Below are 72,089 nucleotides of genomic sequence, written 5' to 3'. Positions count from 1 at the left end.
TTACATATACAAGGTTCCCATAAAAGTATTCAACCACATAAATGATTACCTACACGAACATTTTGAGCAAAACCTATTCTTTTTTTCCAGTACCCTGTGTAGACATACAGTTTGCAACAGATTTTGGAAACATGTTTTACCTTATCATTCATTACCTTCACTGTGCTACCTTTCCCTAAAATAGAAGTGAAAAACATATTTAAGGAACCCAAGAAAGAAAAATGTTCTAAAGTCATTCATTGTTCTATCGTTAACACATTTGAATCTCCTAGGAAAAGGATTTCTTTCTGATAGTTTTGCAACACATTATTCAATTTCTAGGAAAGATAGTTTTGTTGGTCACAAATTTTGTAAACATAAATTTGAGTCCAGGTTAAGTAGTTATATCTTTTGAAGATTTTATGTCTGATGGGGTCTGCTCAGTGTCACTAGATTTCCACAGCAATATAGCTGTAACATTCCTTCTGTGAGAACTCACATCAGGCACACTCGACCAGATTTATGTCATTGCCTCCCACAAGGTATTAATCATTCTTTGAGATCATTTTCAGCTATCAGAGTCCATTAAAAAAAAAAAAGGCAAAATTGACCTCAAGCCATGGCTCATGGTTAGCTTTCAGGTGGTAGGAAAAAAAAATGTTGAAAATTCACAAAACAAATTTCTTGGCAGAGAGGGTATAAAGATAGAAAATCAGATGGGGGAGTTACTGTTTATAAGCACACTTACAAACTGTCTATGTTATGAAAACCAGGTCATGATACAAAGAAAATAGCAGAGATTTTTCAGCCTAGTTGCAATTTTACAAAGTACAATGTTGAAAAGTTTCCACTGTCTGTGTGAAATCCTGAGAAGATAATCTGTACTTGGCTCAACTGAAATCAGGTCTTACAAAAAGTATTAAGAGCCTGGTACACTTTTCTCATTCAAGACTGTGCCAGTCTATCAGTACCATCATTCCAATGGGATGTGCTCACTTCATGTCTCTGTTTAACATCTTGGTAATTATCACAATAACTGAAGCTTTTTCGTTGTCATTACTATATTTGTTATGGTGATTTGTGAACAGTGATCTTGTTGTTACTACTGTAATTGTTTTGGGGCACCAAGAACCATGCCCATATGAGAAGGTGGACTTCATTGATAGGTGTTGTGTATGTTTTGACTATTACATCAACTGGCTGTTTCTCCATCTCACTCTCCTTGGGCTTCCCTATTCTCTGAGACACAACAATACTGATATTCAGCCAATTAATAATCCTACAATGGTTGCTAAGTGTTCAATAAGATAACTGATGAAGGCAGCTACACTACACTGAAAAACAAGTTTTCAAGGTAGATGAAACAACCTTCTGGTGGAAGAAGATGCCATCTAGGATTTTGATAGCTAGAGAGAAAAAGTCAATGGCTGGCTTCACAGATTCAAAGGATAGGCTGACTCTTCTTAGGGGCTAATGCAGCTGGTGACTTTAAGTTGAAGCCAATGCTCATTTGCTACTCAAAAAATCCTAGGATTCTTAAGAATTATGCTAAATCAACTCTGCCTGCTATATAAATGGAACAACAAAGCCTGGATGATAGCTCATCTGTTTACAGCATGGTTTACTGAATATGTTAAGCCCACAGTTGAACTACTGCTCAGAAAAACAAGATTTCTTTCAAAATATTACTGCCCATTGACAGTGCACCTGGTCACTCACAAGCTCTGATGGAGATATAGAAAGAGATTCGTGTTGTTTTCATGCCTGCTAACATAGCATCCATTCTGCAGCCCATGGACCAAGGATTAATTTTTGCTTTCAAGACTAATCTTAGAAATATATTTTGTAAGGCTGTAGCTATTATTGATAGTGATTCCTCTGATAGGTCTGGCCAAAGTAAATTGAAAACCTTCTAGAAAGAATTCACCATTCTAGATTCTACTATTAATATTTGTGATTCATGGAAGGAAATCAAAATATCAACTAACAATTTACAGGAATTTTGAAGTTGAGTCCAACCCTTATAGTTGACTTTGAAGATTCAAGACTTCAGTAGAGAAAGTTACCACTGGTGGTGGCAGAAATATTAAGAGAACTGGAATTAAAGGTGGAGCCTGAAGATTTGACTATATTGCTGAAATCTCATGATAAAACTTGAATGAATGAGAAATTGGAAATTGCTTCTTAAGGATGAGCAGAGAAAGTGGTTCCTTGAGAAGGAATCTACTCCTGGTGAAGGTGCTGTGAACTTTGTTGAAATGACAGCAAAGGATTTAGAATATTAAATAAACTTATTTGATAAAGCAGTGGCAGGTTTTGAGAGGACTGACTATAATTTTGAAAGAAGTCCTGTGAGTAAAAAGCTATCAAACAGCATTGCATGATACAGAGAAACCATTCATGAAAGGAAGACTCAATGTGGAAAACTTCATTGTTGTCTTATTTTAAGAAATGTCCACAGCCACCACCCTGATCAGTCAGCAGCCATTAACATTGAGGCAAGACTCTCCACCAGCAAAAAGATTATGACTTGCTAAAGGCTCAGATGATATTAATAGCATTTATTTTAGCAATAAAGTATTTTTAAATTGAGGTATGTACATTGGTTTTTTGGACATAATGCTTTTGTATACTTAATAAGACTATAGAATATTATAAACATAACTTTTAAATGGGCTGGAAACCAAAAAACTTATTACTCACTTTATTGCAATATTTGCTTTATTGCAGTGGTCTGGAACACAACCCACAATATCCCTGAGGTAAGCCTCTATTTTCAAGATTTTATTTTGTAGAAGTCAAACCAGCTATCATACATGTTTGGTAACTGGTTATTAACTAACTGAATATCTGTAGTTCAACTTAAGTAAATGAGAGCACTGACATTTCATCAGGAGCATTTCATTGTCAAGTGCCTTAGAACTTGGCTGACAGAGGACTTGTATCTCCATTGAAAAGCTTAGAGACCTGAACCATACCTCATACTGGGCTGACAGTATAGGCAAAGAGTAGATATTATGTCACCAAATATGCCTAAGAATTACAATGGACCTTGAGAATATAGACTCATCAAGTCTCTTATTGGGGGCTTGTATTTATGCGTGTGTGGGTGGGGTATGTGTTATATGTACATAATTTCATTAAAGAAATAGATATAGAACTTAAAACAACAAACTGGAAGCATCTTATCTTACTATATTCTTCAGAATTATTCTCTTCTACCACACTCCCTCCCACCTTCAAATGACATATTTCTGCACAGTTGATTAGAAAGTCCAGATCTAAAAGGAAGAGTATTATCATCTTCAATGAAGTTACTCAGAAGCAATAGTCTTTGGATTTCTACATTCATGAAAGATGTGTGTATGCAATTCATCTATTTTTAATTGATTGTGTTCATGGCATTTCTCCTTTCCCAATAGCATTATCTCAAATATTATATTTTTTTTCTGAAAACGCTAGCCAATGTCTTAAAATCTTCTCCACATACACTTGTATATTAAAGAGAGTTCAGTTATAAGCATAGTATAATAGATATCAAAAAAGGGTTCAGGACATAAAGGAGGCATTTACTGCTTTTATGAAGCACACTTCCTAAATTTAGTGCTTCATTTTAAGGCATTGTTGATTTACAAACAGCTTTAAAAAAGTCTCACTAAAGAAGAACTCATCAATTATAAAAAGTACATCCAAATTTTAGAAATATTAAAATGAAAAATAAGTATGGTTTGTAATGTAAATATAATTTTTCACTTTTTCTTTACTCCAAATTTTTTTACTAGATGTGTCATTAAATTACACTAATTCATAAACACACAAATGCCACCCATTTATGCTATAACAATACTTTATTATTCTGGGTGGTCACTCATATAAAAACTAAGAGAATAGAGTTCAAAGATGGAAAATCAATATGCTCTCCCACTGTCTAAACTTCTTGGAACAAGCCTACCTCAAGCACTGTACTAATGCTAAGGTTCACGAACCTTCCCTCTGTCTCCTCAGGAACTTATCCAGATCAGCATTTCCCCATCTTTCACGAAATAAAAGGTAGGGATGTGGTCAGTTTTTCTGAGACATGTTGCCAAAACATTAAGGTTATATCAATAACAGAGTGAATACAAGAATGAGCCATCCTTCTATTAAACTAAGAGGAAAAAAGGCCCAACTTAATTTAGAGGTTTCTTTGAACTTTTTCCTCTGTGTTCTGTGGTGACCTGGAGTTGCTTCTACCACCACACCCAATCCCGCAAGGGTTTTAATTGACATGCCTGATAATATTGTTTTAAATTTAGTAGGGAAGGCCTCCCACCACTAACTGTTTCTATAGAGCATTATTGAACTCTTGGGGAATTTGTCTTCCAAAGAAAGCATGGAATTCCTCTCTGAAATATTTATTTCTCTAGAACTATAAATGAAAGTGTCTGAAATAAAATAGAGAGTGAGAGCAAGAAAGAGTGAAGAGAAGTGGAGAGAGAAAGAGATGGAGGGGAAGGAAGGCAGGGGTGGAAGGAAGTAGGGGAAAGAGATTCTTGGCAAACAATCAAGTTTTATTATTGTAATTCATTTAATGACTCTGCAATTACCTATCAAAAATAAAGGAAGGCAATTTTGACAGTTTTAAAGTTCACCATTTAAATTTCACAATTGCCATGTCATTCCATTGGTAGTACCCATGGAATCCTTACAAATATATAAAAATCCTTTTACATATTTGCATTCACCTGAGAATATATTTGACTATTGCCCAGTGAGATTGGGAGACACTAACAAATATTCTGTAGTATGAATGAAGTCTACTGAACATTCTCCATAGCTTTGCAAATTACTCAATGATAAAGTAGTCGATGACTGTTAATTTCTTGTTCATTCTCTAATCATCAAACATCATTGAACCTGAAATCAGGTTTTCTTCTTGATTTTAGGTTGTATCTAAACTCCAGGCTGTTTTGGGTCATGCCAACATTTTTTCCTGATAGCAATTTTTCAGTAGACCCTACACTGAATTATAAGATGCCCAGAATATTTGGGCTTCTGCTGTCATTTAGATGGTGACATACTACCTCTAAGTCTACTCTCACTGAAAAAATCCTTTTAATCTTCTTACTTTAACTTTACTGTTGGATACATTTAGAAAATGTATGCTCTTATTTGGTTCCCTTCCTATTATATGTTTCAAATGATCTCAGATGACTCACATTCTTTCTAATATATCCTGCAGAGGCAATCACCAAGGATTGAAAGAAAGACTACTCAAAATGAAGAGCCAGAGTCAAGATACTGACACCTTCCTGCCATCACTCCTAAAGTAGCCCTTTCATGGATCCAGGTAACTCTAGAGCCCTCAATCCAAGATTAAAAACATCTGCTAGAGGAATTGTCAAACAGTCTTGGAACACTTAGTCAAATTCACAGGAATTCCATCTGGGACTGGTGATACTTACTCCTTTCATATCTTTAATTGTTTCTAGCACCTCCATAGATCAAAGTTTTCTCCATGATGCATTCTTTCCATCATGCCATATTTACCCATTTTACACCAAAATATATAACCTTTACCATCTGGTTTCATAAGGGAATATAAATCTTTATCAAACTAGATTAACATTAAGTAACTCTTTTTCTTCTGTGTGTGCCTGCATTCTTTGTAATGTGCAAATTTAAGAAAAATCAACCCCTCTTTTGTGGTATACTTTAAATTTAGAAACAGGTTCCTGGGCTTTGCTAATTGTGGAGTATTTTTATGTGTGTCCTTGTGGCTGACATTTAGAGGTTCAAAGGAAGTCAGTGTGTCTTTCTTTGTTTATCTTTGGTACTAGAAAATATATATTGCTCTTATAATACATATCATACAATCTCAGTTATAACTTTTTACATGTTTGCAAATCCATGTCATGTCACAAAACTGTAAATGTCTAAAAAACATTATTGTGTTTTAAAAATTTTTGGGACTAGGCCCAGTGCCTGAATCACTAGATACTCAATCAATTACATTGATAACACAATAAATCATGTTATTTTATGCTTAATAAGTATTATGTTAAAATGAAAATTATAAATCAGCTAAATATGACAGGAGCTTAAATAATAGAAACCTAAAATTATTATACATATATAGAAATATGTAATAATAAGGTTTGCAAAAATAATGGTAAGCATGAAATGAGGTTTATTGAGGAGAGAAAGATAGGATTTATAGAGCAAGAGAAAGATATAGGTTTATAGAGTAAGAGCAAGACACATTTGCCATGGAACAGCAAACAGGACCCATGTCATACCAAAAAGGCTAATGTATCATTTTAATTGTTATCCATAAGCTTCTATAAAACATTGCTATTTTCAAACGTTTTTTATGACACAGTTCATCTATTCCTACTGTTACATTTCACATGTACCCTGTTCTTTTGCACACAGAGTAATAGCTTATTGCTTCTATCCTTCCCATTTCTTCTATCATGCATACAATTAGGGTCTTTAATATAGACAACACATTATTTCTGAAAGATGTATAATAGGTGTTTAATCTCCATGTGCTACTAATTTCTATAGCCAATTATATATATTTTTTCTATATCCATATATACACACACACATGTATATAGAGAGAAAGAGAGAGAGAAAGAGAGTGTGTCAACCTCAAATTTCTGATGGGCTACAGTGAGTCACTTTTGAAAGCACAGATGAAATTATCATTAATTACTACTGTATTAGTTAGGGTTCTCCAGAGAAATAGAAACAAGATAGATACATATGGCTTTATTAAGAGGGATTGGCTTATGTGATTATGGTGGCTGAGACAATGATCTGCTATCTGCAATTGGAAGCCCAGGAAAGCTAGTGATATGGTTTCAGTCCAAACTCAAAAGCCTGAGATGCAGGGGTGACAATGATGTAAGTCTACGTCCAAGTCCAAAGGAGTGCTGATGTTCAAGGGCAGAAGAACATGGATGAGTCACCCCAGCATAGAGCAAATTTTCACTTCTTCCACCTTTTTGTTCTATTCAGGACCTCAAGGGATTGGGTGATGGCCACCCACATTGGGGGGAGGTAATCTTCTTTACTCTGCTTACTGATTCAAATGCTAATGTCTTACTGAAATATTCTCAGAGACACACCTAAAAATAATATTTTACCAGCTATCTGGGTATCCCTTAGCCTAGTCATGTTGATGCATAAAATTAGTCATCATAGCTGTCAATAACCTAAGTTTGCATTCTCTCTAATCTCCAACAGTGGAAAGTAAGGTTAGACTCAAACACTTTAAATGAGGAGATCCTCCTATAAAAAAGGTTTTGGAATTTGGTAAGTGTAGCCTTTTTCTCTATTTTGGGTATTTACAACTGTGATTTGGATATAGTTTGGCCCTGTTAAGTCTCATGTAGAAATTTGATCCTCCATATTGGAGATGGGGTCTGGTAGGAAGTGTTTGGATCCTGGAGTAGATTCCTTATGAATGGTTTGCTGGCATTCTCACAAGAGTGAGTAAATTCTCACTCTTAGTTCCTGGGAGAATGGATTTTGAAAAGAGCCTAGCACCTCCTTCTCTCTCTTGCTTTCTATCTTGCTATGTAATCCTTACAGTCAGCATCCCTACACCTTTGTCCATGAGTGGAAATAGCCTGAGTCCCTCCCCACAAGCAGAGGTTGGCACCATGCTTCTCATATAGCCTGCAGAATCATGAGCCAGAAAAACCTTCTTCCTTTATAAATTACCCAGCCTCAGGTATTCCCGAGACGGCTACCAATTCTCTAATTTTAGTGTTAAAAGTAGTATCTCAATCATGATCCTTTCATCTAGGACTAAATAAATGTGCCTTTCTAGGGCAAAGACGTCTTCCAAGGAGCACACCATAAAATTTAAATACACCTCATCTTTTCTTCTATGATGACATATGTCACTGGGAACTATGAAGAATGAGCTAATTTTCAGGCATGACTTTGAAAAGATACCATTTTTCATAATGGCATCTTTTCTAATGAACTTCACATAGTGAAGTATTTTAAAAGCAAATCTCAAGACAATTTTGAGGGAATCTGTAGAAAGAAAAGAGAAGGAATATCTCACTATAAGACCATGTGAATACACCAATTTTTGTTGAAATTATTGTAGCTTCTGAGACTTTGGGATTTTGCTGTAACATCATATTTACATTGATAAAAGAAAGGAAACCATTTATGTTTATACCATTAAATTTACAAACATATAGTTGTCTAAAAAAAATCAAAGTTATTTTTAAATATCTTAGATGGTACTCTTTCATCCCTTGAATTAATTGTGGTTAAATGAAGTGCCTAGTAAATGAGAAACAACATTAAAGTTGGAATCCAAATACTTATGTTTTAATCCAATATATAGAAATTATGACTCTAAGCAATGTATTTAATTTTTCTGGGACTCATAGGTAAGACTAAAAGATTGGTCTATATTATTTCTGAAGTTCCATTACATATGAACATTCTGTGATTCAAGACAGAAAACACTTAGACAATAACTACTCCCGCCGAAAACCATTTAAAATGGTGTGGCATCATCCCAACCCCCGCCAGCAAAAGCTGAGTAGGAAGCCTAGAATTCACTTTCCTGCGGTTGCAGTGAGGCACCTCAACTCCTCCACTGTGGTGATATCAGGAAAAGCCAAGGAGAGAGCTGGGACTTTCATTCTTACCAGTCAGTAATGAGCTCTCACCCCAAGCTTGGGTATCAGTGGAGACCAACAGGGAAGCCTGGCCTTCCACACACACCCATCACAGCAGGAGCAGGGCACCTCTTCCCTTTCACATTGGGGTGGAGCCAAAGCAGGCCTAGTAGCGAGTCAGGACTTCCATGATAGCTACCCTCATGTAGCTTAATAAGGAACTCCTTCCCTCTCTGTGTCAATAGAAGATGAGTGGGGAATGCAGACTTCACCGCCAACTAACATTATTGAGGTAGAGGTCCCTTTTCCCCAGCCAGAGCAGCATCAGGGAAAGCTTGCTAAAATGAAAGGTTTAAATAATATCCAGAATCTTAGGACAGAATACAAAAATGCCCGGGTTGCAATAGAAAATCACCTGTCATACCTGGAACCAGGACAATCTCATACCGAATGAAATAAGACAATCAAAGGATACCAACATCAAGATGATATAAGGCCGGGCGCGGTGGCTCACGCCTGTAATCCTAGCTCTCTGGGAGGCCGAGGCGGGCGGATTGCTCGAGGTCAGGAGTTCGAAACCAGCCTGAGCAAGAGTGAGACCCCGTCTCTACTATAAATAGAAAGAAATTAATTGGCCAACTAATATATATAGAAAAAATTAGCCGGGCATGGTGGCACATGCCTGTAATCCCAGCTACTCGGGAGGCTGAGGCAGAAGGATTGTTTGAGCCCAGGAGTTTGAGGTTGCTGTGAGCTAGGCTGATGCCACAGCACTCACTCTAGCCTGGGCAACAAAGCGAGACACTGTCTCAAAAAAAAAAAAAAAAAAAAGATGATATAGATGTTAGAATTATCTGGCAAATATCTTAAAAGAGCTGTCATAAAAATGCTTCATTATGCTATTAAAAACAATTGAAATGAATGAAAAATCAGAAACTCTCAACCAGGAAATAGAATATATAAAGAGGAACTACACGTCAATTTTAGAACTAAAATATATGATAAAAGGCCAGTGGATAGGCTCAAGAGTGGAATAAAAGGAACAGAAAAAAAAAAAAAAACCCAGCTACAAATGAAATTACCCAATATGAGCAACAGAGAGCAAATAGACTAACCATAATCGAGCAGAGCCATAATTGAAGAACCTGGGTGATTATAACAAAAAATAGAATATCCTTCAGAGCCTCGGGAGGAGATAAAGAGGGCAGAGCTGAAAAAATACTCAAAGAAATAATGGCTGAAAACTTCCCAAATTTGGCAAGAGACATAAATCTGCAAATTCCAAATACTGTATGAGCCCCAAATATGATAAATAGAAAGTAATCAATGCTAAGGCACATCAAAATTAAACTACTGAAAATTAAAGACCGATCTTGAAAACAATCAGAGAAATATACCACATCATGTATTGAAGAAAAACAATTAGACTGACAGAAGATTTCTTGTCAGAAACCATGAAGATGAGAAGAAAATGACACATTTTAAGGGCTATATGTAAAGAACTGTCAACTCAGAATTTTTTAATCCATGAATATACTCTTTAGGAATGAAGGAGGAACCAAGAGGAAGGAAAGCTAAGATAATTTGACAGACCTACCCTAAAAAAAATGGCTAATGGAGATTCTCTAAATTAATAAAGGAAGGAACCTTAGAATACCAGGAAGAAAGAAAGAACATAATAAGCATATAACATTCTTGAAATGACAAAATTATAGAAATTGAAAACAGGTTAGTGGTTGCCAGAATTTAAGTAGAGAAAAGCTTATGGCTAGAAAGGGCAACATGAAGGATCCTTGACAATGGAAATGTTCTATATTTTGTTCTATATCTTGTCAATATCCTGGTTGTAATGTCCTACTACAGTTTTCTAGATGTTATTGTTGGGGTAAACTGGGTAAAGAATACATGGAATCCACCTCTATTATTTCTTACAATTGCTTGTGGATATATAATTATCTCAAAATAAAATTTTAATTTGAAAATAAAGTGTTATATTATTGAAAGCTGGTGACATCAGCTTTTCAGTACAAATTAATAGCTGCTGAAAAAAAAATTCTATGAATCTTATGATCTTAGGAGACAGGAGAGAGTTGCTATATAATCGAAAAACAAAATCACCCAATATAGCTATAGAGACTCATGCCCCAAATATTCATTATTGGGAAACATTATTGATATATTTTATTTGCTAAGTATTGAATTCCATATTTACACTTTGTTTCAGTACTGTTGATAAATAAAATGGCTTTTTAAAAAAGTTGAAATGTTACTATGATTTCTTAAAATTCTAATACTACTTAAGGTTCTAAAGTATGTATTATCATTTTAATAAAAGTGTCTTTTTGTAATTAGCAAACTTTCCTTCTGACAATAAGAGCTAAGTATACTAAACAAGAGGAAATGTTCTTGGTTTTATTATTATATATCCCTACTGCTACTGTAATTATATTTTTTTGTCTTTAGTAAGTTCATTAAAACTCACTCTATTTATTTATTTTATGGCCTTTATGTGGAATATAAATAGGCCTGGACTTTTTATGTTATCTTTTCCTTATTCAACAGTCTAGAAAAATTAACTTATTTGGGCTCCGTGTGTGGACAGGACACATTGAACATGAAATGCTTCTGAGAGATGAATACCCATTCTCATAATAAAGTTCATGTATCCCTAATTGTTTGAGGGGTCAAGCAGGTGTAGACAGGTGAACCAAATGAATGTCTGAGAGATATTCGTAAGGAACACGAGGTAAAAAGAAAGTAAGATGACAGATGGCAGGCAGAATTTAGTACTGTTAATTTCGCTGCCAAAATAAATTTCAGTTTTATTGGACTGTTCAGAGTTAAAGTGTCACAGAACAGCATATAAAAGATTTTTGGATTTGGAAAGGCAAATAGTCTGTTAAAGACAAGAATCTTCCTAAAGTTATGTCACGTGGAGTCATATCTTGTTCTTGATCTGCTATGCTCTTTTTGCATTCAAATCTTTACCCCTCTCTACTCACTCTCTAAAATTATCTCTAGAGGTTGTGCAATAAAACAAGGGATGGGTAATGCAAGAGGAAGTGGCTGATAGAAACATAGACCCTATAAATGAAGCTATTCTATAATCAACTGGTCTCATTACTACAAAGGGGCTCCCTTTCCTTTTCCATAGAGCTGGCCAAATGTGACTGTCAAGTTCTTTATTCAAGAAATAATTGACTTTCATTTCAACCTGACTAAATGATAACATAAAGAATGAAGAACACACAATATGGTTTGCTGTGGATTCGAGACTTTGTAAAAAAGAAACCTATCTTTGTAGATCAAAAATTTCGAGGATTACTAATTTCTTTTACCACCCTACCTTCTAGAAGTCCCACACTATACCATCCCTGTCAAATGACAGTAAATCCTGTTTTAAAGCATTACTTATCCCTACAAAGTTACCCCTTCCAATGATAACAACCTGTGGTCACAGAAGTTTTTCTTTCTAGAACTGTTTTCTTCCTATCATATCTGTTATGGCATGCTAGCCATTCACTGCTATCCAATAAATGTCCAATAATTACCAAGAAGTTTATTTGAGAATCTCAGATAGTGATTTGTGTGACTCTTAAAAAGCTGATCCAAACTCAGAGTTTTACTTACCAAGTCTCTTTTTCTGTAACTTAGGAAGGGTTACTGCACTAACTACAACCACTCTGACTTGTTATTTTTGTATCTTGTAATTTGTAACATGATACATTGAGAAGACTTTCTAATTTTAATGTAATTTGGTTCACTATCAATGTTATTTAAATTTTATTTAGTATAAATCAATATCTTATATTGCAGGTAATTTCATTGAAATGTACTAAATAGTAGAAATGACAATTACACTGAGTTTGGCCAATTGAAGAGGCACCAACACAAAATGATATTTATTATAAAGGTTCTCTGTGCCTCATTCATCTTATCTATAAGATGTGGACAAAAAACTTTTTTTGGCCAAAGTTATTATAATGACCAAGTGGGTGGAATTAATAACATCATACAGGCACAATTGAGGATACAGAGTATCTTAATGTCAACTGAAAAAGCAAGTTCTTGTACAATGCTTATGGTATATCTTTTTATATAAAGTTCAAAATAAATAAAACTAATATACTTATGTAGGCATCTATACTGATAAAAATATTAAATAATCTGAATAGTAAACAAAATTTAGGAAAGTATCTCTTAGAATCAGGAGAAGGGAATGAGGACATACCTTTTGGTAGACATTGGCAATTATTTTATCAATGGCTGGTTTATCTTTACTACATGCCTCTTTGAAAAATGATAGACACATAGTAAAGAAATGTGTAAACCTACACATGACCTTTCTTCACCCAAAAGGTAGTGTTCAATAGATGATCTTTGATCCTTGCTTCTGTTCTTCTGATGAATTCACCCTTGAAATGTCTCAATATTATTAGTTCATAGAGATATTGCTCACTCTTTTTAAAGCTTAGTAGTCCTGCATTATATGAAAGTGCTATAGTTTATACAACCAATCTCATATATATAAGTATTTAGGACATTTATAATATTTTGATAGTGCAAATAATATTGCAATGAATAGCCTTGAGCATATGTTTTTTTATTTGGGAGAATGTGTCATCAGGTTAAGTACTAAACATAGACTTGCTGGACAAAAATTATATAAAAACATCTTTTCATATGTTTAAGAGCTATTTGCAGATCACTTCTTGTGAATTGTATAGTCATATACTTTGCCCATTTTTCTAATGGATTTTGGCCTTTTGATCTCTCAATTTTTTGAATTTCTTACCATTGATAGTGGTTTTAAGAGTAAGTTTGCTAGACACTGGTTTATCATAAAGTATGTGCAAGCAACATGACATCGTAAATAAAAAAAATTTGCAAGTGATTATCTTCTTTTAAAAAAAGAGGAGTGAAAGAGGATTCTAGAAAGATGGCAGAGTAGGAACCAGCATGAATCTGCCTCCCCACCTGGACAATAATTGCACTGGTATAGTTTATCTGATATAATTATTTTAGAACTCTGAAGTCTGTTGAAGGCTTGCAACTTCCAGGGGAAGGCTTGGATGGTAAATTACATTTACTTTTCATCTCTCTTTTATCCCCCATTCCTGAAATAACTTGCATACAGCTTGCAGGAGCCAGAGTGAGCAAAAAACAACCTGTCCTTCAAATATCAAGGATCTGTGCTATGATCATTTATTGCTGCTTCTGATCAAGAGTCCCAAACAAAAAGTTGAGCAGCCATTGTTGTGGTATTTTCCTCCATTAGTGCCAGTCCCTCTCCTTTAGCTAAAGTGACTTCTGGGAGATTTAAAGGGCCAGTTACATTTCCCCCCCTTCATTTTTTCCTCTTTTTACCCTTTTGGAAGCCAGACCTTAAAGACTAGGATGCTCAAAAACTACTGCATTTATGGGGGAAATTGGAAAGTGAATGTGCCTACTCAGGGAAGGTGCAAGCTCAGAAAAGAACTGAGAAGGCATTATGGATCTCAGGCTGATCTTTGGCATGGAGACAGCCTATGATAATCATAAAAACACAAGAACAATAACAAAACCTAGCAAACCAGAAGAAGGCAGAGAAATCTGATTTCCAGAGTTACTACATTACTAGATTCACATGTCATTTTTAACAAAAAATCACAATGCATAAAAAGAAACAGGAAAGTCGGATTCATTTACAGGAAAAATATAAATCAGCAGAAATTGTTCCTGAGAAAGACCTGATGGCAGATCTAGACAGATTTTAAAACAACTGCCTTAAAGATGCTCAAAGAACTAAAGGAAGATGTGGAAATATAGCTCTTAACACAATAAACCAATTAGATCTAACAGACATATAAGAACACTCTAACAACTACAGTATACACATTCTTTTCAAGTGCATATGGAATATTTCCCAGGATCAACTACATGTTAGGCCACAAATTAAGCTTCAATCTATTTAAAAAGAGAGAGATCATACAAAGTATCTTCTCTGACCACAATAATTAGAAATTAATAACATTAAAAGTTCACAAAATTGTGGAAATTAAACAATATACTCTTAAACAACCAATGGATCAAAGAAGAAATCACAACAGAAATTAGAAAATTCATAGAGATAAAATGAAAATATAACACACCAACACTTATGCGTATAGCGAAAATAATGCTAAGGGGAAAACACATAGCTTTAAATGCTTACATTAAAAAACACAGATTTCAAATCAATAATTTTACTTTAAACTTTAAGGAAATAGAAAAAGGAGAACAAAGTAAACCTCAAGCTAGCAGAAAAAATAAAGTAAAAATTAGACATAAATGAAATAGAGAATAAAAAAATAGAGAAATGAATAAAACCAAAAGTTCTTTGAAAAGATTAACAAACTCATCTACTTGGACTAAGAAAAAAAAGACTCAAATTACTAAATAAGACATAAAAGTGAGGACATTAGTGATTCTACAGAAATAAAAAGCATTGTGGGAGAGTATCATAAATAATTTTATGCCAACAAATTGAATAATGTAGATGAAAAGAATAAATTCCTAGAAACACAAAACTTATAAGACTAAATCATGAAGAAATAGAAAATCCAAATAGACTTCTGTAACAAGTAAGGAGACTGAATCAGTAATCAGAACTGTTAGAACTGATAAATGAATTCAAAGTAGCAGGATACACAGTTAACACACAAATTCAGTTGCATTTTTCTACACAAACATGAGCAATCTGAAAAATAAATTATGAAAACAATTTAATTTACAATAATATTAAAAATAATCAGTAATTAACTAAAGAAGTGAAAGACTAACTACAAAATATTGCAAAATTACAAAAACATAAATAAATTAAAATATATCCCTTTTTCATCAATTGGAAGGCTAACACGGCAATACTACCCAAAGCAATCTACAGATTCAAAATCCCAATGATATTTTTTGTGGAAATTGAAAAACCCACCTTAAAATTCATATGTAATCTCAAGGAACCCTGAATAGTCAAACAATCTTGAAAAAGAACAAAGCGGGAGGACTCAACACTTCCTGACTTCAAAACTTACAACAAAGTTACAGTAATCAGAACTGTATTACATCTGTTGTAATTGATGTAATACAGTTACTGTCTTTATGCCCACCAATATGGCATAAAGTACTGGCATAAAGACAAAAATATAGAGCACTGGAATAGAATAGAGATCCCAGAAATAAACCCTCTCATACATGGTCAAATGATTTTTGATACATATTTCCAGACCATTCAATAGGGAAAGAATGGTCTTTTCAATAAATGGTGCCGGGAAAACTGGATATACAAATGCAAATGAATAAAGAGAGACCCTTACATAGCACCATGTACAAAAGGTAATTCAGAATGGCTCAAAGACATAAATGTAAGACCTAAAAGAAATTTTAGAAGGAAACACAGGGCAAAAGCTTCACAACATTAGATTTGGCAATGAATTTTTTTTATTATGATTCCAAAGGCACAGGCAACAAAAGATAAAATAGACAGATTGGACTTCATAAAAAGTTTCCTTAGGCCGGGCGCAGTGGCTCACGCCTGTAATCCTAGCTCTCTGGGAGGCCGAGGCGGGCGAATTGCTCGAGGTCAGGAGTTCGAAACCAGCCTGAGCAAGAGCGAGACCCCGTCTCTACTATAAAATAGAAAGAAATTAATTGGCCAACTAATATATATACAAAAGATTAGCCGGGCATGGTGGCGCATGCCTGTAGTCCCAGCTACTTGGGAGGCTGAGACAGGAGAATTGCTTGAGCCCAGAAGTTTGAGGTTGCTGTGAGCTAGGCTGACGCCACTGCACTCACTCTAGCCTGGACAACAAAGCGAGACTCTGTTTAAAAAAAAAAAAAAAAAAAAAAAAAAAAAGTTTCCTTAAATTTTATACATCAAAAGACACTATCAATAGAGTAAAAGACAACCTAGAGAATGGGAGAAAATATTTGCAGCTCATATCTGATAAGAATTAATATCCTAAAGAACTAAAACTCAATAGCAAAAAAACAATTCAAAAGTGGGCAAAGGACTTGAATATACATTCCTCCAAAGATGATTTGCAAATGGTCAATAAGCACTTGAAAAGATGTTCAACATCATTAATCATTAGGGAAATATAAATCAAAACTACATTGGGATACTACACATATATTAGGATGGCTACTGTCAAAAATAGAAAAGAAAAAAACAGAACATAGCAAGTGAGGATGTGGAGAAACTCCTAATTAGCAAGATCATAATATTTTAGGCTCTCTAAATATATATTTATTTATTGTTAATAGTAACATAAAACATTAGTAGCATCAGCCAACTTGGATAATCCTTTTTCCCTTTTTTCTTTTTTTTTTTTTTTTAACATTTATGTAACATGTCTATAATATGCCTTTCTGGCCCTAATACTGAACCATATAAAGCCTTTTTTCATCAAACTTCCTTATTTCAAAACATTTTTGTGTGAATATGCAGAATAAATTTCAAAGTATAGGACTGCAGAATAAACAAAAGTGTCTAGAAGTTGGTAATCAGGAACTACAGATGTCATTTGACTTTTACATATTTGTGTTCTTTCTCAGTACATGTTAGGGGTTCAAGGTTAACAGCCTGAAATTTTATAGGAAGGAGGATCTGTGATTACATCTATTTTTTGTTTTTATTTTGGAATTGGCCAGTAGATGATTTACTGGTGAGAAACTAACTCAAATAAAATAGAAATCAATCTAGCAGGCCATACAACACATGTTTATAAACTGTTATGTGCAGCCCTTAGCAATCTATAACCCCTGCCTAAGTACTAATATATTGCTCTAAGATCTTTTTATCATTAATTCTTCTGTTTTGCCTTTTGCTACTATTCAGGCCCATTCCCATTCTGATTAATAATTAAATAAGTTGCTTCTTGACATACATCATTACTCATGTCTGCAACCTGAGACAGAATTTCTTTCAGGAGGCATCAGATTTATCTCAACTAATGAGTTGTTAAGTTTCATTTCTATTGCCAAGTGCACATTATCCTTTACTTGCTATGATATGCCAGAAGCTTCCCTAAATGCCAAAATATCATTTCCCCTCTCTCTACACTCTTTCTCCAGAGTTTCGTGCATTTCTGTTCACGCACCTCAGGCCTGATCCACATGCCTGCTATTTCCATCTCAGCCATCTCTGTAAGCCACCAATCATGCTATAGTTGGCCGGAAGGCTTGGGGCTTTTGAGTTTGTACAGCCAAATATCCCAAGACTGAGTTCACTCCACCTAACACTTTGGATTTTAATTTCGTCTTTATTTTTCACACGGACTTCCAGAAATGAAAGGTTGCTTTACCAAACTCCCATGCCACCTGGGTTTTTCTGCTTATTTATATTTTGCATTTTCCCACTTACAACATAGCAGCCAACCTCGGAGGAGAGAGCACAGGAGCTTGGAGGTGCATTGAATTTCACAACGAATGCCTGCTGCCTAGCTGCTGGCCAGGTGCCTTATGTACTGAAAGGCTTTCACAATTTTGTGTTTCCTTCAAAGCCACCTTAGCCAGAGTTTTCTTTTGAATTTCAGTGGTGAGAGGTGATAGAATGATGACAGGTTTGCATGATACAGCCTCTACCTGTTGAATAGAAAGAAGCTTAAAGACTTTGGAGAAAATATCATTTATCTTGAGAACTCTGAAGGGTTAAATTAAATGATTATAAACCACTAAAGGTAGTATATTGCCTCTAACAGTGCCATTCTTATTTTCGAAACTTAGAACAAAAAATCCTTGGAATTAGCAGATAATTCTGTTTCATCACCTCATATTTGATGATGCTATCATTAGTATATATAAACATCAGTCAATTTGACGAAAGGGTTAAAAAGTACCATTTTATCAGCCAATGTATTGCTTGTGGTTCATGATTTAAAAAAAAAAAAAAGATTCATTTTGACTCTTGAATCTATCCTCTAAGAACAATTTTAGGATTAATTAAAACTACATTGTCTTGTACTTAGAGAGTAGTTTGTCTGCCATTTTTTAAAAAACTGGTGTTTAAATTTTCACAGATACCAAATGACAATAGCCTCATAACATCCTCTCTATAACAGATATATAGCAAACTAACTTCCAGTAGCATACATTTGGCACGGTTTTCTCATCTGCAGCTTGCCTGAAATACTCTTGTATTTTCTTCTTGTGGATACAAAAAAATAAGGCTGCATGCCATATCATAATGACATCCATGGAGTTTCTGAAAGAGTCATCTTAGTAGCCTACTGTTTGATCCCAAGCTCTCTGTATTCAAGATTTCAACATACCAGTTATACAGTCAAGTTCTGGGAAATTTGTGAGTCTGATTATACATACATCACAAAATCATACACAAAGCATATTTCAGATTATGTGTTTATATTGAAATGTATCTTTCCAGTAATCACAACAAAAATCATTTCTACTCTACAGTATACCTCATTTCCCAAATCAAAATACTTAGAAGTCAAATTAGCAAGCAGAGATTATTTGGGGAGTGAGAAATCACAGAAAAAGACTGCAGAGGGATGGAAGTCTTTTTCATTTAAGCCCTTTGAACTATCTCTTTACAAATTACTTCTTTCTGAGGGACACAGTATGTTACTCAAATCTTCCAAACACAGTCTCTCTCTCTCTCTCTCTCTCTCTCTCTCTCTCTCTCTCTCTCTCTTATTCTATTACTAGTTGTTATGTCACTCATTCTTCTCCCTTTCTCTTTTTTGACCTTCCTTTCTGAAATTGTTCTGATGAGCACTAGCACATTCCTTTTGGCTAGTTCTCTTTGTCTCATATTCCATTATAACTACCTTTCATTTTCATTGCAATAACACTGTTCTTCATTTCAATCTATGTTACAATTCACAAGGGTATAAATTTTCATTAAAATTGCCCAGCGGGGTGACTATTTCCTATTTTCCAAAAGATTAATCCTATGAATAAACCATTTCCAATGCTTTTTTTTTTCAGTTGGAATAATTTTGAAGAAGGAATCCCATCCATCTATGGTGTACATATTCTTAGTTGCTTCTCTCACAATTGCTGTTATTCCCTTTAGAAGTCCATCTATCTTTTAGGACTTTAAGCCTTATATACCCCCTAAACTCCTCAAATGGTCTTGCTAGAAGTACCACCTGCAGTGAAACTACATGGGAAAATAAACTGGCTTTGTCTTCCTTAGCCTCACCCAACAATGGGGGGCAACAACAGAAATCAGGCTGTCTTGTCAGACAGATTTGCATTTGAACCTCAGCTCCACTGTTACTACAGCTGAGAAACCAAGAGCCAATTACCAATTCACTTTAGTTTTCTTAACTGTACATGGTAGCAAACAAAGCTCCCTCCCCTTCCTGCCTTCTGCCCATCCCACACCCACCCACCATTAGGGTTGTTATAGGCTGAGAAAACATGTAACGCTGAGCACAGTGACTGGCAGGAGTGGGTCATTAATAAAATGTTGACCAATATGCTAATATTTGAAACAGGGGAAGTCTGTTAGACTTGATTTTCCCCTGTCAACTCAGCATCATAACCACCCTCTTCTAAGGTCTGGGAAATTGGATTCCCCAGACTCCCCTTCCCTGTTGTGTTCCAAGTAGAATTTCCCATCGAGAGGACTTTGCATGAAATTTGGACAGCAGAAGAGAGGTTAAAGCCTTTATTCTCCGGATGTGGTGGTGGCCACACCATAGTCAGACAAGAGAGACAGCAGCTTCTCAATGAGCATGTGAGAACCACCCCCAACATTGCTGCAGGTGACTGGGGTTTTCACCAGCAATCTTGGCTTTCTGGCTTCAGTATCCCCAATTTTTCCATGTCAACTCTCCAACGTTCTCTCTCCAGGTCCTGCTACCTCTGTGTAAACCCTAATTTCTGAGTGAGACCTCTTATTCTTACAATAGTTAGCATGGCTCTGTTTCCCTTACTGCTCCCAGACTGGTAGAACTGGCTGTGGTCAGGTTTAAGAAGCTAACAGAAAGAGGAATTCACCTGGCATGGAGCAGCTGCTCCTGTCCTCCATGGAAAGGGTTTATTTATAGATTGTTCGATTAACATTTTTCTCCCCTACTAGACTGTATCACCAAGTCTAGTGCTTGGCACACTGTGAGAACTAAAGAAACAGATGTTGAATGCCAGTGTGCATACATGGTTGCTTTTGTTTCCTCCACGACTCATTCCCTGTTTCTGAAATGTGTTTTTCTTCCTCTCCCTCCACTGTATGGTTGAACAAGAGCCAAAATCATCTTTTAGACCTTACTGTTCTGGTCAGGTTTTAATGTCCTCTGTCACTGCTGTCCAATTAAATTTTGTCTATAGATGTTTAAATTGGAAATTAACAGAGGGGCCTCATGCAGTATCATGGAAGCTACCAGTAATTATTATTTCAGTTGTGTGGAAGAAGCGTGTCTGGGAGAATGAAATTGACTTAGAAATAGTACACATGTAAAACGGTGAGAGAATCCACTAGCAGCAGTAGACCCTGATGGATGATGCATTCCCTACCAAAAGAGTTTGTAAAGAACAATACCTTGTGGTTCACGCCTGTAATCCTAGCACTCTGGGAGGCCAAGGGGCAGATAGCTCGAGGTCAGGAGTTCAAAACCAGCCTGAGCAAGAGCGAGGTCCCATCTCTACTATAAATAGAAAGAAATTAATTGGCCAACTAATATATATAGAAAAAATTAGCCGAGCATAGTGGTGCATGCCTGTAGTCCTGGCTACTCAGGAGGCTGAGGCAGGAGGATTGCTTGAGCCCAGGAGTTTGAGGTTGCTGTGAGCTAGGCTGACACCATGGCACTCTCGCTAGCCTGGACAACAAAGCGAGACTGTCGCATAAAAACAAAACAAAACAAAACAAAAAGAACAATACCTCACCTTTATTGTTTAAGCAAGCTTGAGTCACATTTTGACCAAAAGAGTAACGTCTAATATATCCACTTTTACCACAACAATCTTATCAAGCTCAACTCCTACCTTTATCCTTAGCTATGCCTTTACCATCCGATGCTGGGAGGAGAGAGATGATAGAGATAAAAGTCAAGGCACTAAGTTAGACAAGAAAATACAGGCTTCTGTAGAAGGAAGGCAGGAAGAATGTTCCTAGTGGTCTTCAAAGCCTCAGATGTGAGAAAGCATAATGAATTTTATTTTTAAAAGTTTATAAATGATTGTATTTTGCTATGGCAAAAAGAACCAAGAGCTAGTGTTGGGATAACCATTTTGCTTCCTGTTATATTAGTTACTTTATCCTCTGGATCCATCAAAGCAGGTACTTGTATGTTATATCACAGTTTAGCCACTAGTCACTCTACTTCATTAATCCATAATCTTATGGAGGGTAGACATCATATTTGTCTTCATATTCCCAGCATCTGGTATATTGCATGCCTCATGATAGATGGTCAGTACTTTTATGCTGCATGAAATGTATCTACACAAAGGATATGACAAAGCAATATTGCTGTTTTAACATACTTTTTAAAAAGCTCCATTGGGCACATTCATTTAAAGGAATATTGAAAACATAGTTTAATGAAAAAACTTTAGATAGTTTCTTTGCATTTTGATTATATGAGGAAATATGCATATCATGTGTGTATATACATATAATTTCCACACACCATTTGAAAATGTTTTCTAGAATCTAGAATGAAAAAATTTTGAAATGCTGTGATGTAATTCCTTGGTGTCTCTTCTCTATTGCCACCCTGCTTTCTTCTCTCTGAGTGCTAGTTTGTCGTTAGGAGCTGGGGATAGTAAGCTGCACAAGTTCTCAATCCTTCCTTAAGAAAGATGATAAAATCTAGTGGTACAGATTAGAAATAGATACACTGATATTTATCCTTCTGACATGCTTAGAGTTATTAGAGACAAACAAATATTATTTTATCACCAAATGACCAGTAAAGGATCCAGTAGCAATAGTAAGTTTGTAAGAGTCTTAGAGTAAAAGTTGACTAAGTTTTCAGCCCTCAAAGCATTGAGAAATGGTATAAATAATTTAACAGCTTAAACAAAAGTGAAACAAGTATATGGGAAAAAGTATCCATAGTGACTGATTTCAAATAATAATGATACTATCTAATACTTATAGAGTGCTTACTAAGCACCATGAGCTGTGCTATTGTAAATGTATCATATAAATTCATATTAGTCCTACAGTCATGTGCATGGTACCAATCTTTTATCCACTGGTTGCTTTAGTTTCAGTGCCCATATCATAAAAGGGTACATGTCTAAAAGAAGTCGAAGAGAGTATTGAATAATCGGAACCCTTCGGCCACATGGTCTAATGTTAATTTGTTTTCTGGCACTGCTTCTTCTATATCTTCTTCATCATCATCTGGGACTGGTTCAGAAGCACTCATCTCCAACAAATCATGTTCTGTTAATTGCTCTGTTGTGGTGTCTATTAGATCTTGAATTTCTCCAAGATCCATATCTCAAAACCCTTCACCCTCCAACCTGTTTTTGCCATGCCCCAAATCTCCTTCATGATTTCCTTGATCAGCTTTCTTATAAACCCTGTGAAGTCATGCACAACATCTGGACACAGTTTCTTTCAGCAGGAACTTGTTTCAGGATTTCATGGATTTCACAGCTTTTTCTATAACAAGGATGGTATCTTCAATGGTGTAATCCTTCCAGTCTTTCATGATGTTCTCTCCATCAGCACTGATAATTTTTCTCACAGAGTACTGTATGTAGTGAGCCTTAAAGATTGTTATGACCCTTGATCTACAGACTGAATTAAAAATTTTGTGTTTGGGGGCTAGTACACAAATTCAATGCCTTTGGTGTTGAAATCGTGGGGTTATAGTAGCCAGGGGTATTTTTCAATATCAAAAGAATTTTAAAAGCCAGGCCCTTATTGGGAAGATATTTCCTGACCTCAGGAACAAAGCACTGATGGAACCAATTCAGAAAAAGTATTCTCATTGTTCAAGCCTTTTTATTGTATAACCAAAACCAAATGACTAGATAACTGCTGGCTATCTTTTTTCTTCAAGACTCTGGAATTTGCAGCAATTTAGATAAGGGAAGTCCTGACCATAAACCTGATTGTATTTGCATAGAACAGCAGAGTTAGCCAGTTTCTTTCTGCCTGAAATCCTAGTACTGCTTTTCTTCTTTACAATACATATCCTTTGTGACCATCTATTCCCCCACCCCCACACAGAATAGAGTACTTTTGTCTACATTAAAAACCTGTTTAGGCAGATATTCTTTCTTCTCAATGATTTTGTTAATCATATCTGGGAACTCATCTACTGTTTCTTGGTTGGCAGATGCTGCTTTTCCTGTTATCTTGCCATTTTTTAAGCTAAACCTCTTTCTAAAATTATCAAACCATCCTTTGCTGGCATTAAATTCTCCTTAGAGTCTTCCTCTTCCTATTGCTCTAAGTTGTCATATAATGACTTTGCTTTTTCTTGAATCAGATTAGAGTGTACAGGTATGCCTTTCTTATAACAATACTGTACCTAACTACCTACACAAAAACTAATAGTAAGATGAAAATATATATTTATATATATATGATGAAAATATGTATCTCAATATGAGATGAAAATATATTTCACAAAAAGTACAAGGTTTTTGCTTTTGTTGGCATAGCTGCAGCTATCACTTCACAATTTTTTTTTCTTTTTCTGCAACATTCCTCACTCTAGATTCATTTATCTTGAAATGAAGGGCATCCACAACTGCAGACCTCAATCTATGGTACATATCAAGCAGCTCAACTTTTTCTTGTCATGCCATTACTTTTCTCTGCTTCTTGGCAGCACTTCCAGCATCTCTAGTGGCACTTTGTAAGGATCTCATGGAGCCATTCAAGGTTTACGCTACTGAAGTAAACACAATGAAAAATACATGATAAACATAAGAGATCAATTTTTTCTTCAATATGCAATTTCCCAGAGTGACAAATTTCTCAAGTGGAGATGACCAGCATCACATGGCATTTAAAGCAGATTCTTGCAATGCTTGAGCTCACATAGCAGGAGGTGGCTATAAAATAATTACAATAGTAAAGTATGTACTACAATTAATTTTATGCAGTTATGATTTAATACTGCATCTTTACATTTGTTTACATTTCTATCAACGATGAGTGGTATCATGTACAGTCTGTGTGTAGGTAAATTTTAATAAATTTTGATTTTTTATAATTTGTGTATATTTTACGGTGGTAAATGATAAAATAGATTCTTGTCTATATAAACTTTATGTATTATTCATGACATACCTTTTCCTTAAATTTTTTGGTATTTCTAGGCTATGTAATTTACCTGTGCATTTTTTCAAATTGTCACAAATCTTCAAAAAATTTCCAATAGATTTATTGAAAAAATCTGTGTGTAAGAGTCACACAGTTTAAACCCATGTTGCTCAAGGGTCACCTGTATTTAACTGAATACAGCATAAATGTGCTACTATAGAATAGATGACAATTTCTTCAACGGGTCAGAGCTCAGTGCTTACAAATGTTAGGTAGGAGAATATTCATTTACCCATTTTGTAATGTTAACTCTTCCAATGTCTATGACTCTAGGGCAATCCATTTAGAAATATACAGATTAGCAACAAGGTTGCTCCTAAATCAAGGAGCTCCTTAAAGCTACAAAGACTGAGAGTCTGGAAAAGAGACAGTTCATTCAGGAAAATTGGAGTTTCTTCAATCAAAGAAAGTGATGTTGTGTGGGAAAAAATAGCAGATATTTACTTCGTGTAACATTAAAAATGTCTGTCTTAATTTTGTCTAAAATATCTACCTGGAGTTTGAGTCTACATGTAGTCTTCAGGCATGGAGTTTTTAGTCCACATGTCCTCCACTATTTGTTCTTCTTTCCTACCCTTGGCTTTCTGTGTGTCTTGTTACTATTGGCTGCTAACCTCACTCAGACATTCAGACATTCAGACAGTCTGACAGTCAGACATTACGGGGAGAAGAGTAACAGATTGAGAATCCTGAAGCCCAGGCAGGACTCTGAATTCTTTGACTTGGCTACATTCACCAAATGTTAGCTGCACTTGTTCTAAATCAAGGAGATAGGTGACTGTAAGAACTCATTAAGTTTTAAAATTCTTACTCTACTGGTCCTCATTCCTGAAATTGTGAAATTCACTTCCTATAGCACCTCTCCCCAGAATCATTCTGAGTCCTTGTTTCCTTTCTCTATATACATTAGCATGTCAGTTTGTGGTCCTGCCAAACTGGTTTTGTCAAGGTTAAAATATTTACTTATGTGAATATTTATATATTAGCTTTAAATAATTTTTTATAAAGTGCTAGAACATTGTATATTGTGATCAATATATTTTAGAGGCTCAATATATAGTTTTTCTATTGCATATAAACTGTTAAGCCACTTCACTATTTCTTATGATGAGAAAAAATGAAATCTGTATCTAAGAATTAATTTTGCCATTAGAAATCACTTAGTACAGGTTTATTTTATAAAGGAGTAAATTGAAATGAGCTTTGTCTAGGTCATATGTCCCATGTCTTCCGATTCTAAATCTAATTTTCTTCCATATAACTATTTTTTTATAAAATATATATTCAAAGTTCAATGATTAACAAGCTGAGTCTTATTCTAAATCCCCATCCATTTATTCAACTGTCATGTGTTAAATACCTACTGTGTCTCATGCTCTTATGCTTTGTGCAGGCAATAGAAAGAAAAAGGAGCCAGTGAAATCTCTGAACTGGCTTACAGGGTGGTGGCGCTGTGTGTGAGAGCAATAAAATGGCAATAACAGTACAGTGTGAGGAGTAGAATGAGGAGCCAAGGCAGCATTTACATTGGACGTACAGTGCAGGGGTACTGCATCCAGACCAAATAGGTCAGGGAAGGTTTCCTTAAGGAGTGATAGCTAAGTCTTGACGTGTAATAGAAATCAGCCAAGTACAGAAGGAGTGAACATCGTAGGCAATTGAAGCAGCATACACAAAAGTAAAAAGAGACGAAGGGGCACCATACCTTTGGAGAGTTGCTGGTGATTCAGCTTGGCTAATACCATGAGAAAAGAGAAGGCTTTACATAAGGATCTTTTTTGTAAAATAATTAAAGGGGCCTATACCATATTTAAAAGGAAACTGCAATAATCAAAAAGTGAATGTGGATTTTAAAAGTAGGTGTGACAATAATATAAAGCCTTCAAGAACAGGACCAATCCCAGAGGGAAGAAAAATGAGACAGAGAAGCATGAAAATAGCTTGATCTTTGATTGCTGGGAAGCAGACGAGGGTCTCTCTATGGTCCCATCAGCGCAGATCAAGTCAGCCAAGGTGCAAGTCACCTGAAGAAACAGTCATAAGTCACTGTGTGCGTTTATTTTCCCTACCACAATCCAGAAGGAGGACCAAATCAATTCAGAATCCGTGGCTTTGCCTGCATGAGTGATAGCAGGGAGTTTGCAGAGGGCCAGGTCCAGCATTGCATTTATTCAGTGTTGAAATGTAGTGAGGGAACAGAGAATTGGTTGACTTGCAGAATTATGAAATAAAACATTTGGCTACAAAATTAGCCAAATGAACAAACGTCTTTTGAGGTTTGTTGTGGTAGCTGCATTTTGCATCAAGCCTGCTTTGGGATGTATAGGATTTTCATCTTACACTGCATCTCTTTGCCTCAGGTGATGAAAATCATTAATGGCAGAATACACATGATATTGTGTACATTGAAATCCCCAATCCTTTTCTTGAACCCCAGCAGAAATTGATATCAGGATCACCATAAAGGAGATTGGCTTTCAACACTGTCTCCACAGGGAGGCAAATCTCTATTTTTTTCTTTTAAATTCCCTAAAGCCAATATTAACACACACCCTGAAGTTCTCCTCACTTATATCCTGTTAGCTTCCTTTGTCAGCTGAGGTTGAAACTGGTTACCGAATAAGCATTAATTAGGTTGTGTTCTCTTAGCTCTGGATTTTATTACTATTCAATAATGCCTGATAAAATGGGATGGGCCCACCCACTCTATCAAAATCTCTAAACTTGGAAGAAATATATCAACTTATTTTCATTTCTCTGTTCTTTGTATTCCATTGTGAATTCTGAAGTATAGTTCTAAGAAACGATTTTGAATAAGAAGTGTAAATTTAAAAAAAAGTGTAAATTACCATTTTATAATAGCAAAAGCAACTTCTACTTTTATTACAGTGGAAATATCACTGTGTTTCAGACAGAAGACCTGGTTTTTAGTTCCAGATCTGGAACTAACCACATTCTTTATATTAAACAAGTCAAACCTCTCCGTTATTCAAATTCTTCCTGTGTAAAATAATATATACAGACTATGTGACCTCTGATTCCATTCTATAAATTTTCTGAATATTCAAACAAATTTTTTTGCAGTTTATTCAAGGTCCCTATTAAAAGAGAAATCTGGAAACAAAACAGATCTTACCATGAAGTCACAACATCAAAACCCTTGAATAGGTTACATAATCACTTTAATAACAGTAGCCACAACTGTCATGATTTAACATTTATCAAATGTCCACATGTCCACGTCACCATGCTAGACACCAAGATATATCAAACAAAGTAAACAGATGTGGCCCTGGCTGGACTCCTAGGAGCACAATAGATAAAAAGAGAAAATGGTTTCCCACATGAAACTACTCCCTCAAAGGGACTATTTATCAAGAATTTCCTTCAGCATGATTCATTATGTGTAGTATTCTGTTCACTTCCAGTTTAAGAAAGAACAAGCGAGAACAGAACTGACAAATTAAGTCAGTCAGTGCCACCTGCAGTTGGAACAATGACATAAATCCTACCACCTTTTATGGGAAAATCCAATAGAAACTGTCCAGAAGAAAATCAAGGAAACCATCGAATATTGGGTACTTGTTAGATGTTGTTTCTTTTTTGGAGGAAGGAACAAGATAAAATCCAGTCACTTAGTGCATTTATTCTCTTGGTAAGAAGACAAGAGGCATGATTACAAATTGAAATTGATTCCAGAAACAAGTCACCATTTTTCAATAGTTGAAGACTGTATACATAGAAATACACATCAGTGAACAAAGGATCTAATGATGGGCATTAATAAAAAGGCTATGAGCTGACCATAGAGTAACTGCTATGCTGTTTCTAAAACTCATCTATGCCTTAAATAATAGAGGTATTAGAAAGCAAGGTTAACCTAAAGATAAAGGGACTAATATAAGTGTGTAGTGCTTACAAAGCACATTTATATACTTGTTTTCATTTTATCTTTAAATGATGAGAATAAGGCTATCAGAATGCCAATATTATATGCTTTGGCAAAGTAAAAATGCTTAAATTTCAAAAATGGAAAGATAAGAGAGTAAACAAAAAGTGGAATAAATTAACTCATTTTATCATAGGTATTAGCAGGCAGTGAAACAATGCTTGTATTTCATTGATCCTAAAAAAATTCACAACCTTCAGCTCTTCAAATATTACATCTTCTCCATTTTTTTCTATTATCTTTTATCTGGCACTATAGGTAGATGTATAGCAATCCATTTTAATTACTCTACCATGAGTAATTTAAGAGTATGTTTCCATGTCTCAACTTCTTGAGTTTATATAAGTTAATACGTTTTTAAGTGTTAATATATCTATTATAAACTTTCTAACATGTAAGTAGTATTTTTCAGCAGGTAAATTTTACCAAATTTTAATACAACCAGATTTAGTAGCATTGGTACGTTATTTTGATAATAAAAATAATAGCAAAAATATCCTCATTTTCCCAGAATTGAGTCTTCCAGGCTTAAACATTTGGAATCCTCTTGACTCTGTATGCTCCTTTACTGCTGTGTTCAGCCATTCATCAAACATATTACTTAATTCTGCTATAATATAAAGTTCATGGGTGCTCCAACTTGGCTGTATGTCAGGATCACTCTATCCAGGTCATTTCTTCAGACATTCTTTATGTTCATAGATTCTTTAATAAATAGTTGAGAATTAGTTTGGCTTGATTTGATAAGTTCATGTTGAAGTGAGCTGTAATGGCTCAGACATTTGTTTCTACCTTTCTTTTTTTTATTGCTACCTTTTATTCCAGAAACTGGGCCAGTTAGAGACAATGATAAAGTCATACCCACATGAATTCTTGCCTCTAATGTCCCCTTTTATTTATTTCTGCAAACTAAATTTAGACTTAAATTCTTCAAATATCCCTCCCTACAACCATATCACTTCTTTGTTTATTTTTGGACTTTCCCTAGTATTCAAAGCTCTCTAACCTGCAAACTAATGTAGAGTCCAACTTACTTTTTTTTTTTTTTTTTTTTGAGACAAAGTCTCGCTTTCTTGCCCAGGCTAGAGTGAGTGCCGTGGCGTCAGCCTAGCTCACAGCAACCTCAAACTCCTGGGCTCAAGCGATCCTCCTGCCTCAGCCTCCCGAGTAGCTGGGACTACAGGCACAAGCCACCATGCCCGGCTGATTTATATATATATATATATATATATATATATATATATATATATATATTAGTTGGCCAATTAATTTCTTTCTATTTTTATGGTAGAGACGGGGTCTCGCTCAGGCTGGTTTTGAACTCCTGACCTTGAACAATCCGCCCGCCTTGGCCTCCCAGAGTGCTAGGATTACAGGCGTGAGCCACAGCGCCCGGCCCCAACTTACTTTTTGAAAATAATTTCCTACATCTCAACCAAGCAGCCCTTCTTTACTTTCCAGATGATTCACTCACCATCCCTGAAACTAACTTGTCATTTCCATCTTTACAAATTTAGTAGTGAGACAGAAGATTTGCATTCAAGCCACAATTTTGCTACTTTCCAGTTATATTAACTTAGGAGAGCCATTTAACCTTGCTTATCATATATACTAATTTGTTATATGAGAAGAAAAAATCTTTGACTTCCTTGTTCTCAAAATTATTACAAAAGGTAAACTCAAGTAAATATTTTTTTAAAGTTTAATACAACCTGCACATAACTTTTTTGTTTATTATTTCTGAATATTACGGAGGTACAAATGTTTTAGTGACATGAATTGTTTTTGCACAGGTTGAGTCAAAGATAAAAGTGTGTCCCTCAGCCATATAGTGTGCATGATACCTGTTAGGTGTGAATTTACCCATCCCCTCCTCCACCTTCACTTGTACATGATTTCTGTTGAATTTTACTACCATATGTAACATGAATGTTGATCTAAAAGTGTCCATTTTATAGTGAGTACATATGGTTTTTGTTCTTCCATTCTTGTGATCGATCCTTCACCTAAAGGGATAGTCTCCAGTTCCATCCAGGATGTTACAAAAGGTAGTCACCATCTTTTATAGCTAACTCATGGCATACATATACTACATTTTATTAATCCACTTTTGTATTGAGGCACACTTGGGTTGTTTCCACATCTTTGTGAGTGTGAATTTTGCTGCTGTAAACATTTGAGTGCAAGTGTCTTTTTAATAAAAACATTGTTTTTTCCTTTGGATAAATACCCAATAGTGGAATTGCTGGATCATTAATAATATTTGCTTATCATAGTAAAAGCAATTGGCTCACATAAGGAATGTTCTGAAGGCTCAGCAGTTCAACAAAGCTGGTGTGCTTTGTTTGTGTCTCTTGTATTCTCCTGACCTTCCTCCCATGGTCACAAAATGTCTCTTTAAAGCTGCAAGCATTCTGTTCATGCATGACCATATCCTCACATGACCACCCCCAAAGACAGGAAGCCAGAAAACACCTAGGTGGTATAAGGAAGTCCTCTTTGCTTGTTTTCCTTCTTTATCAAGGAGGAGAAAAATTCTTAATAGAATCGCCTCAGTAGATTTCCTTTTGTGTCTCATTGGCCAGCACTGGGCTTCATGGATACTCTAGCTCCAAGGTATATTGGAAAAGAGAGTATATTAAATTTTTAACTGACATAGTAAATGACAGGCAGGAAAAGGCAGGTTTGGAATGGCTGTTGAGTTTGCCATAGTCTTCATGTACCACAGTTGAGGAAGGGGATCTGCCATTCCTTCTAAAGAATTCTAGTTCTTTCCTTTTAAGAAGCACTGACCTCCCACATTCAGCTAAATTCCTGCTCTACTTCCCACCCTACTGGCCCTTGGGCTAAGAAACAAGCATTTCCACTAGGTAAGAGTGAAGGATATCATAGGAATGTGGATCAGCAAAAGACTGGCAGAGCAAATGATGAGTATGAGTCACCTCCCTTAACTCTGAAACAAGAGATAACACCATTTTTCCACCCTCAATATGGATGTTAGATGCATTTTCTAATTGAAACAATGCTGTGTTTTATAGGATTCTGAGATAACCTATTGCTTAAATTATAAGTGTTTCTCATAGGAGTCTGAAGTAGCCTATTTAAGTTATAATATTTCTCAAGTACAGTATTTCTGCTATAGACTCTAACTTCCTACAAGGGAAGATGTTATGAATTGTACTTGACTTAAAATCCTTTCAAATGAAAATTATTGACATTATAGGAACTGCCTCTCCAGTGAAAGCTATTCAAAACTTAGAGCTAGTTAGTAAAAGAGACTTGACAAAATTGTATTTAAACCCTTATTTAACTATTTCTCAGCTTGAGTAAACATCAGCAAATTAAGTTCTATGAGCATGAGTTTTCTTGTCTGCTAAATGGGGAAATTATTACCTATTTAGTACAATTATTACATAAATAAAATTACTTTAGTATGTTTCCTTAATATAACAGATTGTTGTTTTAGGGATATATATAGAGAGAGTAACTAGATCTGTGATTTCCAACATTTTTTGTTGTTTCACATATAATATTAAGGTTTGATTTGGCAACACAAATCCCACTTTTCAATCTCTCATTTTAACAAATTCAAAAAGTGTTATATTGCATTATGCATGTATGTATCTATATTGATAGGTTAAAAAATATTACCCAAAACTGCTGAATCCTTATTATACACAAGCTACCATGCTAAAAACTTAAAGTATCATCTCCCTTTAATCCATAGCATAATTTATGGAAAAGTTACTACATAGATCTGGAGAAGTTAAGTCTCTTAGCTAGTAAGAGTCACAGAGCTAGTAAGTGGCAAAGCTAGGATTCAAATCTAGATCTTTCTCATTTCAGAGAATAAGATTTGAGCCATTTTTCTTAACCATATATGTGATTAATTATATTAACAGACAAATATATAGCTTAAAAAACTTTTCAGAGTAAATTGAAAATTTTAAGTCTATTGAAGTCTGGTAAACATATTTGATTGGGTATTCTGGCAAGATTTTCTCTGAAACTTAGTTATAATCTGATTGATATAGTTAAGATATATCCTTTATTCTCCACTAGTAACTAGATCTCCTGATTTTCACAGGCTTGCAAGACTAGTTAGAAAGAATTTGACCTCAGCCCCCTATATGGAACCAGGTTCACAAGTACACACATTTAATGGCCAATAAAAAGCTGATGGGGAAAAGAAAACATCATGAGAGAAATCACTATTTGAGAAAATTAAGAGACTAAGAAACAAGACCTGGCTGTGAAATTAAAAACAAGCAAACACAGTAACAACCACCAAAAATAAGTTATGGTATGATCCAACTTTCCAGTGGGTACTCACATTTCCTATGAAGGAAAACTTGTGTGACAAAAGTGAAAGTATTATTGTGTCAGGGCCTTAACCAATTTGTTTAAGAACTCTTTCTCTTGAAGACTGGTTGGTAAACTTGAAAGAATGGTGTCATGAGAACCTAAGAACTCTGTGAAACTTAGACTTTGAATGAATAAAGAGCTGATGTCTTGTAATCCAGGAACAAAGAGGTGGGGCCAAAGGATGTCAATGCCACTATTGTAAATGAATATTTAGTAATAAAGAAAAAATAAATTGATGCAGAATCTCACATAGGTAAATAATTAAATGTAAATAATTAAATGTAAATAATTAAGGTAAATTATTTAAGGTAAATAATTAAATGTGCAATAATCATAGACAGATTAATAAGAAATAGTATGGAAAAATTGGGATGAACAATTTAAGCATAAAGTGACAAATGAAATAGGAAAGTTAGGTATACATAGATATTTGCACTTCTATAAATAAAAAGATAGACAAGATTTTAAAAATTGGGCCAAAAATTAAAGTTAATATTTAAAAAGTTTTCTTAAAATAGATTAAAAATAATAAAGTGCCGATAACTGAACAAATAGCTTGGATGATAAACATATGAAAAAGTAAACATTTGATGCCAACTGTAAAGAACTGCAAAATAAAATCAGGCTTACATTTTTTTGTTTACCAAACTAAAAGACATTGAAAAATGATAAGCAATGTTAAAAAGCACAGAGTATAGTGAGCATAAATTTCTCATACCAATGGGAATTTGTATAATATATTTTTGGAAGATAGCAGGATCCACATGGCTTCCAAATTTATGGTGTTAAGTCAATTATCTCCAATTTCTTAAGCCAAATAGATAAACCTAATTTTAATATAAAATTTTAAATATAAAGATATATAAAAATATTATATCCAGATTAAATGTAGCAATTTTAGGGAAATGATCAAACTGAAAATGATAGTTATAAATATCATGTAATCACATGAGTTAATGCTCACATGATAAGTCAAAAAGGATGTGAAATTGCATATACACTAATTACATTAATTAATGTGTCTTTAAGTTTACCTATATATAAGATAATATCCACTGGAAATAATGATAATTTAATTACTTTCTTTCCAATTTTCATGTCCTTTCTTTCTTTCTCTTGCCTCATTGCTCTAACTAGAACTTACAATACTATGTTGAGTAACAGTGGTGAAAGTGGGCATCCCTGTCTTGTAGATTGTAAAGGCTTTCAGTTTTTCCCTGTATGATACTAGCTGTGGGTCTGTCGTCAATGGCTTTTATCATGTTGAAGTAATTTTTTTCTATATCCAGCTTTTGAGAGTTTTTTTCATGAAGGAATGTTGAATTTTTTTCAGCATGAATTGAAATGATCCTGTGGCTTTTGTTCTTTGTTCTGTGGATATGAGGTGTCACTTGATTAATTTGCATGTGTTGAACCATCCTTGCATCCCTGGGATGAATCCCATTTGATCATGATAAATAAATTTTTGAATGTGTGGTTGAATTCTGTTTGCTAGTATCTTGTTGAGGATTGTTTAATTTATGCCCACCAGAGATATTGGCCTGTAGTTTTCTTTTATTGTTGTGTGTTTGTCTGGTTTTGGTATCAGGGTGGTACAGGCCTCATAGAATAAGATTAGGAGTATACCCTCCTCCTTGATTTTGTAGAATAGTTCAAGTAGGATTGGTATTAGTTCTTTGAATACTTGGTGAATGCAGCAGTGAAGACATCAGGGTCTTTTCTTTAATGGAAAACTTTTATTACTGCTTCTATCTCATTACTTGTTATTGGTTTATTCAGGATTTGGATTTTTTTCCTGGTTCAATCTTGATAGGTTGTATGTGTCTACAAATTTATCCATTTCTTCTAGGTTTTCCAATTTATTGGCATATAGTTGTTCATAGTAGTCTCTAATGTCCTTTCAATTTCTGCAGTATCAGTTGTAATATATCCTTTTTCATCTCTGATTTTATCTATTTGGGTCTTCTCTCTTTTATTCTTAGTCTGACTAAAGGTTTGTCAATTTTATCTTGTCAAAAAAAATCAATTTTTCATTTCATTGATACTTTGTATTTTTTGGTTTCAATTTCATTTATTTCTTCTCTGATTTTTATTATTTCATCTGTTCTACTAACTTTGGGTTTGGTTCACTCTTGTTTGTCTAGTTCTTTGAGATGAATGATTAGGTTGGTTATTTGAAGCTTTTCTACCTTTTTGACATAGGTACCTATTGCTACAAACTTTCCTCTTAGTACTGCTTTTATTATATCCCATAGGTTTTGATATCTTGTGTTTTCATTTTCATTTGTATTAATAATTTTTTTTCAATTTTCATCTTAATTTCTTAATTGACTCACTGGTCATTCAGGAGCATATTGCTTAATTCCCATGTTTTTGTATAGTTTCCGAAGTTGTTCTTGTTATAGATCTCTAGTTTTATTATATTGTAGTCAGAGGAAATACTTGATACGATTACAATTTTTTTTGAATATTTTAAGACTTTGTTTTGTGGCACAACATATGATTTATCCTAAAGAATGATCCATGAGCTAAGGAGAAAAATTTGTATCCTGCAGATGTTGAATAAAATGTTCTATAAATATCAATTAGGTCCATTTGATTTATAGTACAGATTAAGTCCAATGTTTCTTTGTTGACTTTCTGTCAGGATGATCTGTCCAATACTCAAAGTGGAATGTTGAGGTCTCCAGTGATTATTGTATTAGTGTCTATCTCTCTCTTTAGCTCTGATAACATTGGCTTTATTTATCTGGATGCTCCAATATTGGGTGCATATATATTTAGAATTGTTATATCCTCTAGCTGAATTAACCCCTTTATCATTATATTACATAATGACCTGTGTTTCTTTTTACAGTTTTTGTCTTGAAATCTATTTTATCTGATAGAAGTATAGTTACTCCTTCCTTTTTTTTTTTATTTGCATGGATTATCTTTTTCCATCCCTTTATTTTCAGTTTATGTAGTGAAGTGGGTTTCTTATAAACAACATATATCTGGTTCCTATTTTTTTATCCATTCAGCATTGTGTCTTTTGATTGAAGAGTTTAGTCCACTTACATTCAGTGCTGTTATTGATAGGTAAAAATATACCTCTAACATGTTATTTGATACCTGGTTGTTTTGTAGTTCTCTATTACTTCCTTCTTTATTATCTTCTGTTGAAGAATTATTTTCTTTGGTAGTGTGTTTTAATTTCTTGCTATTTATATTTTGTGTGTCTCCTGTAGGTTTTCTGATTTGAGGTTACCATGAGGCTAGCAAAAACACTTTATAACCTATTATTCTAAACATATGACAACTTCATTTCAAAGCAAATAAACAAGTGAATAGAAATCTAATAAAAATTCTATACTTTAATTCCATTCCCCACCTACTTTTTAACTTTTTGTTGTTTCCATTTATATCTTTTTATACTATATATCTCTCAGAAAATTGTCATTATTTTTTATAGGTTTGCCTTTTTATCTTCCTATTCAAGTTCTGAGTGGTTTATTCACTACAGTCACAGAAATAGAGTATTCTGTTTTCATGTACTTGCTATTACCAGAGAATTTTATACCTTCAAATGATTTCTAATTGTTCAGTAACATCCTTTTCTTTCAGATTGAAGAATTCCTTTTAGCATTTCTTGTAGAACAAGTCTGGTGTTAACGAAATCCCTCAGCTTTTGTTTGTCTGGGAAAGAGTCTTTATTTCTCCTTCATGTTTGAAGGATACTTTTGAAGAATATAATTTTCTAGGGTTAAGGGTTTTTTCTTCAGCACTTTGAATATGTCATGACACTTTTTCCTGATATGTAAGGCTTCCAATGAAAAGTCTGCTGCCAGATGTATTGGAATTCCTTTGTATGTTATTTTTTTCTGTTTTCTTGCCTCTCTTAGGAACTTTTCTGTATCCATGACCTTTGAGAGCTTGACCATTAAATGCTTTGAGGTAGCCTTGTCTGGATTAAATCTGCTTGTTATTCTATAGCTTACTTGTACCTGAATATTGATATCTTTCTTTAGATTTGACAAGTTATTTTTTATTATTTCTTTGAATAAATTTTCTACCTCAGTTTCTCTTTCTGTCTCTGCTTTATGACCAATAACTCTTAAATTTGCCTTTTTGAGGCAATTTTGTAGATCTTGTAGGCATGCTTCATTCTTTTTTATTCTTTTTTCTCTGTGTATTTTGAAATAGCCTGTCTTTAAGCTCACTAATTCTTCCTTCTGCTTGATCAATTAATTTGGCTGTTGAGAAATTCTGATACATTTTTCTGTTTGTCAGTTGAATTTTTCAGCTCCTGAATTTCTGCTTGATTTTTTTAAAATTATTTCAAGATCTGTGTTAAATTTCTTTTATAGGCTTCTGAATTCCTTCTTTGTGTTGTCTTGATGTATATTGAGCTTTTCCAGAACAGCTATTTTGAAAGCTTTGTCTGAAAGGTCATATAACTCCCTCATTCTGGAATTGGTCACTGGTACCTTATGTAGTTCATTTGGTGTGGTCATGTTTTCCTGGTTGGTTCTTGATGCTTGAGGATGTTCATAGATGGCTGGGCATCAAAGAGTTAGGTATTTATTTTAATCTTCATAGTCTGGGCTTGTTTGAACCTGTCCTTGAGAAGGGTTCCCAGATATTCAAAGGAGATTGAATGTTGCTATCTAAGTGTTTGGTCACTGTAGCCATATCAGCACTGGGGTATACCAAACCCAATACTATTATGATTCTTGTAGATTCCTGATAGTGCCACCTTAGTGGACTTAAGTAAAATATAGGAGAATTCCCAAAATTACCAGGCAAAATCTCTCACTCTCTTTCCTCACTCTCTATGCTGGGCTGCTGGGTTGGGTGAGGAGTGATGTGGATACTCCCTTATGGAAGCCATGGCTGGGATTTTGCCAAGTCACACCTGAAGTGAGCCCAATCTCACCCAAAGCCCATGGTGACAGCTGCCTGACTACCTCTGTTTATACAAAGCCCAAACTCTTAATCAGCAGGTGGTGAATCCTGCCAGAATTGGGTCCTTCCCTTCTGGGCAGTAGGTTACCTTCTAGCCAGGGTGGTCTAGAAATACTGTCTAGGAACTAAAGCCTAAACTCAGGGGCTTCAGGAGTCTGCTTAATCCTTTATTGTACTGTGGCTAAGCTGGTACCCATGGTGCAAAACAAAGTCCTCTGAACTCTTCCTTTTCATTTCCTAAAGTGGAAGAAAATTCTTCCTGAGCTGCACTGGCTGGAGTTGGGAGAGGGATGACATAGCCACTAACTTGGCCAGTGTTGCTAGTGTCTCACTGGGTCACATGCACCCAAAGCCCACTGGCTCCACTCCAGCACATCCACAATAATTGTCCAAGGACTGTGGCCCAACTGACTTATGAATTTATTCCAGGCCCCAGGCCACTTTTTGTCAGCTGGTAGTGGGGCTATCTGGAACTCAGATTTTGAGGCAGAGAATCTCCCTCTGGCCAGGCTGATCTAAATGCTCCTTCCATGGGTACTGGCAGAATTCTGCCCTGAACTGTTTTCCCCTCTGCCAGTACAGCCCTGAGTTTCAGTGCAACGTCCCACAATTGTTACACTCTCCCTGCCCCAGGCACACAGATTCTCTCTCTTCTTCATGCCCTGGTGTGGCACTGTTGGAAGCTGGGAGAATTGTGGTGTAGGCAATGCAAAATTATCTTTTCTTCCCTCTTTGGTGCCTCTTTTCTTGATATAATGTTAAAACCAGGTATTGTGATTGCTCACCTAACTTTTGATTCTTCTGAAGGTGCTTGCTAGCATGGATAGTTGTTGAATTTGGTATTCATGTAGAGGGACTATCTCTGGAGGTTCCCATTCAGCCATCTTGCTCCACCTCCTCTCCTGCTTTCTTCTGTTGGAGGCCATTGAATGAAATATTTTTGTCTAATATATGCTTTTAATTATACCCAAGTAGTAATTAGATGAGTCCTATAATAATGAAAGTTTTAGTACCCAAATTCTTATTAACATTCACCAAAACTTTCACTATTTACCTACAAAACAGAATTAATCTGGTTAGGAATGCATGGCATAACAAGGTCCCATATTTAAAGCAATACTCCACCCTGTGGTAGAATATGAAAAATGCATAGAACTTCCTTGAACAACAAAGAAATGATTACAAATCCATTAACTCCAAAGTCAGCTTTTTTTCTTGACTTTTTCTCTTTTAAGAAAATTCCAGAAAATGTATTGATTTTTTAAATTATGACTTCACATATAATAATCTCTCAAGAGCAAAATTTTCCCTTAATTTGAGAAAATAAACATTTGGAGAAGAATAAAACACTCTTACTAGGTAATATTACTGGTTAATTTTAATTTGTACATTTTAATAAAAATGCTTTAAATTTAAAGTAGAAATAATAGGTTAATTTTCTCTAATGACTAGACAATACATAGACTTGCTAAAATTTCAGGAAAGTCAAAATTAAAAACTAAAATTAATATATTTAGGTATATATCATATAACATAAACAATTTTATATGCCATAAGGAAAAACATACTTGATAACAAAAGCATTATGTTTATGGTGAAAGGAAATCCAATCCTACGTGTAAAAGAAAAAATGGCAAAAAAAGATATTCCTGAAATGTCACTAGGCCTTACTATTTTTAATTAAAAAACTAATCTTAATCATTTTGATGTTTAGTAGTAAAAGTATTTTATCTTGAGATTTCAAAGGTTTTCTTTTAATATGGTGATTATTTTTGTTTGTTTTTCCTTTTCAGGAAGAAAATGAAGACAAATCTCATTGAGAGATGAGAAAGCAGAGGTTCATAGTTAAGTGATCTGACCAAAGACTTGAACTTCATTCTGCCAAGATTCACACCCCTACAGTCCCTTGTACAGCCTTTCTACTTGCATGACAAGAGCAAAATGGCTATTTTGTGAAAGAAAGAAAATTTCACAAATTATGTGAGAAGTATGAATTTTTATTACAAACAAATGACAAACAGCATTTAATTTATATTAAAGGAGTAATATGTTGCTGTTGTGAAATAAATTTTTAAAAATTTGGATTAAATAGGTGCATATATAAATATAAGTTAAACAATGTATGAATCTAATGTAAGAATTAGAAGGTAAATTTTGTCTTAGGTCGGTATAAACTAGCCTTTTAAAAATGTTAGGTCTGATTTTAAACTTATGATGAAGACCAAGATAAACAAATTAAGTAAGATCCAACAGGAGTCTCATGGGCTAAAAATATTATTAAACTGTGACATACCTAACAATTATTTGGTTAATCTAAATGGATTATCTTGAAATTCTCTAAAAGAAAAAGCTGAAGGGTCAAAAATAACTTTAATTAGGGAATAAGCTAACAACATGTTTATCAAAATTTTTAAGCATATAAAAAATATGGTAAAGAGTATCTCCTTTGAGGAAAGCATCATGATTTCATGATTTCCCCACAGTTATTATTTTCAGGGAAACTAAAGAAAATTGCCTTAGAAATGTTCTAAAAATTTGTAAAAACAAAATCAAAATATATTTGCCATCTCTGTTCCAAAGGAGCTTTTCCAGGCAAGAATCCTACAATAATTGACAAAAGCTACAATCAGTAATCTTGAGATTATCTGGGTTCCCACTCAATGACCTAGAATTTTAAGCCCTTTTTTATTAATGAAAAGTGCATTCATATAGAGTAAAATAGTAATGGCATTTTTTTTTAAATTTCAGAATATTACAGGGGTAAAAATATTTTGGCTACATGGATTGCTTTTATATTGCTTGAGGCAAAGTTATAAGTGTGCCATTAACCCACATAGTATACATTGTACCCATTAGGTATGATTTCACCCATCCCCACCTTCCCCCTCCCATCCACATGATTTCCATCGAGTTTTACTTCTATCTGTGCACATAACTGCTGATCAGTTAGTTCTTATATAATAGTGAGAAAATGTGGTGTTTGTTTTTCAATTCTTGTGATACTTCACCTAGGAGAATAGACTCCAGTTTCATCCAGGTCATTGCAAAAAGTATTGATTCATTTTTTTAAAGACTGAGTAGTACTTCGTGGAGTACATATACTTGTTTTATTAATCCACTCATGGATTGATGGGCATTGGGTTGATTCCACATCTTTGCAATTGTGCTGCAATAAACATTCAAGTGCAAGTGTCTTTTTCATAAAATATCTTTTTTTTTCCTTTGGGTAAATACTTAGTAGTGGATTGTTGGATCTAATGGCAGGTCTACTATTAATTCTTTGAGGAATCTCCATATTATTTTCCATAGAGGTTGCACTCGTTTGCAATCCCAACAGTCCATAAGTGTTCCTTTCTGTATGCATACATGCCAACATCTATTCTTTTGGAACATTTTGATAAAAGCCATTCTCAACGGGGTTAGATGATACCTCTTTGTGGTTTTGATTTGCTTTCCCTGATAATTAGAGATGTTGAGCAGTTTCTCATATGTTTATTGGCCATTAGTCTATTTTCTTTTGAAAAGTATCTGTTGATGTCTTTTGCTCACTTTTTAATGGAGTTTATTTGATTTCTTTTTCTTGCTGATTTGCTTGAGTTCTTTATAGATTCTGGTCATTAACCCTTTATCAGATGTATAGCATGAGAATATTTTCTCCTATTCTGTAGATTGTGTATTTGCTCTGTTGATTGTTTCCTTGGCTATGCAGGAACCTTTTAATTTAATCAAGTCTCATTAATTTATTTATTTTTGTTGTTGCTGTGATTGCCCTTGTGGTCTTCTTCATAAATTCTTTGCCTAGGCTGATATCTAGAAGAGTTTTTTCTACATTTTCTTTTAGAATTCTTATAGTTTCATGCTTTAGATTTAAGTCTGTTAAACATCTTGAATTAATTTTTGTGAGTGGTGAGATATATGGAATTTGTTGCAATCTTCTGCATGTGGCTATCCAATTTTCCCTGCATCATTTATTGAAAAGAGGTTATTTTCCCCAGTGTATATTGCTGTCTACTTTGTCAAAGACCAGTTGTAAATATGCAGATAGTTTTATATCTGGGTTCTCTGTTCTATTCCATTGGTCTATGTCTCTATTTTTGAATTTAGCATTTAGCATTTTTGCATTTAGAATTTAGCATTTTTGAATTTAGCATTATGTAGATTTTTTCCATTAAATTAGGGAAATTTTTCTCTATTGTTATTTTGCAGAAATATTGTATTATGAACTGGATTTTTTCAGATACTAAATACAAAAGGAACAACACATAAGTACTATACTTAGTTGATAAAGTTCTTTTTTTTTCCCCACAAAGGTATGAGTTAACAACTTTGAAAGTGCTATCTATATACTATATATGTGTGCTGAAATTGAACAGTTAAGGAAATGAAAGGTAGAGCAGATTTTTCACTGTTAAATTGTGAGGGTATAGAAAAGCAAAAGAAAATGTGAGATGATTTACATAATAATAGGCTAGAGTTGGAGTAGAACTCATGTTTAACTTAATATACATACAGATAAAAGTATTTGTTGATATGTATATAGACATGAGTTAGTATACATAGATATTTCCTTGCTTTGTCAGCTGACTAGAAGCAGCAACAACTCAGCAATGATCTGCATACCTAGTACCCAGATCTTGGTATCTAATACCATTCTGTTAAAAACAAAATAGGGCACCTTGAAGAAATGGCTAACTTTAGGATAGGGCAGAAAAAACATAAATGAAACCAGAATAACAGAAAGGAGCAAGCTAGTAAAAAAAGAAAATAGGAGTTTGTCCCAGAGACATAGGAGCTAAATGAAGGTACTCTCAGAGGCCAAAACTGAAGCAAATTGAGCAACAAAATAATTAAAAGAGCACTGAAATATAAACCAGAGTATTAAGTAAATATCCATGAATCCACATTGATACAGTTAATGATTAAGTAAATAAATGGAGAATAATAGACAAATTTCTTCTACAGAAGAATTCTAAATACCTTCTGTAGACACTCTACCCTCAAAAAGTAGAGCATGGATGGCTCCCTACTCCTTAAGTGTGAGAGGCATATAGTGACATCTTTTTTAAGAGAATGATTTGAAAAGTGGGGGTTAGAGGAAGAGAAAAAACTTTACAGTATAGGACTTCGGTAAACACTACTATTTCAGTCAACTGATGAAGATCGGCACCAACAGTAGTAAGTCATGGTGACACTTTGTATCCTTGATATGCTGCGGTGAGCATGGCACCAATTTACCTGTACAGTCTCCCTCAAAAAAACCCACAGCCTTAGTCTAAAATCACAGTAGACAAATCTCAACTGAGAACTTTCCAGGAAATGATCAGTACTTTTCAAAACTGTGAAGGTATTAAAAACAGGGAAAATTTGAAAAACTGTCATAGCCAAGAAGAGCTTGAGGGGACATAATGAATAAATGTGGTATCCTGAATGAGATTGTGGAACAGGAAAAGGATGTCAGATAAGTAGGAAAATCTGTGTGGCTTTAGTTAATAGTCATGTATTGCTATAGTGTTCAGTAATGTATATAAGGTAGGTAATAGATCAGTTCATTAATTGTGACAAAGGTACCATGCTAATGTAAGTTGTTAATAATAGGAGATGTTGGAAGTGGGATATATGGAGAGTCTTTACTGTCTTTACAACTTTCATATAAATCTAAATCTGTTATGAGATGTGTATTAAATATTTTTACAACATCAACTGGTCATATTTGTGTGGGTCTATTTCTGGACTCTTATTGCCCATTGATTTATGAGTCTATTTCTTCATACTTTAGTCTGATTACTGTAGCTCTATTTAAATATTAAAATGAGGTAGTATCCATTCTCCAATACGTTTTTTCTTTTATATATTTACATTTTTTCTATTTTATTTCCTTTATCTTACCATATACATTTTAGAATCATCTTGTGTATAGTTTTAAAAAGATTTTGATTGAATTTGAGTTAAATCTATACATAAATTTGGAGAGTGATAACTACTTTCAATTCACAAACATGGTAGGTATGTCTAGTCATTTATTTAGTTCTTCCTATAGTTCTTTTATTAAAATTGTGTAAGTTTTACAGTATATATCCTTCATGTTTTGTTATATTTATACTAAGTATTTCATTTTTTAAATGAGACTATAAAATTTTATTTTTCAATTTTTACTATTAGTATATAGAAATAGGATGGAGCTTTTTGGTGTTGGCTGTATGTCCTGTGACTACAGTAAATCCAATTATTAGTTTTATTGTCATTTTGTAAATTTCTAGGGATTTTTGTTTTACACAATCATGGCATTTTAAATAAGAACTGTTGTATTTCTTTCTTCTAAATTTGTGTGTCTTTTATTTCCTTTTCTTATAATATTGTACTGCCTAGGACTTCTAGTACGATGTTGATTAGTAGTGGTCAGAAGTGTGTATCTTTGTCTTATCCCAAACAGAAAGCAGTCTATCTTTTGCCATTATCTAACATGCAAGCAGTGTTTTTTGTAGATTCTGTTATCAGGATAAGGAAGTTCCCTTTTCTTGTTATAATAGTTTGCTGAGAGTTTTTTTTTTCCTATTGTTCTTTTTAAAAATCATGAATAGATATTAAATTTTGTCACAGGATTTTTCTGCATTAATGCAATTGATCTGGTCATGTGGATTTTCTTAGTGTGTTGATATCATGAACTATATTTATTTTTTGAATAATGAAGTAGCCCTGAATATCTAGAATTAACCCCATTTGATCAGGGTTAATTATATTTCTTATGTATTGCTTGATTCAATTTGTTTATATTTTGTTTTGTCTATGTTAATGAGAAATAGGGGTCTACAGTTTTATCATACTGTCTTTTCCTGGTTTTAGTATTAAAGATAGCCTCATAAAGTGAATTAGGAAGTGCTAACTCTTCTATTTTCTGGATGAGATTGTATAGAATAGTGTTGCTTCTTCTTTAAATGTTTGGTAGCCTTTGTGAAACAATCTGGAGTTTTCTTTTACAAATATTTTTGATAATGACTTTACTATTCATTTTCTATGTTTTTTATTCTTCTGTTTCTTAGTTTCTTTTGGATTATTTGAATGATTTTTAATATTCCACTTAAGTTATATCTCTTTGGATAGTTTTTCTTAGTGGTTGCTCTAGGAATTAAAATAGACATATTTAACTTTTCACAATTTACTCTGAATTAATAATTTATTTTAAAGGGATCTAGAAACCTTATCATGTAGGTCCCTTTGCCTCATTTATCTGGTAGTTATCATAAGTGTTACATGTACATATACTGAAAAACCATCATATATAATTTTAAAGACTTGAGAGGAGAAATATTGTCTACTATATTCACTCATATTTTTTACCATTTATATTGTTCTACATTCACTCTTAAAATTCTATGTTTTCCTTTAGGAACAGTTTTCTTTCATTTGAAGAAGTCCCTTTAGCATTTCTTTTAAGAGCAAGTCTACTATTGACAAATTTTCTTAGCTTTTTTCAGTCTGAGAATGTATTAATTTCTCCTTCAATATATTTCAATCTTTTTCTTCTGGTTCAATATTCAGTCATTCCTATTAATCTATCTTTATGTTTACTCACTGTTCTCTCTGTCATCTCCTTTCTGCTGTGAGCATACAGTAAAATTGCCATCAGTTATTATATTTTTTCAGGTTGAAAATTTCCATTTGATTTAATTTAATATCTTCTATTTCCCTGCTGAGACTTTCTAGCTTTCTATTCATTTCAGGTGTGTTCACACTTATTTCTTGGAGCATGGTAATAATAGCTACTTTAAAATATTAGTCTAGTAATTTCAATCGTGTTGGTATTTTTTGTCTTTTACCTGACAACATGCTAAGATTTTCCTTTCTTATATATTGGAGAATTTTGAGTTATATCTAGGATCTTTTGAATATTATGTGGCTCTGGGTTTTATTTCAATTCTATGGAGAGTATTTATCTATTTATTTATTTGATTGCTTGTTTTAGTAATAAATTAACTTGTGAGATTAAAGCAGTAAGCTTCCACTTGCTATAGAAATGTGGGCTATAGTTTCAATGTCAGCTCAGTTTCAAAATGTTGCTCATAGTTCAGTTCTTGAAACCTTTGGTAAGCAGTTCAGGGTCAGATTTGAACATGAGTAGGTAGAAGGTAAGCAAAAAAGCTAATACAAAACTTTAGAGTATTGCTTTCTTGAGCTCCCTCCACTCTGCCCTCTCCCAAGTTTCTGACTCCGGAGGCCCTCTTAACTGCTCCTCTTTATAAAAAGCTGTGGCTTTAGTTTCCTCCTATGCCATGCATTCCTAAAAATGTGTGGCCTCCAGAGTCAAGTGGTGAAAGGGCTTCTCCCCACCCTCTTGAGACCACAGTTTTCTCTGGTCAAAGATAAAAATTCCACTTCCTTTGAGTTTTAGGATCTTGACCACCCACTGATACTGTTGCCATGACTGGCACTACAGTATTATTTGGAAATTGGGGTTAGAAGACATTTAAACAAATAAGAAATTTTCCCTATGATTATTGACTTACAGGGCCTCTTTTCTTGCTCCTTGGATGAACCAGAAATGGAAAACTTTCCTTATAACTCTTTCTGTGTGCCCCTTTCTGGGTTTCAGACTACTTTGAAGTCTAGATCAGGAGATACCAGGGGGGAAAAATGAGAGATTATAGGTTGCATGGTACATTACTTTCTGATTTCCTTCCCCAATCTACTAGATGAAAATAACTAGAACCACCTCTAAAAATTTTAAAATATAGTTATTTTTCATGTGGTAGCATTTTGATTAAGGTATATTGCTAAAGACTTTGGAGTATACTGCAAGAACTTGTTTTTTTCTGTCTGATAATTTTAAGGCTAAAATGGAATAAGACAGACATAAGGTAGAGGTGATAATTTCTCAGCAAAAGTACACTGAATTTTCAAACATATGAAGAACTTAGCAATGAAATATTAATAAACAAAATAAGTTTATTGAGCTGTGATTTACAGGTGGAAAGTTGATTCCAAACAAAATAGCATCAAATAGAGAAAGAAATGAAGAACTGGTTTATACTTAAATCTGCAAATTAGAATCAGAGACAGTAGGGAGCTTTCATCAAATATATTAGCATTTGTACCTATTTATCAAAATAACTTTTAAAGTTCTTTTAATTTTCTTATAATTTAAGTAGACTTGTGAGAAAATGCAAATTAATTATTATTAAAGAAATAATTACATTTTTTGGTGTAGGAACTTGAGGAGATTTCAAGGGATAATTTGCTACAGGAATGATTATTTCCAATATACAAAAGATGAAAGCAAGAAGGTAAGGTAAAATGGTATTTGTGCAAGGGGAGGATGTGAAGAAGAATTAATATGATTAAAAAAAGAGTATCAGTAGAAAATTTTGAAAAATTGAGAGGAGTTAGAAGATAAGAACAGTGAGAAAGATGTAATTGCTGTACTGTGTATGGATTGTGAACTTGGAATGTGTATAATAATTCTCTATAAAACCCCAAAATTTAAATAAAAATGATGGAATTCATTTTTCCAAGGGAAAGTATGAGAAATTAAAGTTCATTTTTAATGTTATCTCATTTCCACTTATTAATAATACTGGAAGGGTCCCAGCACACTTCTCTTTCTTTAGCATCATTCTATTCTTAGAAAACCTGAGCTATTTGAACTTGTTACCTAGTTACCTCCAGAAAAAATTATATGTCTTATTAAGTTTTCTTTGAGATCTTAAAAAGATAAAAATGCAGTTTCATTTGTACAAATAAAATCAATTCTTCTGGAAAATAACTTCAATTAAATTTATCATTATGATTTTACCTTGTGTTCCATGTCAAATTTTTGTCCAATTTTATACTATTATAATCCACTTTACTTCTGTCTTAATTTTTACAAGTTCAGGTTATTTTAGTGACTACTTTGTCATCTACTTAACAATAATTAAGTCCTATTATTAAGTTATTAAATCATTTCACTCTTGCTTAAATCTCTCTGGTTCTTAATTATTTCTCTTCTTCTCAAAATAATCTTCAATTTGTCAGTTGGGTACATATCTTTGATATATACTATTATACTTTTTTACCACATGAGTATGGCTTTTTCTTTTAATTACAAAACTCCTGAAAGTTTTTAAGATTTTTTTTCTTACTGACTTTTAGGGTTGGACATGCTTTGCTTTAGAAAACCTATATATGTAAATAAAATATCCAAAACATTAGCCAAAAATATCTCTCCCTTCCACATTCATCATATCATAAATTTAGAATCTGAACAATAAAAAATTAGGACTGAACTATAATGTTACAGACCACCAGTCCAATAATGTTATAATAAAGAGTGAGGGTGAGTATAACTGTAAACAGTATTTCCTCTCATTCATCCTTCACTTGAGAAAGCACAATAAGGCATTCCCTGCAGTTTTGCCTTCTGTGATATCAGTTATCTGTAGTCAACCACAGTCTTGAAAATATTACACGGAAAATTCTATAAATAAACAATTCACAAATTTTAGATTGTGTGCCATTCTGTGTAGCTCAATTGTCCTGCTCCATCTCTTCTTCATCACAAGACGAGAAGGATGAATACAGTTCAATAGATATTTTGAGAGAGACAGAACATGTCCACAGAAAAGAGAGACCACATTCATATAACTTTTATTACAGTATGTTGCTATAATTGTTCTATTTTATTTATTGTTTTAATCTCTTATTGGGCCTAATTTGTAAATTAAATTTTATCATAGGTATGTCTGACAAAAACGTATATATGGGGTTCAGTGATGTCCACAGTTTTAGGTATCCCTTAGGGGTCTTAGAATATATCCTTTGTGGATAAGGGCGGTGTGATTTCTATGATATCATTTGGTAATCCAATTGTTGACCAATCGATCATCAAAAACATTGTTAATCTATTCCTCTTCCCATATACACACGTTTTAAGTGTTTTCTTGGCTTTATTATTTAAAAGACTAACCTAAATCTTAATACTCAGTGACGAGTTTTTTTCGTTCTTTGAGAAATTTACTAACTGTTTTGAGAAAGTAATATTGTAGTGATTTCTAGATTTATTCTACAAAAATTGTGTCCATTTTGTGAGAATGGTGCCATGGGCAACTGTATAAAGAAAGATTGGTTTCCAGAGTAAGAGGAAGGTTAACTGATCTACATAATTTAGACATCATGGTAAGCAAACTTTGAGTTATAATCACACAATCCAGAATTTGGACCCTTTTCAAAATATTTTCTTTAGTTCAAAAGTTCCTCTATAGAGGAAGAGGCAAGGTAATTACCATCTGTTAATTATGTTTGTAGCCCTCTTGGCACTTGACCAAAAAAATAGCTAATAGCATTTAATGTACTGTTTTTAAAGTTTTAAAAATAAAACGTAGTACAAAGCTTTCTATCTCATCAATATTCTCCATATACCTTGGTCATTTTGCTGTCATAAAGTGTGGAAAAGAAGAAAAAGAAGAGATAATTACAAGGAAAGATGTTATATTTTCAAATTACTGAAGAAATTAAGGTCACATCTAGATCAAGATAGGTATAAACCTAGATATTCCCCCCAAATAGTGATCATGCTACATACTCACAAATGTATCTTTATAGTACCCAAATGCAGCAGGGTAGTCACTAAATTGGAACTTGTTCAAATGTTCAAACTTGTTCAGCAGGGTAGTCACTAAATTGGAAGGAGAGTGATGGCTTATTTATTTCAACTATGAATATCTATCAGAAATCTGAACAACTTTCTATCATACTTAAAAAATATTTTAAGAGCCTGCTTAAACAAGTCAACAAGCTTACTTAATTAACAAAAGTCAAATCTTTATATATATCTAGTTCCCAACAACAGTAAAGGGCTCTTTGGTTGAAAGAAATGAAAGCCCATCAAAAAGGCTCAAGCTAATAGGATATTTATCACAAAGAGAAAAAGACTATTTTGAGACCCAACAGTGGGCAATATAGCCAGGCCTTACATGAAGTGGGTTTTTGGCTTGCAGCTAGTCTCTCAAAGTCTATCCTTCTGGGGACATCATCTTCTCAGAGAAGTTCTTCACTTTGCATAGTCCACTATTTTACTTCTCAGTCATTTTACCTTGCACCAGAATCTGGCTGGCTATTTTTATGACATTATCTCTACTCTCCATGAATTTTCAGTTCCAATTTTCAACATAATTTACTGTATCAATCTGTTTTTGTATCCCAAGATGTTTTGAAAGAGAACATGATTCCATCTTGGGTCATTGTCCATCTTGATCAAATCACTATGGCTAGAAAACCACACACAGTTGTTTGATACAAAGGCAACCTTTATCGGGATATGGTCCAGACTTGTGTTACAGAGGTGTAAATGGGAAGAGAGGAATTTCATTTCTATTACACCTAAAGTCTATTTCTCCTGCCACTTACCTGTGATGAGGATTTTTTTTTATTTCAGCATATTATGGGGGTACAAATTTTATGGTTGCATATAATGCCCTTGCCCTCCCTCCCCTAACAAGTCTGATCTTCAAGGGTGACCATCCCCCAGACGGTGCACATCTCATTCATTATGTATGTATATACCCGTCCCTTCCTCCCCCCACCCCCCTGCCCAATACCCAATAAATGTAATTCCTATGTGTCCACTTAGGTGCTGATCAGTTAATACCAATTTGCTAGTGAGTATATGTGGTGCTTGTTTTTCCATTCTTGGGATACTTCACTTAGTAGTATGGGTTCCAGCTCTAGCCAGGAAAATACAAGATGTGCTATATCGTCGTTGTTTCTTAGAGCTGAGTAGCACTGCATGGTATACATATACCACATTTTATTAATCCACTCATGTATTGATGGGCACTTGGGTTGTTTCCACAGCTTTGCAATTGTGGATTGTGCTCATTACCTTGCTACTAAGTCATATAGTTTTATTGTAGAAGTGGGCTTCCAGACTCTGAAATTCTCTTCCTCTAGGATTTCTCTCCTTCAAGTATTCTTTCTGATTTCACATTCATGTGAGGCTTTTACCTACCACCTTATTTAAAATTGCAGTTGTGACTCTCACCATACTGACATATCTTTTGCCTCTCCCATAACATTTACCATCAACTGTTATAATGCCTATTTACTTAATTTTTTGTTTTCCTCTTGCTTTTGAATCATGCTCTCCATTGACAGACAATTTTGTCTGTTTTATTCCCTGACATAATTGCAGGGTCCAAATCAGAGCTTGTCACATAGTAGGCATCTGGTATACATTGGTTGCATGTATGAATGGCTATAAAGAAAAAGAAAAATGAAACAAAACAAAAACTCTAAAGATAACAAAGCAAATGACTTTTTAATATGAGGGTACAGACACCTTACAAAATAACATGGGGCCACCACGGACTGCTAAGTCTAGTCCTTAATGTACATTCTTATGTGATATCAAATAGGATATGTAGCCTGAAATTATCAATAACAGGAAATAAATTTTTAGTTTAAAAAAACCATACATATTAATTAACATGATAAAAGCTCCTTGTTAGTATAGTGATTAAAAAAATGAAGAGGAAAAAAGATAAATTAAATGCAAAGTCCTTCCATTTTATTAGCATAAAGATATATCAAAGAAAAATTGATAGAAACTCTTCAGTTGTGGTTTAGAAACCATAATTTTTTCCATTTGAAGTCAGAGCTGTCACTTTTATGATTTGAGTTGTTTCAATATATAAACTGTATTTGGAAAAAATTCAAAGTCCACTTAAGAATGTAGGCAGGCCGGGCGCGGTGGCTCACGCCTGTAATCCTAGCACTCTGGGAGGCCGAGGCGGGCGGATTGCTCGAGGTTGGGAGTTCGAAACCATCCTGAGCGAGACCCCGTCTCTACTAAAAATAGAAAGAAATTAATTGACCAATTAAAAATATATATATATATACAAAAAATTAGCCGGGCATGGTGGCGCATGCCTGTAGTCCCAGCTACTTGGGAGGCTGAGGCAGGAGGATCGCTTGAGCCCAGGAGTTTGAGGTTGCTGTGAGCTAGGCTGATGCCACGGCACTCACTCTAGCCAGGGCAACAAAAGTGAGACTCTGTCCCAAAAAAAAAAACAAAAAAGAATGTAGGCAGAGGAGTCTTCCTTGTTGACCCTATCCTCTTTCTTCTCTTGCTTTTAACCCATAGGTGTTCTTACAACTAACAGAATAGGTTGAGAAAAAATGTATACAAAGAAAATACACTTTAAAATGTCTCAGTACATAATCACTTTCATGACATAAAATAGTGTCAAAAATAGCTTTTTGTTTGTGTGTGTGTGTTTTGAGCTTAGGTGGTGACCACTAACTCAAGTCTGTTTCTGAAGTGTCCATTTTGGAAATTCTGGAGATAAAGGAGTTTTCACCATTTTTTTTTTTAAAAAATGTCAGCAGTACAGGTTTTTCAAATTTTGAAATAAATCAAACTCAAATGTACAGCTAACAAAGGAACCCAGATCTGGGCTGTGAACACATATTTCTCTCTCCCTGCCACATGTGGATTTGTAAAATATACAGGATCTCCAACATTCGGGTGGATGAAAACAATGCCTTCTTGGATTTTCCTTAATCTGCTGAGTCTGCATGCATGACACAGGCACTTTGGCAACCCTCTTTTTGTTTTCATTTACTTGTCTTGCATATAGCAATAAACAGTGTTCCAATACCTCAAGCTATGGCCTGCGGGATAATTCAAAAAATTGGATGAGAGACTAGAATAAACTCCTCTGCCCTAGGGCTGGCAATAACTAGCAAGGATTTAAAAAATAAATAGTTCCCTTCCCATTTAGTTTTATTAATAATTTATGATTTTTGAAAGGAGGAAATGGGTGAGCCATGTATTTCATGCTATAAAATCCAAACTTCCATTACTACAACTAAATAAATTTATAATGCCTCTCCCAATCCTCCTGCCACTTACAACCCCTCGTGATGACCCACGCATATTACCTCTGGGTTATAAAAGCAGAACATACATCTTCTAAAAGTTGATGTTCCCAATTTGGACTGATACATCCAGGAAGAGCCTCAGCTTGCAATTTGCTGGTAGATTCAGGTGCTAATATATGGAGTGTGATAATTTTCCATCACTCCACAATGTTCTTACTTTTATCTTGTGCCCTTTTTTCATGCAATAGATTATGTAACTCAGTCAAGAACTCTATGGGAAAAAATACAAAAGAAAAATTTCACCATATCAAAATTCTTATTAGTATGAAAATATTATGTTTATTGGGAACTTGGGGTATAAGTCACCTTTTGGAATATCTGCTTGGTAACCATAAATTCCCTTTTGGGGGGGGGGTTGTTCTTACCTTTAACTTCTCTTTCATAAATCTGAGTGTCAGGCAGTCATGTTAGTAATACCAGTATAGAATACCATCCCCATGCTGACCCAGATACTCTTTCATGAGAATTTGCAATTGATACTGACAGCTGAGAAATCAGTCTCCATGTGGATGGAACTGCAAAATGACTGTGGAGAATGCCTATGAACGATTGAGAAAAACTATGGATGCTTTCCAGTAACTTAATCTTTTTTGGAGGTACAGCTGCATTCTTATTCTGGAATTCCTATGGCACCTTGGATTTTTAAAGCAACGCTCATGCCCAGGTCTTTGTCTATTTTATTTTGTTTTTAGCTTAATAAGCTCTAGTAGGTTTTGTTTGAGTACAAAGAGTTCTAAATTAAAATGTGGGAGTATGGGAAGATAGCTAAATATATATTTTTGTGAAGTTCATGTTTGTTCCAACGGAGCTTAATGTTAATTTAACGGAACAAGAGAATGTGGCTCTGAAAAACAAAGCAAAACAAAAAGTAGTATTATACATTATTGGCATGTAGCTTGAAAGAGAGCAAAATTAGACCTTTTTCTAATTTTAACATAGATTTAAGAGGTTCTTGTCTGTCCTAAGCATGGATTGCTCACACTCTTTGCCTGCATCCAAAAGGGAACAGAGCAAAGATTCTTTCCACAGTATATCCTATACTAAAGGAGTACACTTGGCTTCGTGGACATCCTCTGTAGTTTTATAATAATCAAACCTTAAAGTGCTGGCTCAGGAGGCTGAGGCAGAAGGATTGATTACTTAAGCCCAGGAGTTTGAGGTTGCTGTGAGCTAGGCTGATGCCACCGAACAGTAACCTGGCCAACTGAGTGAGACTGTGTCAAAAAAAAAAAAAGAAAAAAGTGCTTAGAAAATACAAGGAGAATTATAATGTTCTTTAATTTTTTTCATTTATTCAACAAATGTGTATTGAGTGCCTCCTATGTTACCAGCACTGAACTAGTTGATGAGGATTCAGAGGCAATTGGGATCAAATAGTTCCTGCTCCCATGGATAAAGGTAGACAGTGTTCCTGCTCTCATGGAGGAGGAGCAAAAGAGAAGAGACAAGGAGAGATTTTCTTGGCTTATTGAACTATAGATGTCCAAGAAGATGGTTACGGCTTCCCGGACAGGTTCACTGGCTATATGAATTCAAAGAATATCTATTGACTCCACCTCTCTAGCTCTATTGTCCCCATGTTTTCCTGATTCTCAATAGGCAATTCTTATTCCACATGACAGCCCAAATAATCACCAGCACCTAATCCTACTAACAGCTAGTGACCTATGTTAGGTCCTATGTCCACCTAAACATGATTACACATGCAAAGATTTTATTAGAGAAAATGTTTGGGAGAGAAAATGGGAAGGGAATTGGTATAGACAGGGTTGGTTGTCAGAACACAGCATAAGTCTAACCTAGAAGGAAATAGAGAGGAAATGAAAGTTAGGTGGAAGCATTCTAGGGTGCTAGCAGTACAATCTACAGAAGGTTCTGGGCAAGGCCATCATTGAGTCCTCAAGTCAAAGGTGGTTGTTTGAGGAGTCCTGTGTCTCCCAGGAATGGGTCTGCCTTCCTATCTATGCTGCATGCTAGTATTGGCTGGCAGCAGAAATAAGAAGCATGGCCTTGATGCAAATGTGGTGGTGGATTTCAGAATGCAGGAGCTAGGGCCCATAGCTAATTAAGCTCCTGTTTTGGAGGTCTGCAAGGTACATTCTCATGGCAGTTGCATGATCCAAATGACAAAAACAATATTTCTCCTGTAGGATCCAAATTATTTTCAAAGCTCACCCTGCCATTTTGCTTAATCACTTTATTTCAGGACCCCAGATTCATGTGATGAGGTCACAGGGGACCCAAGAGTGGGTCCCATGAGTACACCACCCCATGAGAATTCAGGTAGTAGAGAGGAGGTAGTTTCCCGAAGAGATATTAGACAGAAATAGTAGCAGACATCCGCTAGTATGTGTGAGTGTATATATACACAAATGTATGTATATGTGTAGTCTAGTAAGATATCACTAGTCTATTTTACAGTGAACACATATTTTTAAAATAAAAAACTACATAGGCAACTTGATAATTTTTCTTAATAACCCCCCAAAATATAAAAGCATTGGCTATTAAAGTTGAAATAATGGGTTCTGTAATTGAATTTGAATATATTATGTACATTTACATGAATTATAACAATCTGTAGTGATATTTAATATATATATGAATTATTCAGAGGATGTCAACTCATCTTATCTTTTGGGATGAGGTGATGTTGGGAGACAGTATTCCTCAGTCTTTCGCATTTCTGCAAATCTTGCAAACACAACTTTTGTTCCAAGTTAACTTGTCAAGGATGTTTGCATAGGTAAAGCTTTGGAAAATAAAAAAATAGTTTCTTCCTCTATAGCAGAGGCCAATACACCAGGTTTGTTTACTGTTGAGTGTAATAAAGATGGTATCTCCCTCTGAGGCAAAGGTTGGGGCGATTTAGTTGCAGTCCATTATAAATAAGTGGGGTTCCCTAGCATGGAGTTTCTCAGAAGTGATGCAAACTCACTTTATGCACGTAAGTTACCTGGGGCCCTTCTCATTGTTCCTATGGGACTTGGAGGCCAAAGGGAACTGGCACAAATGTGAAGCTCAGGCTACTTGATGTGCAGTGAGTGGTAACAGTCCTTTGTCTCTGACCTGGGAGTCTTCCATTTTATGCTAGCATCCATGAAGCGGTGGCAGACTGGGGTAAAATCTCAGACTCTTCATAGTTCTTAATAGATGCAAAATAAGTGAAATGAGATCCCAAGCATATAATATACTACCTATAATAGACAGCAGTATCAATGACTCAGAATTTTTATAACCGAAATGAAATTTTATCATAGATCATCTAGTTTGCAATTCAATGTTCTCATTGTACAAGTGAAGGAACACATCCTAGAGAGGTAAGTAAAATTTTTCAAAGTAACTCCACTCTATGCAGATAAACCACTCTCATTTAAGATGTAAAGTTTAAAAATAATAACAAATTGAGTGTGAATACCTTAAAACACTGGGCATTGAAATATTTTTGTTTAATCATTACTTTTGGAGAGTTAGTATTCTTTCAGGCTCCCTTGCACACATGCATAATTACACACAAAATATGTTGTTTTTTTGATGTTTATAAGAATCTTCTTTAACTGGTGATTGGCCTATTGATAACTAAATTTGAAAGACATTAAACTGTAACAAAATGTTGTGGGATACAGAATTTACAGGAAATTATTTCATGTATTAGACACATTTACATATTTCCTCTATTGCTCATAATCTCATCAATTTCTAGGTCATTTTAGTTACTAATACATTCTGCTTTTAAATTCTAAATTATGGCTCTCTTTGATGGCTCTTTTAACTTCTATTCTTAGCTGTTTACTAAGACAAGAATTGGCAAGGTATTTTATTTGTTGTGGGTTTTCTTTGAGTCAATAAGTACCAGAGCATTTTTTAATTATATCCAATGAATATGGAACTAATTACTTACAACTATACAGACTGCAGTTTATTTGCTGTTGAAATCCTAGTTGCAGATTTATGTTTGTTGATTCTGCTTTTATTCTTAATTATTCCAATTTTATAACTTTCTAAGTTTTTGCCTTATTAAATAAAAACTTTCAAATACTTTCAGGATAAGTTATCAACTAGACAAGAAAAGAGTGGGAACAGGAGGTTAGTATTCGAATGTCTTAGAAAAGGCCACTGGACTGTAAGATGATCCAGTGCACCAGATATTTATCTGAAAGAAGTAGAAGACAAAACAATACCATAAAGTTATTTACTATTGCAAAGGCAGAGGTTTGGAAGAGAAAGTAGTTTAGACCAAACATCTGAACATCTTTGTTTTTAGTAAGGAAAGCAAATGTTCACTGAGTTCAACATTTATTAAACTTTCCATGAATTGCCCAGGAGAAATGCCACAAATAGTCACATCATGTGCAGAATTATCCATTACTTTTCAATTTTGTTCTCACTGTATGTTATATAAAATATATGTTTAAAACTGTGCTTTGTATATTTACAAAAAGATATTCTTCTCAAGTGACTAAAGAATATTTTTTAAAAATATGTACTGCCCCCCCCATATATCAATTTGTAAAAGTAAAAATCAGAGGTTATCAGTCCATAATATATAATACAGCTAGAAATGAACAACTAAAAGACAGTAATTGAAATAACCAGGAAGGCTCTTAGAAATTTTAACAATATTCTTTTCAATAATTCTTTGGCCAACAAAAAAAAAGGACAAACTCAAAGGCAAAATTTCAGAGTATCTATAAGACGTGAAAAAAAAAATGAAAACACTACATATCAAAAGCTAGATAATACATATAAGATCGAAACCAAAGAGGAAGATTTTAGGGTCAAAAGCTTTAATTAGTAAAGGAGAAAGCTTGACATTAAATGGGAACTAAGAATTTAAATTAAGAAGCTAAGGGGGAAAAATAAACAAAAATATAGGATTTAGTAAAGAGTAAGAATTAATGAACAAAACAAAAACTGGTAAATAAAACCAATAAAATACACAGACTTTTAGTATGTTTGGCCAGATAGGTTAGTATATGAAATCAAATACTTTCTTATGTCAACAAGAACTAATTAGAAAATGTAATGTTAAAAAGTCCCATAAACAAAAGCAAGAAAGGTTATAAAATTCCTGGAATAAACTTAAGATATATGAAAGGCCTTAATAGACAAAAATTTAGTGCTACTGAAGGATGCAATAGACTTGAATGAATAGAGACGTTAACATGTTTATTGGCTAGGAAAATTAAGTATTCTACAGAACTCAATTGTCCCTCAATCTCTTAATTAAGGGCAATTCCAATCAAAGCCTCCAAGGTTTCTTTTTCTAGTTTGACAAAATTTATTTTTAAGGATATCCTGAAGACTGTATGCAAGAGATGAACCAACACAGCTTTGAAAATGAATAATAAAGGATACTTTCCCTAGATACCAAAATGTATCACAAAGCTATGTATATTAGTTTTCTATAGCTATTTGACAAATTATCACAAACTTAGTGGCTTAAAACAACACCTCTCAGGAGTCCACGGTTCTATCAGTCAGAAGTCTTGAGAAGGTGTCAGTGGGTTTTCAAGATTTTACTAGACTGAAATCAAGGTGTTATCCAGCTGAATTCTCATCAGCAGGATCTGGGGAAAAATCTGCTTCCAGGCTCATTCTTGTCATTGGCAGATCTCAGTCCCTTGTGGATGTAGTACTGAGGTCCCTGTTTTCCTGTTGGCTGTGGGCCACGGGTAGCATTCAGCTCCTCGGACTCTTGCCACATGGCCCCTCCATCTTCAGTAAGGGAGACTGCCTTCCACCAAATTCTTCTCATGTTTCAAATCTTTCTCATTTCCTCTTCTGCCACCAGCTGAAGAAATCTCTGTGACTTTAAAGGGCCATGTGATTAGGATAGGCTCATCCAGATCATCTCCTTTTCTTTAAGCCAATTGTGCTATATAACATAATCTAATCGTCAAGGTGAAATTCATCATCAGGGAGGACTAAGAGGGGAAGCTAAGGGGCCATTGAAAAATTCCTGTTACCACATTAGAATGATAAACAGCGTGTTGCTTTGTCAGAATACATAAGTGTATCAAGAGAAGAGAAATAGGACCATTTTATAGTATGTGCAGTGTAAGCTAACATAACTCTTCAAATCAATAGAGAAAATATGGACTAATACATAGTTTGGGGACACAGAGACATCATTTTAGAAAAAATTTCTACATCAAACCATATTCCAATTTCAGACAAAGTTTTAAATGTAAAAAGTAAAATGATAAAAGTACTGGAAGAAAATATGTAAGAGTATCTTATAATCTTGGGATGGGAAATAACTTTATAACTAAGATAAAATTCAGACAAGAGATTATTGATTATATAAAAAACATTTCTGAACAGCAAATGATAAAGTTAAAATATATGAGATATATTATGAAAATTGTTTAAACATGAATAGAGAAAACTCATTCTTAATATGTAGAAAACTCTTAAAAATGGAAAAAAATATCCAAAAGAATGATCAAAGACATGAAAAGAAATTCTCAAGATAATAAATGCACGGACAATAAAAATACAAGTGGTTCAAGCTTACTAATAAATAAAATAAATGTAAATTACACAATATACCATTTTCATCTCTCAGATTGTCAAAAATTAGGTTGGTAATTCTCCATGTTTGCAAGGTTGCCAACCAAAAATTGCTGATAGGATTGTAAATTGGTAGGAGTATAAATTGGTATAACTTTTTCTGGAAGACAATCTGATAATCTATATGGAAAAGGTAAACTGCAATTCCATTTCTAGGACTTTATATCAGGCAAATAATTATTTATACACACACATAGCCAATGTGTGTGAAGAGGGAAAACATAAATTACCTAAATGTTTATTAGAAAATGATACAAATTATACACTGAAATTCAATAACATTAAAAATAAGACCTCTATATATTCATATGGAAAAATATTTAATACCAAATGAAAGAGAATAGGTTCAAAGAGTATGAGTAGTTTAAGTCCATTTATATTTTAAAATACAGTATTTTCACAAATTCATTTAAGAAAACCTCTAAAACTACACATGAAATTGACAATAGTAGTTATTTCTGGGAAGTAGAATTGTCAAGTAGGTGTATGTGGTGGGGAAGGAATATAAAGCGAGATCAATGGCAGAGTGGGAAGATGTGTATACTTTTGCTACTGGAATTTTTTAAAGAATAAACACTGATTTTATAACACAAAATATCTACTTTTTGAAGAAATAAATGTCCAAAGATGATCCAGGTGGTGAATATATAAAGCAAGTTAAAGAGACCAAATTTCTGCCATTTGGAAAGTTTCCATCTAAGTTATCACTGACACATTAAAGGGACAAAAATATTTGAAAACCACATCATGTATAGGCAAAGCAATGCATGAATTTATTGAAACAATAAGTGAAAAAGTTAAGAATATCGTATCACAGGCAAAGTGGTACCATTCAAAACTGTGTTTTTCATTTATCAATTTAAAAGTTATCTATTAATGGTTTTGCTACACAAAGGACACACTGTTAAATACTGTAAATATACAATACTTAAGGCATAATCCCATCCCTCAGGAAACTTACTTGGTCAAACAAATTTGATCAAGAGAAAAGCTTTACAAATAGGTGAACAGTTGGAAACAATAATTCGGAGTGGTACAAGTAGAAAATTATCTAGTAAAGAAAAAAATAATTATGATTAGGAGCAAACACATTTAGCCTACTTTCATCTGGGAAAACTTTATGTGGAAGGTAGTGTCTGAGGTCTTTTCCATGAGATACTTCTGAGGCCTCTGGTAGGCTCTCCTGGAAGGCCACAGCTCTTTCCCTTCAAAATTCTGCTCATCATGCAACCAATTCAAACATTACAAGCTGCTTCAGCCTGCCAAAGTGGCACTATTAATGACCGTTTCCACAACACAATTCACACTTTCTGTATTTATCATCTACACTTAGTTGCACATCTCACAAAAACTGCATGCCCTCAAGAGTGGAAATTGCTTTCGTCATCCATGTATCTCCAGTGATTAATGATATATGTATTTCATCTATGCACAGTGTAAAAGCTGGTGAATGATAAGAATTGGAGAGAACGTAAGGGGTCCAGTCTAGGCTAGAGGGTTTTAGTAAGCAAATTCCAACATAAAAAGATAAAGGCCTGGTTAGTGTAACATGTGACAAATGTTTTGAAGACTATATGAAGGACACCATCAGTTTTTTTGGCATGAGAAAAACAACCAAAAAATTAAAGTTACTATATTCTAGGCAAGATGAATGGCCAGATCTGGCTTTTTAAAGCTATTCACATTGTAAAAAAGCATGAACAGATCTAGTTTCAAGTTTTCAAGTTTAGGATACGGTCTCCCTTTTCCTTCATAAAACACAATTGGCAGAAGTACTACTTGAAGCAAAATAAAAATATGTGGGAGTGTGCTTATTTTACTAAGCTACAATATATTTTTCCATGAATAGCATAAATTTGATAACATTTTTCTTGCTGTACAGTCATGGGGGGATACTATGGTTTCGATATAGTTTATTTGGCCCTGCCAAGTCTCATGTTGAAATTTGATCCCCAATGTTGGAGGTGGAGCCTAGTGGGAGGTGTTTGGATAGTGGGGACAGATCCCTCAGGAATGGCTTGGTGCCATTATCCTGGGAGTGAGTTCTTACTCTTAGTTCCCAAGAGAACTTGTTAAAAAAAAGTCTGGCCTATCTTCTTTCTCTCGTCATGTGATCTGCACATGCTAGCTCCCCTTCACCATCCACCATAAATGGGGGCCCTCACCAGAAGCAGATGCTGGCGCCATGCTTCTTGTACAGCATGCATAACTGTGAGCCAAATAAACCTCTTTTCTTTACAAGTTAGCCATCCTCAAGTATTTCTTTGTAGCAACACAAATGGATTAAGGGTTAGAATTATTTTACTAAAAATTAATTTCCTATATTGGCAAACATGATTATAAATATATATTCAAATTTTAAAATTTGAAGAAAGTATTTATTAAACATTTTCTGGGTATGCCATGATGTTAAAGCCTGATAATATAACTCTTTCAAACTATTTTCAACTTATACTTCCTGTAATGTAGCACTGTTCAAAGGAAAGGTAATATAAGCCTCATGAGCATGTACAATTTTTAACCTTTTTTTGGTAGAAAAATAAACTAAAAACTCAATTATATTTTATTTAATCCCCTATACCAAGAATGTCATAATTTCACCAATATAAAAACTCAGGTAGTTTACATTTTTTTGTACACATTCAAAATATGTTAATACATTTTATATTGATAGCATATCTTAATTCAGACTAGCCATATTTTAAGGGCTCAATACTCACATGAATTTCAATTATAACGAAAGACATTGGGCTAAACCATTCCATAATGTGGTACATCTACTTGTAGATAAATATGGATGCCTGCCATTCTGCAAACTGTGTATCCTATCATTATAGATTTAGATCATGATATGCCACTAGCAGAATTTATTCATCATCAAACATTAAACTGTGAGATCAGCACTATGTCTGGTATTAGATAAATGGCTGACACAGGGAATTTAATTCAGCCATTCAACTATATGCAGATAGTAACACAAGGAACAGGAGTAGATAATCCTTTTTCTTCACAGCACCTGACACAGTTAATAATTTTCTATATTTTCTTAGATTGTGTGTGTGTGTGTGTGCACGCGCACGCACCTGCATTTGTTTCTCCTATGACAGGCTCTGAGGAAGGAACTACATCTACCTTGCCTGCTATTATATCCCTGGGCCTTAGTAGAATGTGATACACAAAGCAGATGGTCAAATATCTGCTAGATGAATGAATATGGCCATGCATTGATTATCTACCTCAGTTAGCTTGTCATTTCATTACTCAGTATTTTCCAATTAATCAAGACTCATTCCACACTTTCGCAATGAAAGCAGTGCACAACTGTTTTCCCTTCAGAACAATTTTTGGTAGCCTATTCCAATCATCAAAAAGTTATGTGGAAATTTCCCACTAGTCAGAATCACATTTATCCTGTCTTCATTAGACTCTCCTCTAAAACACAACAAATAAGAACGATTGAGGCATAAATGAATGAGTACAAGAGAGCAAGCCTTTCCATCAGCATCTTGGACTTAAAAAAGAAAATGACACACATGCACCTGGGAGGAAAGAATAGTAAATATTGTTTCCCACCACACAGTCAGTAGTGACATGGTTAAGATCTCTGGAGACTTCATAAGCTTCTTTGGCTAATCATTCAAATTAAATAACAGAAATACTGTATTAACATGATAAAAGAAAAACCTAAAACTGGTAAATGTCCTGAGTTTTTAAAAAAGCAAAATAAAACAGCATGGAAATGACTAAAGGTAAAACCTATTACAAATCAAATCATATCAAAACCCAAAGTTAACTCATTCTTTAATGATATGAATAATATTATAAAGTTCTTTTGCTAATCTTGAGATTGTAGAAATAATTTTATGTAGAGGGTAAAACCTGAGAGAATATAAGGGTCAAGAGTGAGAGCAGCTCTTACCTTTTTATTATGTATAAAATAAAATGGTACTTTAATAGTCTTGGTATTCCCCAAATTAATTTATAGTCAGTTTTATAATATTTAGCACACAGACCCTCCAACTGTTAATCAAGTATTTCCTATTTTGTAAAATACCGGTATGCATAAGCATTTCATATTATTCAAAACATTTACTCATCCATTATGTGTAAATCAATCTTTTAAAAACTGAACCATATTTACAATACACTAAAGAAAATTACTTTTCCCTTTTCTTTTTTGGTGAGGTAAATTCAGCCTCCTCATTGTGTTTTCTTTTCTTTTTTTTCTTTTTATGGTCACTTTGGTAACCACTGGAGTCACTGCATTGAAAAACAGGGTCCTGGTCCTGATCTTCCTGGTGCTTTTTCTTCTTCTTCTTCTTCTTCTTTGGCTCTTCCTCACAGAGGCCATTGACATTATTAGTAATCTGCAGGTCTAATTCTTCCTTTGGGGTGTCATCTGCAAAATTTGCTTGCTTTATGGTAACACTGTCCACTTCATATGTCTCTGGGTCTTTCTTCTTTTTCTTTTTCTTCTTTGGAGGCTTTTCAACAACTTCTTCAGTGCCGGTTTCTGCTACTTCTTCAGAAACTTCTGAGCTCTTAAATTGTAAACTGTAAATTAAAGTTTAAAGGAATTAACAGAGCAATAAAGACAAACAACAAAATTAGATCAAGAATATCCCAATGTGCTAAGATTCTCTAAATAATGACAGCAGTACAAGACATGTAACTATGGCATAAATTTCAAATATTCTATTGTTATCCTTCAGACAACTGAAATATCTACAGGCTATTGAATATTAAATTCAACAATGTTAAATTTAACATTAAATGTTAAATCCTTTGGTTATAAAGTACTTCTCCCAGACTGTTTTTGCACATAAAAATGGCATACAAATCTTGTCAAAACATGTCTTCTAAATTTTGGTTTGGTTTGGTTCAGGAAAATTTGGTCACTGAACATTAAACATCATGACACCCAGGCTTCTTAGCCAAACCACTAACACTTTAGAGAGAGAAAATATGCTTCTGGTATGTATCAAAGTAATGGAGTTTCCTGTCTGCTATTTAAATCCTGCTTCAAATAGTAGTCCATTGTTTTACTTAACCTATACTGAGGCAGTGTTACTTTAAAGTTGTGAATTATTTTTATACCACTAAAATAAAAATAAGAATTGATGAAGTAGCTCTCTCTCCAGAACTGTATGGTCTTATATACTATGAGTAGGCACATGTAACTATTTAAATTTAAGTAATGTCAATGATATAATTTTCAAATCTTAGATCCTCAGTCACACTAGTCACATTTCAAGTGCTCAATGGTGAGGCTACTGTAACTATGCACATATGGTATATTTCTACATTAGTATCATCACAGAAAGTTCTATTTGACAACTGTTCTAGAATGTTAACCCATAACCTTGTTACTTTAAGGCAAAATCTAGAAGAAAATTTCTAATATGGGCAGTATTCAAAGAATTACCATCTACCCAAACTTGGCTCCCAAGGAAACAAGCTCAAAATCAGAGTGATTCTTACAAGAATTTTAATATAGAATAATATAGAAATTAAAATATCTACCTGGCACAGATAAAGATACTCAAAACTTTGTTTTTTGTTTTAAATAATAAATGCAGGCTAATAGCAATATAATTGTGCTTTCAGTAATTTCAAGTTCAGAGAGAGGCTTTTAATTAAAAAAATTAACAACAAACTAGAAAATACTCAGAAACATTGAATTATTAAAATACAGACCAGCTAGCTAGACATATAGCTTTAGAATATATATTTGATGCATTGTTATAGATTAAGATTATTATTAATATTGATTTTATGACTTGGAGGCATGAATATTGCTATGAATAGATTTTTTTAAAAGAGCAGTTTATATTCTCTAAATTCGGAATTAAGTAGAAACAATGAAGTATTCAATGATAATTATATGATCATGAACTAACCTGTTGATATTTAGTTTTCCCCGAATGCAGAATACTCCAGCAGCATCTGAGTCTAAACGAAATACTTCAAACTCTAGTTCATCACCCAAGTTTATCTGCAGGGTTTGCCACTGCTCAGCAGACAACAGCTCAGGTTTAGGAATGGAAGCATTAAAACACCCGTGCACTAAACAGCCAATGTGGCTAGAAGACACTTTATTAACTGTACCCTGGGAAGAAGAAAGAAGAGTATAACATTAAGAAAAGACTTGTAGAGTTAAAAGGTGAACTAAACTTTATAAACTTCAAATGGATCTTCAAAGAGAAAACATCAATTAATGATACAATTTAATATGGAAAAAGTTTACCTCGATTAAAACGTACCACATGTCACACCAAAACATACCTTTAGAACACTACTGAGTTTTTAGAAAGCTCAAACTTTATTAAATGAGTAATTGCACATCAACTGTCTAATTGCATAAACTACTAATCACTACCCCTTCCCCAAGAAAACTTTTCCTCATTGTAGGATTCCTTGGGGAATAGATTATTGCTGTTTAACCACACTGAAAGCAAGCAAAAAAAAATACTCTGATATAACCTACATGTGAAAAGATCTCAAAGCAGGAATCATATGCTTTTTATAACTGGGATCCACATAACATTTCTGTAAACAGACTGGATTTCAAAGCTTAAAAATGCATTCTTTAATGATTCAATTTAGCACGATGTAAGTAGTCCTATTAGAAGACAGCTTACCCTTTATAGGTAAATCTTGAACATGCCTATTTTGGCTAAAACACAAAAACATTATTAAAAGCTTTAAAACTAAAAAAAGAAGTTATGTGCTATATGATTTTAAACTTAAAAATAAAACTTTCCACAAAACTTATTTTTCACCTCTAGATCAACATATACAAGGTATAAAACTGAAGACCATGAAACATTAAACAAGAAATTCACATTTTCTGAATCATACGCTTCTAACATTGACATATAAACAGTGCTGTTTAATATCAGCAATCCTTTACACACATGACAGAATAAAACTTCATCACCTGTCATGATCAGGAGTCTGGTGTCCCCATCAGTAGTTTCTGGAAGGTCTAAATCAGGCGTCCTCAAACTACGGCCCGCAGGCCACATGCGGGTGTTTTTGACTGTTTTTTTTACTTCAAAATAAGATATGTGCAGTGTGCACAGGAATTTGTTCATAGTTTTTTCTAAACTATAGTCCGGCCCTCCAACGGTCTGAGGGACAGTGAACTGGCCCACTGTTTAAAAAGTTTGAGACCCCTGGATAAACTGTGGTACATCCGTAAAATGGAATATTATTCAGCAATAAAAATAAATACGTTTTCAAGCCATAAATAGACACAAAGGAATCTTAAATGAAAACTGCTCAGCAAAAGAAGCCAATTTGAAAAGGATACCTACTGTACAAATCCAACTATATGACATTCTGGAAAAGCCAAAACCATGGAAATAGTTAAAAAAAAAAAAAAAAAAAAAAAAAAAAGCAGTGGTTGCCAGGAATTAGCAGGGAGATAAGAAGAGAGAAATGAATAGGTGGAGCGCAGGGGATCTTCAGGAGGGTAAAACTACTCTGTAGTATACTACAATGGTGGACACATGCTACTATACATCTGTCAAAACTTGTAGAATGTACAACACAAAGACTAAACTATAATGTAAACTATTGACTTTAATAACAATGTATTGATATTGGCTCAAAAACTGTAAAACATGCACCATACTAACACAAGATGATGTCAGTAATAGGGGAAATTGTGTGTTTGGAGGGGTATACATGGGAAATCTGAACCCTCTAACTGAATTTTTCTGTAAACTTAAAACTGCCATAAAAATGGAGTCTATCAATTAAAAAAATCAATGAAAGAAAAGTCTTTTGAATATATGAGTCTGGAACAACTGGATAACTACACAGAGATGCAAATGAATCTCAAGGCCTACTTGCGATGCAAAAGGCAACTACATGCAAAAAATTATTTAAGAATGATCACAGACCTAAATGGAAAAGCTAAAACTAAGAGCTTCTTGAAGTTTACAGAAGAAAATCTCTACCACCTGGGTATAGATAAATTTCTCTGATAGGATATACAAAGCAACAGCCATAAAAGTATAAAATGATAAATTGGAATTCATCAAAATTAAAAGTACTTGGTCATCAAATGATACCATTAAAAGTTAATAGACCAGTCACAGACTGGGAGACACTATTCACAATACATTTATCTGAAAAGGATTTGTACCAATACTAAAAGGAACTAAAATTCAATAATAAAAATACACTTAAAAATGGGCAAAGTACTTGAGCAGACCCTTCTCATTGAAACACATAAAAAACTGCTCATGAGAGATATATAAATTAAAATCATGAGATACCACTGTATGACCACCAGTAAAATTAAAAGACTAACAATACCAAACTTTGGCAAGGATTCACAGAAGCTGGAAGAGTTGAATGGAAAATTAGTCTGACAATAGTTTATCATAAAGTTAAACACACACATGTACCCTGAGACCTAGCACTTCCACTGCTAGTTATTCACTTAAAAGAAATAAAAATGTATGTTTGCAACAGATTTATTTATAATAGCCCTGGACTGGAAATAATCCAAATGTCCTTCAGTGAAAATGAATGTTATTTCCAGCTACATGTTTATATTTGCAATAATAATTTACACAAAGCAGATGGAAGTTAAGTTTAGCAATTCTAGAGTACAAATCTACTGCCAACTTTAATAGTTTGGATTACAGTTCCCAGTTTGGCAGGTAAAAGATACTATTTCCATTAGTTTAGTATTGAAAAAAAAAACTTAGAAGTGCCTTGTTGATTTTGTCACAGTGAAATATAATCTACGTTCTTATTAACAGTATTAAGGGTTAATCAAAAATTCTTATCTATTAGATTAAGTTTTTAGATTCTTATGTATTAAAGTTTTTCTTTATTACCTAGAGAAAAAAAAACCATATACACACGCATGAATATACATATGCATATGAAGATAATATGTACACATACACAACACTGCCAGGGGAAGAGAAGGGCAAGTAAAGAGGATAAAGGGATATGTTTCAGTAGATTTCATAGCAATTTCTGCATCAGGTTCTGAAAAACTGGAAGACCTTCCACACAAGGCCTTCATTTCCTAGGTACAGACTGGCTGCCCTATCCTCGTTCATTCATTTTCATTATCTACCTGGCTCCATAACCATTCGGACTCTTGTTTTGCATAATGCTATATACTCTTTCAATCCTTTATAAAGAAAAGGTATTTGTGTGGAATTGAGAAATTTTAAAATAACAATAACTGATTATTTTCCCTTAAGATCAATGTGGTACTAATACAAAGAATAGATGGGACATATGTTTTGTGCATGCATATGTTTTAGGAGACTGAAGTTTAAAAACTTACCTAGGTTGAAGGGACAGAAACTAATATTTTTACCTTTTAAAGTAATTTTTATTTACACACAATAGCAATTTACTTCAAAATATATATAATCTCTTAAAGTTTTCAAAATGACATGATTATATAATTACACAAAAAAAGCTAGAAAAAATGACATACATACCATAAGCTTCTGCCCTGGTTCAGGGCAGAAAATAACAAAATCTGCTTCAATGTTAAGATGAATATGTCCTTGATCATCATAAATATCTCCCAGTTCACCCACAACCTTGATGTTATCATATGCAATGGGGACACCTAAAAGACTGTAAAAGAAAGAAGATAATGGTATCTTTTATTCTCTTTTAAACTAGGCCATTATCATGCTAATGTGATTAGATATTTGAAGTATGCAAAAAGCATATATCTCCTAAATATTATCACCATGTCAAAAACACAATAGCATATGATTAGTCTGAAACAAATTTAGCAATTCCATTTCACAAAAGGGTTCCAGGATGTTGGCTAAGTTAAAAATGATTATTCAAGACAGGTACTCAGAAATGAAATGCCCAATTTATGCATAAGCAATAAATCGACCCTTCCCTATTTGAATTCTAGTTATGCTAGAAAGGGAAATAATAAGAGTTGGCAAGGAAAATGTTTGTGTATTTCTGTGAATATGACTGACTCACCGGCAGTTTTGGTATTATCCACCATTACTGAAATTCTGTACTTGATGGCAGGCATATAATAAGGGAAGCATTAGGGTTAAAGTGGAAGCCCCTGAATATGAAAGCCAATGACTTAATAGAGAAAAATCCCAAATGGCAACTGTTGCTAGTAAATGGAAATGTTAAGAAATACAACTACATCATTTATTAAGACCTGACTCTGACACTTTAGTCTACAGATTTCAGAGTCAGGATTAGGGGGCAACTATTTTTCAAAATGCTACTTACTAGTTCTTAAGGAATTATAGCTACTAAAGAGAAAGACCTGGTGGCTTCACTACCACATCCACTACTTGTTGGAGAAAACCTCCCTGACTCCCCTAGGCAAAGCTAAAATCATTCCTCTACTCCTATAGGTCCCCATGTACAACTTTATCACTGCTTTTAATCTTAATCTATTAAATTTTATTGAATCTACCTGTATATATGAATTTTAACACACCACTGGATTAACTGTCTTAAAGCTCCTTGAAACAATTTTTTTTTTTGTTTTTATATCTCAAGTCCCTGGTATATAATATAAACACACAACAAGCGTGTGTTGGTGCTTGGAGGAAACTATATTCTGGACATGATTGATTCTTACGATGTTTGTGGTGGTCCTGTTTCCACTGAAAAAGTGGTGAAAGCTTTGGATACTGTACCTAAAGGATACTCACGTAAGAAATTCCTACAACTTCTGAAGGTTCATGGAATTTATGAAGGGCAAACATTACTCTTTAAGGAATCCATCCACTCTAGTTTTAGAGCTCTTCTTTTGAACCAAAATAGTCCCGAATAATACTAAAGCACATCTCTCTATACCCCGGAATTACGAGTTTTCATGTCACTATTGAATATCTTAATTTAAAAGCACCAAAAGATTTTTTTTCTCTCCCAAGAGCAATACACTCACCAGTTCGAATAAATAAACTCTTCAAAATAAAACAAAACTAATGGTATTTCCCTCATCCCCAATCATGACCAAGAGAAGAGAATCTGGGGAAATTACCAGGGCCAAAACAACAAAAACTGCCCTTCATGTTGTACGATTAAACAGTTGTACTAATGCTTTATGTGCAATTTTCTATAGCATGAAAGAGAGTGTACTGAAGTACTGCATACCAAATTTCCATTACCAATGAGAAAACATTATCTGGAAGGGGCCAAATGTAACGTTCGATGCCAAGCACAACTGGGCCTACTACGCCTGCAGACCCCTGTTCTATACTTCCTCATATAACAGGGTACTGGCGCGAGATTGTCCACTCTCTCCGCCGACACTTGAACTTCACCTTTAAGTTTTCTTCCCTGCTTATGCCAGTGACCCTGTACATATCTCTACCAGTGCGGTACTGCCTTTGAGGGGCGGATCGTGACTCTAGAATCCAGGACTAAAAACCCGGGGGGCCGGTGCAAACTTTACCATTCACCCTTTTCCTGCTGCGCCATCATCTCATCCACCCACTGCCCCTTCCAGCGCCCCAAAGTAGGGGAGGCAACCCACGTTATGTCATTGCCTTCTTGGAGAAGAAAAAGTTAAAAAGACCTTTATACCTCTCGGAATAGCGCAGGAGCTCCGCATCTAGTTGCTCTCGGATGCCGGTGCGTTTCCTATTAAGGTAGCGAGGCGACAGAGCGATGTGCCTTCGGTGTGGCCCGGCCACCAGGCAGGAGTAGCGACTATTCACCAGCGCACAAGCAGCAGCATAGGTAGGAAGCTCTAGGCAAGGCAGGACGCCTGCCGATCCTACCAGGGACCCGTCAGAGGCCGTATTCGGCCGCAGCGCCTCTGAACAACCCGCAGCCATGCTGCTTGTCAGGTTTCCCACGGCGCGCGCCACTGACGTAACCGCCTCTACCTGGACGCCGAATTTCTACGTCACCCATCAGCTACCACGCCCCTAAGAATTTTCTCTCCTCGAGCTGCATTATGCAGGTCTGACCAGCAGGGGGAAACCGCATTTTCGCGCTTCGAGGACTGGGGAGCTCGGGGCTTGTGGTACGTATTGAGCATGCGCGAAAGCCAATCAACTTGTCCTAAGCGCGGGCAAACGTGTTTTCACAAACGTCCTCATTGGATTTAATACGTAGCTGGGGGAGGTTCCCACTTTAATAATTTCCAGTAGTAAAGTGGTTTGGTAGAATTTTTCAAGCTAGGATTGTACAATAATAAATCAAATAATTCTTATGGAGTGTATTTTATGCGGTGAACCCAATCGTAAAAAGCAGCCCAGATGCCCCAAATGCACATGCTGAAAATAAACCCACTGTTTCTCTCCAATCCGCTTCTCTCCTCATTATGCAAGCGCTAAATGAGGATGTCCTACCACTGCTTCCCAAGTGGCTCAGCCCAGCTGTCACCCTCTGGCCTCTCTTGTACCGCCAGAGCAAATCAAATCAGTCCGAAGGCCTGTGTTGTCCAAAGCGG

The 72,089-nt window shown here is 34.5% G+C and overlaps 1 protein-coding gene across 1 annotated transcript; it reads right to left on the bottom strand.

The window, feature by feature from the left end:
• Positions 1 to 59,969: 59,969 nt before the first annotated feature.
• On the bottom strand, positions 59,970 to 71,531 carry POLR1F (RNA polymerase I subunit F). Its single transcript, XM_012781006.3, has 4 exons — positions 71,216 to 71,531; positions 69,130 to 69,271; positions 65,548 to 65,756; positions 59,970 to 64,201 (listed from the first exon to the last, which is right to left on the bottom strand). Exons 1-4 carry the CDS (start codon positions 71,467 to 71,469, stop codon positions 63,805 to 63,807), a joined length of 1,002 nt encoding a protein of 333 aa, XP_012636460.1. The 5' UTR covers positions 71,470 to 71,531; the 3' UTR covers positions 59,970 to 63,804.
• Positions 71,532 to 72,089: the final 558 nt, after the last annotated feature.

Source organism: Microcebus murinus, chromosome 9 (genome assembly GCF_040939455.1).
Source record: "Microcebus murinus isolate Inina chromosome 9, M.murinus_Inina_mat1.0, whole genome shotgun sequence".
Taxonomy (NCBI): Eukaryota; Metazoa; Chordata; class Mammalia; order Primates; family Cheirogaleidae; genus Microcebus; species Microcebus murinus.
This window is presented reverse-complemented; position numbering and strand designations above follow the sequence as displayed.

What these genes read in the sequence shown, in the direction of transcription:
- POLR1F (XM_012781006.3), bottom strand. Translation starts at nt 71,469, where the DNA reads ATGGCTGCGGGTTGTTCAGAGGCGCTGCGGCCGAATACGGCCTCTGAC. An exon ending in CTCCTGCGCTATTCCGAGAG is followed by an intron (nt 69,272 to 71,215) that starts GTATAAAGGTCT and finishes TTTCTTTTACAG; the next exon opens with TCTTTTAGGTGTCCCCATTG. An exon ending in AACCAGGGCAGAAGCTTATG is followed by an intron (nt 65,757 to 69,129) that starts GTATGTATGTCA and finishes TCTTCTTCCCAG; the next exon opens with GGTACAGTTAATAAAGTGTC.